General features: G+C 40.4%; 5 protein-coding genes, 1 long non-coding RNA gene and 1 pseudogene across 6 annotated transcripts; 3 read left to right on the top strand and 4 right to left on the bottom strand.

Annotated features, from left to right (window-relative positions):
* Positions 1 to 413: 413 nt before the first annotated feature.
* Positions 414 to 1,406, bottom strand: LOC110934912 (annotated as a pseudogene).
* A 21,020-nt stretch (positions 1,407 to 22,426) lies between these two features.
* Positions 22,427 to 26,266, bottom strand: LOC110936912 (hevamine-A). The gene is made up of 2 exons (XM_035988557.1): positions 25,711 to 26,266; positions 22,427 to 22,867 (listed from the first exon to the last, which is right to left on the bottom strand). Exons 1-2 carry the CDS (start codon positions 26,264 to 26,266, stop codon positions 22,542 to 22,544), a joined length of 882 nt encoding a protein of 293 aa, XP_035844450.1. The 3' UTR covers positions 22,427 to 22,541.
* Positions 26,267 to 44,649: 18,383 nt separating this feature from the next.
* LOC110933724 lies at positions 44,650 to 45,279 on the bottom strand. Its single transcript, XM_022176930.1, has one exon. It carries the CDS (start codon positions 45,277 to 45,279, stop codon positions 44,650 to 44,652), a length of 630 nt encoding a protein of 209 aa, XP_022032622.1.
* Positions 45,280 to 45,777: 498 nt separating this feature from the next.
* LOC110934911 (hevamine-A) lies at positions 45,778 to 46,793 on the top strand. Its single transcript, XM_022177622.2, has one exon. The coding sequence runs from the start codon at positions 45,824 to 45,826 to the stop codon at positions 46,703 to 46,705; it is 882 nt and encodes a 293-aa protein (XP_022033314.1). The 5' UTR covers positions 45,778 to 45,823; the 3' UTR covers positions 46,706 to 46,793.
* Positions 46,794 to 48,198: 1,405 nt separating this feature from the next.
* LOC110936911 lies at positions 48,199 to 49,347 on the bottom strand. The gene is made up of 3 exons (XR_002590400.1): positions 49,256 to 49,347; positions 48,956 to 49,139; positions 48,199 to 48,384 (listed from the first exon to the last, which is right to left on the bottom strand). It is a non-coding gene; the product is annotated as an uncharacterized LOC110936911 (long non-coding RNA).
* LOC110936909 (hevamine-A) lies at positions 49,121 to 54,521 on the top strand. The gene is made up of 2 exons (XM_035988556.1): positions 49,121 to 49,967; positions 54,301 to 54,521. The coding sequence occupies exons 1-2, from the start codon at positions 49,149 to 49,151 to the stop codon at positions 54,319 to 54,321; spliced, it is 840 nt and encodes a 279-aa protein (XP_035844449.1). The 5' UTR covers positions 49,121 to 49,148; the 3' UTR covers positions 54,322 to 54,521.
* Positions 54,522 to 68,122: 13,601 nt separating this feature from the next.
* Positions 68,123 to 69,296, top strand: LOC110934910 (hevamine-A). The gene has a single exon (XM_022177621.2). It carries the CDS (start codon positions 68,268 to 68,270, stop codon positions 69,147 to 69,149), a length of 882 nt encoding a protein of 293 aa, XP_022033313.1. The 5' UTR covers positions 68,123 to 68,267; the 3' UTR covers positions 69,150 to 69,296.
* Positions 69,297 to 72,089: the final 2,793 nt, after the last annotated feature.

The following is a 72,089-nucleotide window of genomic DNA, read 5'->3' as shown; positions in this document are numbered from 1 at the left end:
ATATATTTTTGTTTATTAATAAACCAAATTATTAATATATGAGCTGGTTATCAATATCATGGATGAATGATGATAACTTGCAAAAATTTGAAGCTTTAACATTTCTATGGTCACATGGAAAGTATACATACGTGCATAGCCTCAATTTAAAATCTGAACTAATTTGTAAGAACACACCTATGACTATTGCATATGTATAGTTAAAAGGCCTGGCCATATTATGTACCTTTTAAGATTCATGCAGCCTGTTAACTTTTGTGCAGCAATACAATTTTAGAATCAACACCATACTAATTTAGATAGATTATAACATGTTTGGGCTGCAACATGTCACTTCAGAGACAAAACTATGAGTTGACAATGAACACATGCTCAGCAAAATCTACCATGTAATGAGCAAATGCTCTGTCCGACACTCGGGTTCAATAGATATATAAAAACTGAATTCGTACAAGAACAATAGGCATATATATCATACTCACATATAGGATTCATACAAATAAAGTTTTACAGAAAGATTTTTACAATCTAGACATGGCTCTTAATGGAAGAGCTGTATCCAGTCTGATCATCATAATACTTATCCCACAACATAACTCCTCCATATTTTGCTGAACCTTTAATTGCTGGAAGCACTTTGGAAGTAAGGTCACCAACAGGGATGTATCCACTTCCAGCAGCTGTAGGTGATGCTGGTAGCCCCAAGAAAATCTTGGCTGCTGGTATATCACTAGTCCACTGCTTCCAAGCATCTTCAAGATTGGTGATGCCTCCAGAGTACTGACAAGGAGGGTTGTTATAGAACTGAACCCAAACATAGTCAAATAGACCTGTTTTAAGGGCGGTTCCAATATACGCATCTGGGAACGGACACTGGGGAGCTGCTGTCAAGTATACCTTCTTTCCTTGACTGCTGTATCCAGAAAGATACCTTGCCAGGTCATCCCAGTGTTGGGTGGTTCCTCCTTCGATATCTCGATTCCATCTAAAACAGCTTCGCCAAGTGGACGGGTGGATGATTTGCCACCTAAGAAGTTATTCCAGAGGTAAGTGGCTACCTGTTTGGCGTCTTCGGCAGAGGTTAGGTAGTAGCTCCCGTCTGCTCCTCCAAGAGTGAGCATCACCTTTATTCCTTTAGCTTGACATGATTTGATGTCGGTGGTTAAATTGGTGCAGCCATTGCTGTATGGATCACAGTGTCCTGCAAGATTAATCATTGGGGTCTGACCATTTCCAAACGTTGCTAGAAACGCAAGGTTGACGAAATCATAGTTCCCTGTCGAGCATGTCTCAGCCAAGGTGCCCTCACCCCCGTTTTGACCCCAGTAGATAGCAATACCGCCAGCATTGGCACCCACTGCTAGTAACAACATCATTGAAGAGAAAAATGCTAATGGGTATGCCATTTTCAGCCAGTTATGTGTCTTCAGTTGAGAAGTAACGGTGTCTTCAAGTGTTTGAGAAGTTTGGTTTATATAGCTATGAGATTGGTCTATTGGTAGGATTCTAATTTTTTAGTGTTCTAGAAAAGTAATCACCTTGGAGGGTAGTATGTTGAATCCTCTTTTAGCTAATAAAGGATTAATAATTTAATACAAAATCATTGGAAAGTTTGTGTGTTAGTTTGTCATTTCTTGATGTCCTCTGCTTAAAAGTTATGTCCATTTAACAAAAAAAATAAAAACAATTGTTGGTTTCTTAATATAGGGCCCCAGACAGATTTATATATTTGTTATTGTCAGTAACTAGGGACGTTAAACTGGTTGTGTTCTCGGGTCGCACCCCACACAAACGCGAAAACCGTGCCAAACACATGATACTGAACATGACAGATTTTTCATGGGTTGACACTTGACACAAACATCTTTTGTATAACTCGAAAATGTTGTTTTATTCATTTAGTTTTGCATATTATACTCTAAAATTACAAATTTACAGCCAAAGTATGACTTTATAAATGCACTTATGTACATATAACAATTATGTATAAACTATAAAACTTGATGCTTATTTATAATTTACATATCTGCACAAAATACCCAATCGATTTATATATTGTTTAAAAAAACTATAGAAAAACGGGTCATCTGAACCCGCTTACACAACCCGTTGAGCTGAATGTGTTCGCGAGTTTAACTCGAAACAGACCTGTTAGATTAAACCCAAATCCATAAATTTCATGTTGTGTCAGCTATTCGCCGCTTTCACCTATGAGTAAGATAGTAACTTTCTAGGAAGCTGTTTGAAATTCCACTGTTTTGCTGTTTCAAGAATATTAGTTAGTAGTTTTTATTATATTGTTTCACCAAGTTTAGTTAATGTTCTAATTCAAATGTACGTTGCTCCCCTTAGCGAATATTGGTTTCCTTCTTCTCAGCTTTTGTCTTTGATGAACATTTCTCAGGCTGTGACGTTGGCCTTATATAAGGCTGTAAACGAACAAAAAGCTGTTGGGGAGTTCCTTAATGTCCGCTCATTCAATAAATGAACGAGCATGAACAACATTTTTGTTGCTTTTATTCAAAGAAAAACAAGATGTTGCTTGTTATTCCATGTTCAGCATCCCAATCCTAGAGACCAAGCTTTCAAAAGTGGCTGTATCAAGTGCTTTTGCGAGCACATCTGCCAGCTAGTCTTTAGTTGGGACATGATGCAGAGAAATCAAACCTTTTTCATAGCAATCCCTCACAAAGTGATGTCTGATGTCGATGTGTTTGGTGGTAGAGTGGGAAACTGGATTTTTGATGATATTTTCTGCTGCCTGGCTATCCAACATGAGTGGTGTTTTTAAGGCAGTGATACCAAAATCCAGTAACTGATTTTGAAGCCACAAGAGTTGGGCTGTATAGCTTGCAGCAGCAATGTATTCAGCCTCAGCAGTGGATGTTGATACTGTTGCTTGCTTTTTGCTTTGCCAAGAAACTAAGCAATCACCTAGAAACTAGCACCCTCCTGAAGTGGACTTCCTTGTGGTATGACATCCAGCAAAGTCACTGTCTGAAAAACCTGAAAGCTTGATGTTCCCATTAGCAGGATAACAGATATCAAGTGTGGGAGCACCTTTTATGTATCTGAAGATCCTTTTTACAGCAATGAGATTTGATTTTCTGGGAGCTGATTGACTTCTTGCACAGACACATGTTGCAAACATGATGTCTGGTCTAGATGCAGTTAGGTACAATAAAGACCCAATCATGCTTCTATAGAGTGTTTGGTCAATCAGCTCATCCTTTTCATCAGACATGACCAGCTTATTTGTTGCCATGGGTGTGCTGCATGGTTTACACTCATTCATATCAAATTTGGTCAAAAGTTCTTTAGCATATTTGCTTTGATGAATGAAAGTTCCATTTTGCATTTGCTGTACTTGGAGACCAAGAAAGCATTGCAGCTCACCCATTGCACTCATTTCAAACTCAGCTGTCATGAGTTCTCTAAACTCTTCACACATTTTGTTACATGTGCTTCCAAAGATAATGTCATCCACATAAATTTGGACAATCATTAAATCCTTCCCTCTCCATTTAAGAAACAGTGTTTTATCAATGGTACCTCTTTTGAAACCATTTGAGAGTAGGAAGTTGGAAAGAGTTTCATACCAGGCCCTTGGTGCTTGTTTCAGGCCATACAAGGCTTTGTTTAGCCTGTAGACATGATCAGGATAAAATGGATCCTCAAAACCTAGAGGTTGACATACATACACCTCTTCTTGAATTGTACCATAGAGGAAAGCACTTTTGATATCCATTTGAAACACCTTCATGTTGTGGTTGATAGCAAAGGCCAGGAACAGTCTAATGGCTTCCAATCTTGCAACAGGGGCGAATGTTTCATCATAATCAATCCCCTCTTCCTGTCTGTAACCTTGAACCACAAGCCTGGCTTTATTCTTGACAACAATGCCCCTTTCATCAGTTTTGTTCTTGAAGACCCACTTTGTGCCAATGGGACTAACCTCTTCTGGCAGTGGTACAAGCTCCCATACTTGTTGTCTTTTAAACTGTTGGAGCTCCTCTTGCATGGCTTCTACCCAGCTGTTGTCTTTCAGTGCCTCTTGGTACTTGACTGGCTGATGGAGTGATAGAAAACCAGCAAAAAGACAAATGTTTTGGGTTTGGCTTATTGTGAGCACCCCTTCATTGATGTTGCCAATGATTTGATCAGGTGGATGAGATCTCAAGAAGATTAAATCTCCTTGGTATGGTATGATGGCATTTGTTGGTGAAGGCTGCAAATGTGTATCATCTGAGCTAACCACTGCTGGTGACTTTGATGACCCAGCAGTGGCTTCAAAAGGTGGTGGAATAGGAGGTAATGAAGTGGACAACTGCTGACTTTTATCCACTGTTTGAGGACTTTTGTCAGCAGTGTTTGAGGATGTGGAAGCAGTGGTGGATGGGCTACTTTGGTCAACAACTGCTGAGGCAGCAGTGGTTGAGCTTTGACAACTGTTTTGAACAGCTGGTGCTTTTCCCTTTGTGGCAGACCTTTGAGGGATGATGATTTCATACCCATAGTCTGGTGTTGTATCCTCTGATGGACCTGCACTGTTAGTCTTGACAGTAGTATTTTCAAAAGTAAATTTTTCAAGATCAAACAGATCTGCAGGATTTGCTGGGATTTTCATTGATGAAAGTTCATTGAACTTTACATTCAAAGTCTCCTCCACTGCCTTGGTCCGTGTATTGAACACTTTGTATGCATTGGCAGTGGTTGAGTATCCCAGATGATAACCACAATCAATTTTGGCTGCAAATTTTGAAATGGAATTTTTTAAGTTCAAAATAAAGCATGGGCAGCCAAACACCTTGAAATATGAGATCAGTGGTTTGATTTTATACAGAATTTCATAAGCAGTCTTTTTGTGCCTGGGGTTTATTAAAACTCTGTTCTGGACATAGCAAGCAGTGTTTACTGCCTCCGCCCAGAAAGTTAATGGCAAACCTGAATCTGCAAGCATAGTTCTGGCAGCCTCAATCAAAGTTCTGTTCTTTCTTTCGACAACCCCATTTTGCTCTGGTGTTCTAGGGATGCTGTACTGCCTTACAATCCCTTTCTTCACACAGAAGGCATCCAACTCCTTATTTTTAAATTCTGTGCCATTGTCACTCCTGAATCTTTTCACTGGAAGGTCAAATTGCTTTTCAACCTGTGTCACAAAGTCTTGCAAAATGCCTGCAGTCTCATCTTTTGAGTGTAAAAAGAAAGTCCACGTAAACCTAGAAAAGTCATCAACAATAACCAAACAATATCTTTTCTTCTTGAGGCTCATGACTTGAACTGGGCCAAACAAATCCATGTGTAGCATTTGCAGACACTGGGTTGTTTTGGACTCTTCAATGCCCTTGTAAGAACTTTTGTGCTATTTTCCTTTTAAACAGGAAATGCAATGTTCAGGACATGAAAACAATTTTTGTGGTAGGCCTCTCACCAAACCATTTTTTTGAAATTTCAGTGATTGTCTTAAGATTTGTGTGCCCCAGCCTTCTGTGCCAAAGTTCTGTCTCTTTGTTAGAGGCAGCTGAGAACAGACAGGCATCAGCTCTGGGACACTCTTTTGACATATCAACAACATAAACATTGCCACTTCTTTGAGCAACAAGTTTAGTTTGACCAGTTTTGATTATTGCTTCAATCTTTTTGACCATTTCTGGTCCAACAATCCTACAACAATCTTTTGTGAAGAATGACCCAAACCCTTTGTCACTCATTTGTGATACACTCAGAAGGTTGAATTTTAGATTGTCTATCAGATTGACATTTTCAAATTTTACATTTCCAGATTGCACTATACCAGACCCCAGAACTTTCCCTTTACTATTATTCCCAAAGGATATATCACCCCCTCCATGGATTTTAAAGTCTTTGAGGAGGGCTTTACATCCTGTCATGTGCCTGGAGCCTCCACTATCTACATACCAAAGACTATCAAAGCATGCAGAAGCTCCCTGCACATGAAGTAAAAGGATTAGTTCATTAAGGGCTCCAAAGCCAACAGGGCTTTGGATGGGGTTTCAACAGTGTCTGGTATGGATGCAGAGTGATGGACAGTGGTTAGGTCAGGGGTTTGGACAGTTTTAGTACTGTTTCTTGCTAACCACTGTTGGGGGTCTTGACCAATCACCTGCTGATAACCAAAAGGATGCCTATTCACTCTAGGTTTAGAGGGCCTTTTGTAGGCCTCATAAACGTGTGGAATCCTATAGGACTGTTTTTCCTTGCCTTTTCTGAACTGATTGGTAGGGGGTGCATCAGTAACCTGAACATCTCTTTTGACAGATGTTTGGTTCAGCTGTTTTGTGACAGCTGTTTGAACTGGTACAAACAGTGGTTGTTTCTTGGTGAATTTGACAGATGATGATGATGATGATGATGATGGACTCAAGGATGTTTTAGCAATGTACTCATTCTTTTTCACATCAAAGTTTTTGAGTTACACACATGCTTGAGTTTTGTGGTTTGTTTTACCACAAACAATGCAACTTTCAGCTGAAACAATGACACTTGTTCTGTTTAAATCATAAGCTTTTAAGTGGACACAGTCTTTTGTTAGATGATTCATTTTCTCACAGAATTCACAAAACAAGTTATCAATTTTTTCTTTCTGCTTTCTCTTTTCAGACTCCTTTGCAGCAGAGGTTTTAACCACTGCTGGGATGTCCTTGAGAGGTATAACTTTAGCTTTTGGAGCTTTAACACCATCAGTTGATGTAAAGTCCATTGGCTTGAAATTTTCAAGAATATCACACTCATCAGACCATTTTGGTTTAAACTGATGATTTTCAAGCTCCTCAAAAGTAGAGGATCCCATTGGTCTGTCAAGTGCGATTTTGTTACCAAGTTTGTCAGTGATTTTCACTTCTTGGCCATTCTTGTTCGTGGGGATGAACTCAGTGATTACATCAGTGGTTGGAACAGATTTTCCAAAGGCAGTGTTTTCATCATCATGTTTTCTATAACCAACCCCAAATTTCACATTGCTTTTTATCTGTTTTTCAAGCATAACCTCATACCCTTTGCATGATTCCACCCATCTCTCACATGTGATCTGGGTGGATTCTAACTCCTTTTTGCAAACTTGGTATTTTTCTACCATAGTTTGGAGTTGGGTTTTGGTTATGCTCTGCTCTTCTTTCATGCTGCTAATCTCTTTCTCTTTTTCAGCCAATTTGTTTTTAAGTTCTTTTACAGATCTTTCAAATTTGACTTCATCAGTTAAGATTTTATCCCGAAGGTTTTCGTTCACCTCTTTGATGTTAGTGTTGGTGCACTTGTGTCTGTACTTTGTCTGTATTCGGTCTGTATGTAAACGATGTCCTAAATCAGTCTGTAAGTTGACCAAGTCAACTATCCTCCTAGTTTGACTTGGACAACATGATGTTGTCTGGATCGAAGGATAGCCTCGAAGGATACTGCTAATCCTTCGAGGTGCTCGAAAGATATGGTTCGACCATGGTTCGACCATTAGGCATCGAAGGATGATCCTTCGATGTCCATGCTGATCTTTCGGACACATTGTCATCGACAGATGATCCTTCGGACCATCTATCGATCCTTCGACCAAGACCTGTTATGTATGGGTATAAATACCCATGCAGTGTGTTAGTGTTAGATAGATGCACATTTGGAGAGTTAGAGAAACTCTGCTGGAAAACACACACACACACACACTTTAGAGAGTTTGCAAACAGATTGTAAACCTTGTGCTTGTAACCGTAAACCTTCATACGTATTAATACAGTGGTGTTAATCGGTGAACTTTGTGTGTTCTTGTGTTTGTTCTTGCATCATCCCGGTTTGCCCGCTAGCTTGGATTCCGCACTCGCTAGTGGGTTAGTATAACAAGGTTTAGGTTTGTTCTCGATCCTCCGAGAAAAGGGACCTACAAGTGGTATCAGAGCCTCGCTCTTTACCTTGTTTAAAACCGGGTTGTTCGAGTTCTTGGTGTGTTTGAACACTTGGTTTAGCACCCGTTTTTGGAGATTTCCTTGCGTTTTGAAACTGAAAAACGTGTTCTAAACCTATCGGGAGTGTTCGGGGTCGGTTTGGGTAACATAAAAATCGTGTTTGTAAAACTTTGATTTTTCCGGCCATATTCCGATTTGTTTCCGGTGACCAGATCTTGAAGATAAGGTTGCTTATTTTGGCAAAAATTTTTGAAAGTCAAAAGTTGGTGAAAAGTTGTTGCAGAACCATCCTTTCTGCCGAAAGTTGGTACATCAACACATCACCTTTTTCACCAACCCGTCGTACTTTGTGTCAGTGTGTCAGAGCTGTCGAAAGATATCCTTCGACATCGAAAGATATCCTTCGACATCTTTCGATCAAAGGCAGCTCGAAAGATAAGCATCCTTCGAGTAGTCTTTCGAAGTCTAAGGGTTATCCTTCGTAGTTGGAATCTTTTCGAAAGTTGGTTGTCCGAAAGATAAGGATACATCTCGAAAGATAAGGATCTTTCATTGTGAATCTTTCGAGATCAGTATTCGAAAGATATAGATCTTTCGAACTGTGAATCTTTCGTGATAATCAGTCGAAAGATAAGGATCTTTCATTGAGAATCTTTCGAAGGCTTTGCTCGAAACTCAACAGTAATCTTTCGATCACTGTTGATCCTTCGAACGAGTCTTGATCTTTCGATCAGATTGTATCCTTCTTTGTTGTCTGTTTGCTGTTAACAGTTTGTGGTGTGTAGGTTATTTATTAATTTTCGATCACAATGAGTTGCACAAGTCCTTGGGATTGGAGTACGGATCCACAACCAGATCTGAAACAGATGTCGATGGCTGAATATATGACGAGTGCCATTCCAAAACAACAACAATCAATAAGTTCATGTCAATGGGCTTTGGTTTCCAATCAAAGTCAAAGTCTTCAGAATCTTCTGATTAATGAAAGTGAAACGGGCAGTAACAATCGTCCACCAAAGCTGAACCACATGAACGATTTTCCGTCATGGAAAGGCCGCTTTCACACATATGTTCAAGGACAAAGCACCGATCTTTGGATGTGTTTTGTCAATGCATTCAACGAAAGTCTTGAAAGTAGAGCATCCACTTCAGAAGGTTACGCCAACATGCTTGAAAATGACAAGAAGGCTTATGAATTGGAGAAAAAGGCCTATGCCATACTTACTCAAGCACTCAACAAAGACATCTACCATCAGTTTTCATATTGCAAGACCACGAAAGCATTGTGGGATGCCTTAGTTGCTAGAGGAGAAGGCAATGCAGCTGCTCGAAAATCTAGGCATGATTTGTTGAAGAAAGAATTTGAATCATTTCAGTTCTTGGAAAACGAGACTCTGAATGATATGACCACACGTTTCTATCATTTGATCAGTGAAATGTGTGCTTATGGGGTGGCAGCTACTCAACAAGACATGGTGAATAGGTTTGCTGACGCCCTACCCCCAAAATGGAGTTCGTTTATTGAGTTGTTGAAGCATACTAAAGCTCTAGATGAGATTAACATCTATGAGTTCATTCAGAAGCTGGAACATAAAAATGATGAAGAAATTAGGAAAGCAAGGCGTGCTCCAGCCCCTCAGAATACAGAAATGTATTTGCCTGGTTTTGGTCCTTCAGCTAGTTCTGTTCAGCAACCGAAGCTTCAAACTGCTTTTGTGTCCAATACGAGTTCCTTTCCATTTTCTCAATCAACAGCTGCTCCACCACAACCTCAATTCGATCCGAGGTCCTATATTCCTGTTCCAACACAGCCACAACCACAACCTCAACAACAACAACAGCAAGCTCACTATACAAGCAATCCTCAACCTCAACCTCAAAGTCATCACACAATCCGAGTCGACAACTCAAATCTTTCACACCTTAGCATTGAAGTTGCTAAGGAACATATGGAAATTATCAACACCATGGTCAGTGCTTACTGTGGTTTGGTAGCTGGTCAGCTTGGAAACATCAACATGACCAATGAAGATTATGATCAGATCGACAAGGAAGAAATGGAGTTGATGGATATTAAATGGGCTTTTGCTAGTGCGGTTAGAAGGGCAAAAGATTTCATGGCGAGAACTGGAAGAACTTCGTTGGAAGGAAAGAAAAACACGAAGTATGGGTTTGATATTAATGCCGTCACGTGCTTTAATTGTGGCGAGAAAGGGCACTTTAAACGTGAGTGCACTCGACCAACAAAACACGGCAATCACAACCCGTTCAGAAACCAGACTAATGCGAATGCCCAACAAGAAAACCGTGAACGGAGGATGGTGGCAGTGAATAACAATCAGGGACAGCCTGGAGCTACCAATCACAATCGGGCTTTGGCTGTTCAAGCTGATGAAGGATGTGACTGGTCAGTGCAGTTTGGTGAAGGTGATCAAGGAAGTGGAACTGCATTGTATGCTAAAGTCATCGAGCAGGTTCAAAAAGAAGAATCTTCTGGGAGCGATGACAGTTCTGGTTATTCGGGCAGTTCGGATGAAGAAGGCTCTATTTCTGGAGATAATCACTCAGAGCCTGATGTGAATGAAGAAGGAGATGATGATATACAGGAGCTACTGAATGAAGCTGATGAGCTTAAATGTCAGAAATCAATTCTGATTAGGAAGGCTGCTGATACATCAATGGAAATGGAAAAGCTATTCTCTGAAGATGGAGCTTTTTCTTTTCAAACTGCCTTTATGGCAAATGGTTCAGCCTCTACTAGTCAGGTAACTTCTGAACCTCCTGCTCCTAGTATTTGTAAATCATGTGCAGAGATGAAGCTTGAATCAGAAAAGCTTCATAGTCATAATCAGAATTTGGTTATTGAACTGTCAAAATGCCAAGAGGCAAACATGGCTTTAACCCGGAATGAAAAAGAATTTAAATCTGTAATAGAAACATTAAAGAAAAATGTGTCCGAGGTTAACAAAGTAGTTTACCACAAACAAGTAAGTATAAATGAATACATTAATCTTGTGGAAGAAACTAAGAAGCAATTAGCCATTGCCCAATGCAAGCATGATGCGATCAAACAGAAATTGGATAGTTATTCTAACTCCCGATTTGTGCTTGATCACATCATAGACGTTCAACAACTGAAAGGTAACGTGAAAGGTGTAGGGTATAAGGCGTGTCCACCCCCTTTGATGGACAACTATACCAAGATGCCTGATGAAGAGGAAATGCCCCGGTATGAACCCAGTGTGCCTTTGAACTTTGAGGAATTTTCTACTGGCCTAGGGTTCAAACCGGAGAATTCTGAGAATACATCCACAAAGCAACAGGAAGCTTCAACATCCGTGAAACAAAGTCCTCCAATCATCGAGGACTGCGAGTCATCGGATGATGAATCGGAATTGGATGTAGGTGATCAGGATAAATCACTTAGCAAGATGAAAGGAGTAGTCATTCCACCAGAGAATCACATCCTTTGTGATCCTGATACTCCTGATGTTCCATCTGTTAAGGAGCAAGTGATTGATCCTGTCAAAGTTGATAAAACAGGTGTGTCTACTGTTAAAAGCAGTAATGTGTTGTACACTTTGGTCGGAGATAATAAAATCTACTCAGATCATGTTTTTCCAATTCAAAATGTAAATAAATCTTTGATTGACAAAGTCTTTGAAGACAATACAAATAAATTTTTGGGAAAAACACCTCCAGGAATTGTGGTAACACAATGTGATCCAATTCCTAAGGCTGAGATTAGGAAACAATTTGGCAATCAAAAATCTCCAACCACTCGACAACCTACTGCTTCTAAGGGTAAACAACCACAACGAGCTCCAAAGCCAAAAGGTAAAGTTGAATCAAAAGGAGCTCGTGACATGAAGAAAGGAAAAGATGTTAAGTTTGTAGCATCAAGAGGTACAGATAAAATTGAGACTTTTGAAAACAAATCAAATACTGATTTTGTACAACAAGTCAAAATTTTGAAACGAAACAGTGATAACAATTACACCCAACACACAAACGGGTGTGATGAAAAAGCAAGTACCTCAGGTTCTACAAGATCGACATCTGGTAGTCGATCAAGTTCTCCTAAGTCTGTTGAAAGGAGAACTTGTTTCAAATGTGGAGAAATTGGGCACATTATCAGAAATTGCCCAAATGCTCCAAAGAAGAAGTTGGTTGAAAAGGCTCCACCTGAAGCAGTTCACCCTCAACGTCGGTCAGTTTCACCTAAACAAGATAAACGAACTGTAAAAGAACAAGAAACTAAACAACGACGTAAGAACATAAAAACTGTTGAAAAAGCTTTAAAATCTGAAGTTAAAACAGTTCAAAAGGAACCAAGAGTGTCACAACCTGTAAAACCAGAATCTTCAAAAACTGGTAGGCAAAGACAAACTTGGTTACCTAAGTCGGGTGACAATTCAGGGGGAGCGGTTGTTCTTGAAAACCATCAAGAGATAGAGCTTACGTATCGTGATGCCAAGGGACGACCCAAGACCACTAAGGCTTGGGTCCCCATTCTCAACTGATGTGTTTATTTGACATGTGCAGGATGTTCTAGGAGGAACTATTAATAGTCATTGGATTGTTGATAGTGGAGCATCCAGGCACATGACTGGCGACTTACGGCTCCTGTATGACGTGAGAAATATCAGAGGAGGGTATGTTGCCTTTGCGGGTGATAAAGGAGGGTACATCACTGGAGAAGGAAGTATCTCCAATGGCATCGTGTGCTTTGATAAGATCAATTATGTGAAGCAAATTGATCACAATCTTCTCAGTGTGTCGCAAATCTGCGATAAAAAGTTCTCAGTGATTTTTGATGATGCTGGCTGTTATGTGCTGAAGCCTGGTTTCAAAATTCCACAAGAATGGGTTCTCTTATCGGCTCCGAGAGTTAATGATCTTTATATTCTCGACATGAGCCAAGCGATTACAACATCTGCACAAGTTACTTGTTTTGTCTCAAAAGCCACAGAAAAGGAGTCTATATCTTGGCACAGAAGAATGGGACACATTCACTTGAGAAAAATGAACCATTTGGTGAAAAATAATCTTGTGAATGGTGTGCCTGTAAGAAGTTTTCATCTACAAGATATCTGTGTCTCTTGCCAAAAGGGGAAGCAAACGAAGAAGTCTCACCCTTTGAAGAAAATCAACACTGTCAGCATGCCTCTCGAACGTCTTCATATGGACCTTTTTGGACCTATGAAGCACAAGACAACGTTTGGTGATGCTTATTGTTTAGTAGTTACTGATGACTACTCTAGATTTTCTTGGGTATCTTTTATGGCACACAAAAGTGAAACTCCTGGCATCCTCAAGGATCTTCTTACAATGTTGGAAAATCTCTATACGTTGAAAGTGAAAAGGATCCGAAGCGACAATGGAACAGAATTCAAGAATCAAGTTATGGATGAGTTTTGTACTTCTAAAGGCATTCTTCATGAGTACAGTTCTCGTTATACTCCACAACAAAATGGTGTCGCTGAGAGGAAGAATCGAACTATTATTGAAACTGCAAGAACAATGTTAGTAGAGTCGGAACTCCCTATTCAATTCTGGGGAGAGGCTGTATCGGCTGCTTGCTACACGTTGAACAGAGTTCTTACAGTAAAGAGACATGGCAAGACTTGCTTCGAACTTCTTCAGAGAAGGAAACCGGATCTTTCTTACCTTGAACCATTTGGTGCTCCTTGTACAATGATTGAGCCGGATGGAAAGTTTGGTGCAAAAGCTATCGAGGGTTTCTTCCTTGGATATGCTACTCCTAATTTTCGTGTTTGGAATCTAGCTACCAAGAAGATTGAGCTATGGAGCGAAGTTAGGGTTCAAAGGTACACGAGTCCTGTTAGGGCTCCGGGTGATCCGTGGATGTTCGATTATGATGGATTATTTAACTCCTTCAATCTGCCAACCTTTGACGAAGAATCAGCAGCGGCTCGAATGTTGTTGGAAAGTGACAACGCTGCTGTCTCGCCATTGGTTAGACCTATTGTTGTTGATCCTCAAGCTTCTACGTCAGTCAACAATATGGTTCAAAATGAGGTTTATGAAGATGCTGCTGATTATAATGACTCTTCTGAAGATGATGAATATCATGATGCAGCCGAAGGATCTTCAGCTCCAGCTGCTCCTGTTCAAGGTGCCTCTGGGGATACACCTCATACGCAGAATATAGATACTGCTGAAGGGAATGCATCCACTTCTAACCACATTCCTGGTGTGGAGTTGGTTGTTGATCTTAATCTGAATAATTTGGGTATCAATGCTCGTGTGCCAGATAATCCTGAAATGCGGATTCACGATACCCATCCCCAGCAGAATATCATAGGAGATGTCCATCGCGGTGTGCAGACGCGTAATCAGCTGAGAAACAACCGGAATGCTGGTTTGTATTCAGCTATAAGAGAGTCTGGTCAACAAAATGACTGGTCCTTCGCGTGTTATGTGTCACAAGAAGAACCAAAGTCGTGGAAGGAAGCATTGAAAGACAGTGCTTGGGTTGAAGCCATGCAGGAAGAATTACAGCAATTTCACAAGCTTGGTGTTTGGAAGCTTGTTGAAAAACCCGAGAACTACAAGAAGATTGGCACTCGATGGGTCTTCAAATGCAAGAAAGACGACCGTGGAGTGGTTATTAGAAACAAAGCTCGTTTAGTCGTTCAAGGTTTTCGTCAGATAGAAGGGATCGACTACAACGAAGTCTATGCACCAGTTGCACGTCTGGAAGCTATTCGGATCTTTCTGGCTTATGCCTCATTCAAAGGATTCAAGGTTTACCAGATGGACGTCAAAAGTGCATTTTTACATGGTGTGGTTGAAGAAGAGGTATATGTCGAACAGCCTCCAGGTTTTGAAGATCCTGTTCATCCTGATCGGGTTTGGTTGCTCAACAAAGCTCTATATGGTCTTCATCAAGCGCCACGAGCTTGGTATGCAACCTTATCTACATATCTGTTGGAGAACGGTTTTCGAAGAGGTCTTATCGATTGTACTCTCTTCATCAAAGAACAAGATGGAGATCTTCTTCTGGTACAGGTATATGTTGATGATATTATTTTTGGTTCTACTAATGATGTTTTGTGCAGGAATTTCGAACGCATCATGCAGGATAAGTTCGAGATGAGTGCTATGGGGGAAATGAATTTCTTTTTGGGCCTACAAGTGCAACAAACGAAGTCTGGGATATTCATCCATCAGACCAAATATGTTGGAGACATCTTGAGCCGGTTCCAGATGTCCGATGCAACGCCCATTGGTACCCCATTGCCAACTAATCATGGAATTACTCCTGACTTGAAGGGTGAACCTGTTAGCCCTTCATACTATCGTGCGATGATCGGATCCCTTATGTACCTCACAGCATCAAGGCCAGATATAATGTACCCAACATGCCTGCTTGCCAGATATCAAGTCAACCCGAAGGCCTCACATCTTGCAGCTGTCAAAAGGATTTTTCGTTATTTGAAGGCTTATCCAGACACCGGTCTGTGGTATCCTAGGGATAATAACTTTGACTTGGTCGCATTCAGTGATTCTGATTTTGGCGGATGTAAAATCGACGGCAAATCCACAACGGCTGGATGTCAGTTTTTAGGAAATCGCCTAGTCACATGGCAGTGCAAGAAGCAGACGTGTGTAGCTACATCAACATGCGAAGCTGAATACATTGCTGCCTCAAGTTGTTGCTCCCAAGTTCTTTGGATCCAACAACAAATGCGGGACTACGGTTTTGAATTCCTAACTACTCCTATTTACGTTGATAATTCTGCTGCTTTAGATATCACTAGAAATCCTGTGCAGCATTCAAAGACCAAACACATCGAAATCAAATATCACTTCATACGTGATTGCTTTGAGAAAAGGCTAATCGATGTTGTTAAGGTCCACACCGATGACCAACGTGCCGACTTATTTACCAAAGCATTTGACAAATCAAGATTTGACTTTTTATTATTGGTAAATGGCATTAAGGTCAAGCAAGAGTAAAACCAACATCGGAAAATCATTTTTGTAAATATCTTTGTGTTTTAAACTTATCTTAGTTTATTGATTTTAGGGGGAGTAAATCCAAATATCTGAAAATCCAAAAACATCGAAAAAATTTCAAAAACACAAAAACAATAGAAAAACAAAAATGAGTTTCCTGGCGAGAAAAAGAGAAAATGATAGTACATCAGTGGTCTATCCAAACCTCTTTAAACCTTAAATGCAAAACGATAAGCAGCTCTATATAAGATGTATCGGTAGGCTCACAATCATTTTAAAGTGTGCAGGGTGATATAAATCTTAATCGACTGATGATCAGGTGGGAACCATTCATTGGCATATGGTCTTAGTACCGAAATTTCGTTTGATAGATTGCCGAGGTTCTGAGATATTCGGTCTTTATGCTGCTTATCATCTGGGTATCATGGTTGTATCTTTTACCGAAAAATAACGGGGACGCAAGTCTAGATCTTCCATGATACTATACATACGTGTACATATTGCATACTGCATTCGACCTCAATAAGTGATAAACAATCACATGTCCAAATCAAATAAGTGATAAAATATCACATTTATCCGGGTGTCAAGTTCGTCTCTCTGCTGTACGGAAGTACTGACCTGTTCACGGACTTGCACCTGTGCCCTCATGCATATGAAATTCAAGTTCCTCATCAATAAGTGATTATATCACAAAGGACTTGTTTTCAAATCAGAATAAGTGAGTATCTCACAATTTATACGGTCAAACAGATGATAATCGGTATACTCACCGGTAAGATGAACTCTCGTGCATACCTTGATACGGGAATGTGTCGTGATGTGGATGAACACCGGTCGGTAAGTATAAATCATACCTTAACGTATCCTCTAAACATGATTACATCTGATAAGTTGAGCTTAAGTGGACAACAATACCGATAATTGTTATAGGATGCTTATCTTAATGTTAACTAACTGAACAACAAGAGTGTTTTGGCATGACCGTACACTGATATGATTCTCTTACCCTCGAAACTCGCAAAAAGAATGTCTGTATATATTTATTTACTGCTTAACTTTTATTGTTTTTCTTTTAAACAGTTTCGTCGTTTGGTGCATATCAGCACGACATTAGCGGTGATGTCGTTTGATAACACTCAAAGGATATTAAAATTGTTGTCTTTTAATTTCAAAAACACACCTAAAATCTGTGTTTTAATATAAACTTTATAAAAGCCAAAAAGATTTTATTTCTACTTTATTTTCGATCGTACGATGTTGGAGCTCGAGTCTTCGTTACCTGAAACCTGAACGAAAACCAAACTGACTAAATCTTCATAAACGGTCGAAATTTGCATGTTTTGAAAGTTAGAATTTAAAATTTGAAAAATTTATTAAACTTTCAAACTGTCGGACGGTGCTTGATTGTGACATGGTCATTCGTGTGTCATTTGCTTATACTATGTTCCAAGCAGTTGTTCTCATTACGCGTTTAGATTTCTTGCATGTGCAGATTCTAAAGGCTAGGAGAACATGGTCGATGACAAGCTTTGGAATGAAGACACGACGAGAAGGCACTCAAAAGATGAAGATGATTGAGTTGCCGCTGGCTATCATCAACACCACAAGGATCTCACTTCATAAAGTTAAAGTATTTCACGAGCATAACTCAAGGGGGAGCTTATGTTAAGGGGGAGTTTGTTAACACACTGCCTACATGATACGGGTAGTTTGTTGATACACTCTCTGCTTTCAAGACGTGAAGACTTTGAAGATCCTCCGACCATGAAAACTTGAAAGGACATCAGAGTTTTGGAAACTCGAAGACCAAAGACTGTCGAAGTTCGAGACAAGTCTACATCTATAGAAGATAAAGACAAGATAAAGACAAAGCTACAGCCAAGGGGGAGTTTGTTGGTGCACTTGTGTCTGTACTTTGTCTGTATTCGGTCTGTATGTAAACGATGTCCTAAATCAGTCTGTAAGTTGACCAAGTCAACTATCCTCCTAGTTTGACTTGGACAACATGATGTTGTCTGGATCGAAGGATAGCCTCGAAGGATACTGCTAATCCTTCGAGGTGCTCGAAAGATATGGTTCGACCATGGTTCGACCATTAGGCATCGAAGGATGATCCTTCGATGTCCATGCTGATCTTTCGGACACATTGTCATCGACAGATGATCCTTCGGACCATCTATCGATCCTTCGACCAAGACCTGTTATGTATGGGTATAAATACCCATGCAGTGTGTTAGTGTTAGATAGATGCACATTTGGAGAGTTAGAGAAACTCTGCTGGAAAACACACACACACACACACTTTAGAGAGTTTGCAAACAGATTGTAAACCTTGTGCTTGTAACCGTAAACCTTCATACGTATTAATACAGTGGTGTTAATCGGTGAACTTTGTGTGTTCTTGTGTTTGTTCTTGCATCATCCCGGTTTGCCCGCTAGCTTGGATTCCGCACTCGCTAGTGGGTTAGTATAACAAGGTTTAGGTTTGTTCTCGATCCTCCGAGAAAAGGGACCTACAGTTAGCAAAAGCAATAATGCAATTGTCAGAACACAGTTTTTCAAGAACTTGAGGTGATACCTTGGCAGCAGCCATCATTGCACAATCACATTGAGGATTTTCTTCATCTTTAGCTCTTTCTTCTTTCTCACCTGCTTTTTCTTCTTTCTTTTCTTCCTTGTTCTCTTCGGACCATGGGTCTGTCAGTGGTTCAATCAGGGTACCTGAACTTTCTCCCAACAATAGTTCACCAGCCACAGCAGTAACCACTGCTTCAGTCACCTCATCCACTGTTTCAATACTCAGCTGTTCCTCTTCAGTTTCAACCCCCTCCTGTATTGACTCTAATGCCATCAAACAAAATCCATTATGAGAAGAATCATTGGAAGTATAGAGTGCAAAATTTTCATCACTAAGGTCTTCAGGCATACTGCTCCAGTCAACAAAACCCTTGAGTGAAAAAACTTTGTTGATCTGGTTGTACTGCTGCTAGAGCAGTGGTTTGAGGTGCAGGCTGCACTTGTGCCTGGGGGACAGGGGTTTGAACATATTGGATCTGTGGAACAGTAGTTTGGACATAGTGCACTGGCACAGGGGCAGCAGCATAGTGAGCAGTGTTCACTTGAGCTGCTGGGGCATATTGGGCATAGTGCACAGTGCCTTGATTTTGAGGTCTAGGATTTGAGCTAGGATGAGCGATTATGGGACCAGTAGTTTGACTCCTACACTCCCTAGCGAAGTGTCCCATCCTATTACGCTTGTAGCACTTGATTTTCGATTTATCCAACCCAACCCTTAGATTCCCATGCAAACCTGGGAATTTTCGCCCTGTTCTTTTGTAAAATTTGCTAGTTCTAACACTTAGCAAGGCCAGTTGGTGCAGAATGTCCATTTCCTCTAAGTCAGTGGGATCAAAATGCTGTAAATCATTGAGTTCAAAGTTTAGATTGTCTGACATCTGGTTTTCGTTTGCGGTGAATGCAAAACTTGCAGAGTGAGGATCAGGGTTGTTAAAATTTGCACCAACAGTTATGTCAATGAAGTGATCATAACCCTGATCCTTAGCACTACTCCCAGATTCTTCTTGACCCAGAAGAGCAGTGTTACCGAATGTGTAATCATCAATGGCTTTTCCTGACTCTTGTAACTTCCTTTTCTGGTTCAACTCCCTTTCGTAGGTCAGGAGTCGACCGTGGAGTTGGGTCAAGGTCAGATCCTTGAACTCAGGTGAATTTCGGGTGACAAAAGCTATGGTGTCCCATTTTTCTGGCAGTGACCTGAGGAACCTGCTATTTTAAGTTGAGTTTGTAAAAGTGGTATTAACAAGCCTCAGTTCACTGATGAGACAACTGAAACGCTCAAATTGTTGCGTCAGTGATTCACCTCTAACATGACAAAATGTTTCATACTGTTGGTTCAGGATTTCCCTATTGTTTTCTATGACTTCTTCGGTTCCCCCAAACTCTTCCTTAAGCGTGTCCCATAACTCTTTGGCACTGTTATAGTGTAACAGTCCAGCATATATTTCATTGGGCAGCGCTGATGCTATGATGCTAAACACTTTAGCATCTAGTTCGAACTTTTTGATAGTCGGTTTCGGTATAATTTTCAACTGGTTTTGGAACGAACTTTTTAGCATCTTCAGCGCTTGGCACTGTGGGAACATGGGGACCAAAGACGACAGACCTCCAACAACCTGTGCTTTGTTGAGCGTGGATGTGACCCATCCTCCTCTGCCAGATGTTGTACTCATTTCTTTTTAGCATAGGTGGTTTAAAAAGCGAGCCGATGTTGTTTTTATCATCCTGAGATTGTGACGTCATTCTTGTTGTTTTACAGACACTGAGAAATCAACTTAATGGTGATTAATCCTTGCTCTGTTTTTTCAACAAACGAACAAACGATCAGTATCAACTGTTATGAGCTGAACTATTTACGTCAAAATGATTGTTAAATCAAATTTGACTGTCCAGGCTCTGATACCAATTGTTGGATCTGAGTTTGATTTTGATTGTATTTTGTGTTTGTAATTAAAATGAAAATGGATGAGTGTGCAGCGGAATTATGATGAAAACAAACTTTGCATACAATCAAACGAGAGTAATACTTTGATCAAACATCTTTTCACAATGAATCGGAAGATTGAATTTATTTCAATAACGATTACAATGATTGATGAATGAATGCAAACTCCCCCTCAGCCAGAGCTCAGTTGTTTGTTCGTGCAAAGAAGACGATGATGCAAAAGAGCTAATAGAACAGTACAAAGTACTGAAATATTTATAGGCACTTGCAAACCACTGAGCATCTTAGCTGACGTCACCATGAAAGTGACATCTAACCTCCTAACAAACTCTAACCTCTGATCTATACAAACACTGCTATGTTAACTACTGCTATTACATTACATTACAAAACAGACTATTGATCAGCTGCTGCAACCTTCCACTGTTGTGCACCCAGCAGTACTTGTCCGGATCAGCAGTGCTTGACTCAAAGCAGTAGATTGAATCAGCAGGGCTTTAGTCTTTCATCAGGTCTTTACTTGAGCAGCAGTTGTAGGTCAGCATTTTGCAAGATCAGCAGATAGGAGGTCAGCAGATGTTGAAATCACTTTCAAGGGGAGAGATTTGTATGTAATCATCTGCTTATTCTGGATCCACTGCTCTGATCCAGTTTTGGCTTTAATTATCTGTTCCTCTGATAGGGTTCAATCCCAACATTAGACCATCACACATCTTTCTTAGATGCAGCACCATATCATACTGTGGAATTCGTAACTTTCAATAAGGCCAACAACGTTAAGAGTTCGCTCCACAGAATCCTGTTTTAAGTAGTCAAGGGTGAATATTTATAATAAAAGAAAACCAGTAATTTGTAACTGTTCTTGAGTTTGTCATTGGTTTTGTTCATTTTGTAAGGAAAAATCTTGTTTGTGGGGTCTTAAACTAAAAAGTAGACATGTTTTGTTATTTGCTTTTGTATTTGAGGTAACATTTCTCAGGTTGCTATGTTGGCCTATATAGGGATGTAAAGAACCAAATGTTAAGTGAACACAAATGTTATTGGGAAGTTCGTGTATGCCTATTTTTCAATAAATGAGCTGACATGAATGAGATATTCTGTTCATTTAAAGCAAACGAACACAGGGGAGGCTCTAAGGAGGGGCAATGTGGGCGCCTGGCCAGGGCATGTTTTTCCCGGGGGTACAAAAATTTTCAAATTCCTAGTTATATAAAGATGCAAATGATCATCTAGTAAAACCTAGACGATTTTCTTTTGTATCTAACCCTTTCAAAGTGGAAAAGAAATATAAAAATATGATAGGATGATTCTTGATTTGCTATGACATATATGATAGGTTGATTCTTGGTTAGCTATTGATTCATGATTCTAATACCTTGATTTTGCTAATTTCTATGTTTATTGCAACTTTAATGGTTGTTTAAAAAATAGTTTACATTATTTAATTTGTTAAGGGCTAAGGATAAGGGGCATATTGTTTCTGGCTCGGCATGGGAACCTGAACCCTGAGGACCGCCTCTCTGACAAATCTAGTTGGTTTATTTACGCCCCTGAACGTTCATTTATATACACAATCACACAACATATAGATATTTATATATTCTTATTTATTAATAAACCAAATTACTAATATATGAGCTGGTTATCAATATCATGGATGAATGATGATAACTTGCAAAAATTTGAAGCTTTAACATTTCTATGGTCACATGGAAAGTATGCATACGTGCATAGCCTCAATTTAAAATCTGAACTAATTTGTAAGAACACACCTATGACTATTGCATATGTATAGTTAAAAGGCCTGGCCATATTATGTACCTTTTAAGATTCATGCAGCCTGTTAACTTTTGTGCAGCAATACAATTTTAGAGTCAACACCATACTAATTTAGATAGATTATAACATGTTTGGGCTGCAACATGTCACTTCAGAGACAAAACTATGAGTTGACAATGAACACATGCTCAGCAAAATCTACCATGTAATGAGCAAATGCTCTGTCCGACACTCGGGTTCAATAGATATATAAAAACTGAATTCGTACAAGAACAATAGGCATATATATCATACTCACATATAGGATTCATACAAATAAAGTTTTACAGAAAGATTTTTACAGTCTAGACATGGCTCTTAATGGAAGAGCTGTATCCAGTCTGATCATCATAATACTTATCCCACAACATAACTCCTCCATATTTTGCTGAACCTTTAATTGCTGGAAGCACTTTGGAAGTAAGGTCACCAACAGGGATGTATCCACTTCCAGCAGCTGTAGGTGATGCTGGTAGCCCCAAGAAAATCTTGGCTGCTGGTATATCACTAGTCCACTGCTTCCAAGCATCTTCAAGATTGGTGATGCCTCCAGAGTACTGACAAGGAGGGTTGTTATAGAACTGAACCCAAACATAGTCAAATAGACCTGTTTTAAGGGCGGTTCCAATATATGTTGCCCAGAATCTTGATAACGAACAATGAATATCACAATGAACGAATAAACGTAAACTAACCTTTATTTCTGAATAAATACAAATCTTGAATGTATGTACAAGTGAATTGAATAAGAGAGTGTGTAAAATTACAAATGAATCTAACTATCCCTATTTATAGTTTCCTACGGGTACGAGTGAATAGACGCGTCTCTTCGTGAAAAGTCATGTCTCTTGGATGTGTGGTTGTGATTGGAACTTGAAAAGGTATGTCGAATCTTGTCCACTCGATCAACAGTCGCGTCTTTCCCTTTCCTTGCCTTGAAACCGATTCGAATATGTGTGTGTAGAGAGACATACCCATTCGGTTATTGAGGGAAGTTTCAAACTTCCATCTTGTCAACTTTGGTCCTTCAACTTTGTAACCGCCACTTACTAATAAATCTAAACTATCTATCTAACTATTAACTAATTACATAATAAACCCTAATACTTATAGGATGTGAAGAGATTATGATTTCATTCACCCCCCTAATCTCGAACATCCTTAAGTTGCACCTTGATCTTTCTCCATGTCTTGCTTGCCATCCTGCACTTCTCCATTTTTATCATGTGCATGTTGTAGTAGATCGCTGCAGTCTTCTTTGATTGCCATTAGGAGAGTTGGTTCATCGTCTTCCTGCACCAGATTTGTTTCTTCTTCTCTTTGATTTGATTCAGGACAATCTGAGGCATAATGACCAAACTTTTGGCAATTGTAGCATTTAATCTTGCTTAAATCCTTCCCGAACTTCCTTTGGTTGCTTCTACTCTTGTAAGCATCATGTGATGAGTCTTCATCATCATCTTCTTGTTTGAACTTTCCATCACGCCATTTGTCTTGCGATGAGTTGAACCTTCCTTGTCCATTCTTCCCAAAACGCCTTCCACGACCATAGTTCTTGTCGCGTCGCGTATACATAAGTCTCTCTTGATTATATACCGGGTTTTCATCCACCAAACCGGTCCTTTCTTCATAGGCTTTCAACCTTCCAATTGTCTCGTCTAGCGTCGTTGTTTCTAAATCAGCGAATTGTTCAATGGTTGCAACAATTTGAACGAACCTTTTTGGTACAGAACTCAGAAGTTTCCGTACTAAAGTCGGTTGATCAAAAGTTGATCCAAGACCACTTGCCCTCGTGACAATGCTATTTAGTCTTGCAGTGAACGAATCAATAGTGTCTTCCTCCTTCATTTTTAACATCTCAAACTCTGTTTTGAGCGTTTGAAGACGTGCCTTTTGCACTCGATCTGCACCGACGTGCCTAGTCTTTAATGCATCCCAAATTTCTTTTGCACTCTTGCAACTTGCAACTTGTATTATCATATCTTCCGGTAGTGCTTGATATAAATAAGCGGTCGCCATCATATCCTTCTTTTCATCCGCTTGCGTATTTTCTTTTGGTTCTATCATTTCCCATAAACCGTTTGCCCTCAAAATGGTTTTTATACGGATTGCCCATACCGTATAGTTTGTAGACTTTAAAATAGGACACTGAAACTGGGAGAACGAACTACCATCTTTAATCACTACTGCGTTTGACGGAGAGGCTCCTCCTGAATCCGCCATAATTTCTTTTCCAACAATTTTCACTTTCTATACTTTGGTTTTTTTCTTAAAACCGAAGTCTATGATTCCCAAAAATTCACACTAACTTTCTAACGGAATCAAAACAATTTCTAAACCTTATATAAATTCCAGAAAAATAGAACGTAGAACCTGGAATTTGCGAACCGACCGACTTCTCTTATCGTGATTCTCCGCACGGTTTTCTGACTTTTCTTGACAACCCTCTTGGCTGCGTTTTTTTTTTCTTCCTTCTTGATTCGCGACTCTCTAAATACAAACCAAAAAATCAGCCCCCAAACCCGCTTGATTTGCGACTAAACTTCTCAACCGAACACCCTCTTGATGCTTTGATATCACAAAACTTCTCAGATTTTGTGTCTTTTGCAAATTTCAAACAACCCAAACTTCTCAGATTTGCGATTGCTTCTTCAAACCGGAATACAAATTTCTCAGATTTGCTTCCGTCTTCTTAACCCGAATCGTAGCCTCTTGCCGTGATTTGAATTAATAAAAAACTCAGAATCCAAACACCCTCAGTGATGATCGGATCAAAAATCGAACACCCTCCTGATGACCGATTATGAACGAACAACAATCGTACCTGCTTGATGCGATTGATGTTAAAACTTAACAAAAAAACAACCTAATCGACGCCTCCTGCGTGATCAGAATTGTTAGGGGAATTCAACCACCCGCCTGATGATTGTTTTCCGAAACGAATTTGAGCCCTAGGCTCTGATACCACTGTTGCCCAGAATCTTGATAACGAACAATGAATATCACAATGAACGAATAAACGTAAACTAACCTTTATTTCTGAATAAATACAAATCTTGAATGTATGTACAAGTGAATTGAATAAGAGAGTGTGTAAAATTACAAATGAATCTAACTATCCCTATTTATAGTTTCCTACGGGTACGAGTGAATAGACGCGTCTCTTCGTGAAAAGTCATGTCTCTTGGATGTGTGGTTGTGATTGGAACTTGAAAAGGTATGTCGAATCTTGTCCACTCGATCAACAGTCGCATCTTTCCCTTGTTGCCTTGAAACCGATTCGAATATGTGTGTGTAGAGAGACATACCCATTCGGTTATTGAGGGAAGTTTCAAACTTCCATCTTGTCAACTTTGGTCCTTCAACTTTGTAACCGCCACTTACTAATAAATCTAAACTATCTATCTAACTATTAACTAATTACATAATAAACCCTAATACTTATAGGATGTGAAGAGATTATGATTTCAATATACGCATCTGGGAACGGACACTGGGGAGCTGCTGTCAAGTATACCTTCTTTCCTTGACTGCTGTATCCAGAAAGATACCTTGCCAGGTCATCCCAGTGTTGGGTGGTTCCTCCTTCGATATCAAAATCGATTCCATCTAAAACAGCTTCGCCAAGTGGACGGGTGGATGATTTGCCACCTAAGAAGTTATTCCAGAGGTAAGTGGCTACCTGTTTGGCGTCTTCGGCAGAGGTTAGGTAGTAGCTCCCGTCTGCTCCTCCAAGAGTGAGCATCACCTTTATTCCTTTAGCTTGACATGATTTGATGTCGGTGGTTAAATTGGTGCAGCCATTGCTGTATGGATCACAGTGTCCTGCAAGATTAATCATTGGGGTCTGACCATTTCCAAACGTTGCTAGAAACGCAAGGTTGACGAAATCATAGTTCCCTGTCGAGCATGTCTCAGCCAAGGTGCCCTCACCCCCGTTTTGACCCCAGTAGATAGCAATACCGCCAGCATTGGCACCCACTGCTAGTAACAACATCATTGAAGAGAAAAATGCTAATGGGTATGCCATTTTCAGCCAGTTATGTGTCTTCAGTTGAGAAGTAACGGTGTCTTCAAGTGTTTGAGAAGTTTGGTTTATATAGCTATGAGATTGGTCTATTGGTAGGATTCTAATTTTTTAGTGTTCTAGAAAAGTAATCACCTTGGAGGGTAGTATGTTGAATCCTCTTTTAGCTAATAAAGGATTAATAATTTAATACAAAATCATTGGAAAGTTTGTGTGTTAGTTTGTCATTTCTTGATGTCCTCTGCTTAAAAGTTATGTCCATTTAACAAAAAAAATAAAAACAATTGTTGGTTTCTTAATATAGGGCCCCAGACAGATTTATATATTTGTTATTGTCAGTAACTAGGGACGTTAAACTGGTCGTGTTCTCGGGTCGCACCCCACACAAACGCGAAAACCGTGCCAAACACATGATACTGAACATGACAGATTTTTCATGGGTTGACACTTGACACAAACATCTTTTGTATAACTCGAAAATGTTGTTTTATTCATTTAATTTTGCATATTATACTCTAAAATTACAAATTTACAGCCAAACTATGACTTTATAAATGCACTTATGCACATATAACAATTATGTATAAACTATAAAACTTGATGCTTATTTATAATTTACATATCTGCACAAAATACCCAATCGATTTATATATTGTTTAAAAAAACTATAGAAAAACGGGTCAATCTGAACCCGCTTACACAACCCGTTGAGCTGAATGTGTTCGCGAGTTTAACTCGAAACAGACCTGTTAGATTAAACCCAAATCCATAAATTTCATGTTGTGTCAGCTATTCGCCGCTTTCACCTATGAGTAAGATAGTAACTTTCTAGGAAGCTGTTTGAAATTCCACTGTTTTGCTGTTTCAAGAATATTAGTTAGTAGTTTTTATTATATTGTTTCACCAAGTTTAGTTAATGTTCTAATTCAAATGTACGTTGCTCCCCTTAGCGAATATTGGTTTCCTTCTTCTCAGCTTTTGTCTTTGATGAACATTTCTCAGGCTGTGACGTTGGCCTTATATAAGGCTGTAAACGAACAAAAAACTGTTGGGGAGTTCCTTAATGTCCGCTCATTCAATAAATGAACGAGCATGAACAACATTTTTTTGTTTATTTAATTAAACTAACAAACAAAAAACACTACTTGTTAGTTTATATATTTACACTCATGAACATATGTTTATGTATGTTTTTATTCACTAATAATACGCGGAATTAATATATGAGCCGGTGATCAATATCATGTAAGAATGATGATGCATTGCATAGTTTTTTTTTGAAGAATTTAAAGCTTGTATTCTTCTAAAAATAATTTCTTTTTGATATATTGTCTGATGGTGTTACATTCTGATATTGATATGGATGGTAGGTTTAAAAAACTCGGATATTTGGTGTAAAATCATTCATAGTAGTTTGTGTTTGTTTAGCATGTTAATGAACATAATGAACTCGAACAAATTCATTCTCTTAACAAACGGACACAAACAAGAGAATATGTTTCTTTGATGTCCATTTATTTGCTCGGTTAAAGTTAAACGAACGAACACAAACATACCTTGGTCAAGTTCCTTCGGTTCGTTTACATCCCTAGGCCTATATGATGTTTGCGCAACTCATTTCCAATTTGTAGTAAAATCATAAGAATTTACATGCCATCTTGATATCGTATTGGAAGTTCACAAAGTTATATTCTTAATTTTACCAAGTACTTGAGGGCAAAAGATCAAATACAAATAATCTTAACATACTAAATATACAAATTGAAGGAAAACTCAAAAAGACAAGGTGACATTTTTGTAATTACCACCAACTATCAAAGTTACTATACAAATGTGAACTCAACCAAAAATACCTAAAAAACACAATTTTTTTTAACATTTTTTATTAAAAAATCGCTACATTTCGTTAGGAATTTTTTTTTTTTTTGCTGCTACTAAAAGTAGCGGTTTTTTTAATAAAAATGTTAAAAAATAAAATAAATTGTGTGTTTTTTTTTTATTTTTTTAGATTTTTTAAGGTTTTTTGGGGGTGGGGGGTTTAGGTTTTTTAAGGGGGGGGGGGGTTAGGTTTTTTTTTAGGCTTTTTGGGGGTGGGGGGTTTAGGTTTTTTTTTTTTTTTTTGGGGGGGGGGGGGAGGAGGGGTTAGGTTTTTTTAGGTATATTTGTAGAGTAACTTTGATAGTTATTGATAATTACAAAAATGACACCTTGTCTTTTTGAGTTTTCCTTGAATTTGTATGTTTAGTATGTTAAGATTATTTGTACAAGAACTCGGAAGGGGTCTTTGTTAGTGGTGTCCACTGTTTCTCCCTGTTTTCTCTTTTTACCTCTTTTCGGTGGGCTATCTGATTGATTGTGTGGCGCGCATCCTCCCTTGCTGGGCTTCTTTCTCTATAACCGGACGCTTTCCATGGTTGGATTCTGCCCTTTTTGTTGTGCCGGTCATTGTGGTTATATCCGCGCTGACGGTGATCATCACCGGTCAACTGTTTGTCTGTTTGCGCAATGGTCTTGGCTGCTTCAATGAAGGTTTCCCAATCTTTGGGTCCTCCGTCTCTTCCCTTTACTCGCTTGATTAGATCGTCGCATTTGACTGCCCTCATGAAGTGCGCGCGCATCATCTTTTCGCCTACAGCCCCAATTTCCAGACATTCTTTGTTGTATCTGGTGATGAAATCTTCCACGCTTTAGTGGTCCTTGCGTCATATGTTCAAACAATCAGCTGGATCTCTGGTATGTCTGCGCTGTGACAACTCGAGTTTCCGTGATTCCACTTTAGCATTTATTGCGCGTTCACTGTTTGTTTAGTTGCTTACTTACACAATTTGTTTGCGTTGTAACTGTATATGTTGTGATTTGATAAAGTGTATTGTGATTGTTGCATGGTTATGTGTTATGTTACGAATGATTTGACAAATACATGAACTTGGTGATGAAACTGTAAATTATATGTTGTGTGTGTTTTGTTTAAAGGATGATACTTAGGGGTGTTTAGTGGTAATAATGAAAATAAAACAAAACCCCTTAACCCTAATCATTCTCACCAATTTCAATCATACGACATTTCAAATCATTCTCTCTACAACCATTTCTCTCATCATTCTCCGTAACACAAGTTCTCTTGCATCAATCTTGATCTTCCAATCCATCTAGAATCAATCTAAGGTAAACGTTTAATGGTTATTTGTTGTTAATCATTGATATTTGATTCATGCAAACCCTAGTTCTCCAAGCAATGGTTCTGTGTTTATTGATCATTCTGATTGTTGTGAAATAGTTTATGAACAGTTGTATAATCACTTGCCTGATGTTAAGATGCCTGGTATGTTAGAATTGTTTGATTGTTGATTAGATTACAGCATTACCAATGTATAAAAATTAGGGTTTTTGATCGTAAACGTAACTGTTCCATTGAAATTCTGTAAATGGTTTTTGGAATTCACGCATGTGATAACTCGGAGTTAAGTGTCAGGACTTTGTGAAGTCACAAAGTCCGAGTTTTGATTGAATGCTTGGTCCGAACTTTATACATGATGAAGGGTCTGAATTTTATACATGATTGAAGGGTCCGAATTTTTTGATAATGAAACACATGGTCCGACTTTGTAAAAGAGATACATGGTCCGATTTTTATAAATAATACTTGGTCCGAATTTGTCAGGGACTTGAGGTCCGAGTTTTTTTTTTTTTTTTGCTTATATATATATGGTCCGAGTTTTTCTTTTATATATATGGTCCGAGTTTTTCTTATATGTATGGTCCGAGTTTTGTGGGGGGATTTGGTCCGAATTTTGTGAAAGGAGAAACATGGTCAGACTTTTATAAGGGGGTGGTTGGTCCGACTTTTATAAGGGACATATGGTCCGAATTTTTGATGCTTGTATAGTCTGAGTTTGTTGTTGCTTCAGTTAGTGTCAACTCTGTTAAATATACGAACTTTGCTAAGCATGTACACTCCTGTTAAGTTGTTAAGTGGTTAACTTTATTTGTTGGTTAACTCTGTTAGTTAACTACACTGTCAGTTTATTATTCCTGTATGTTATAAACCCTGTTGAGTTATTAACTTCGTTGTGACTAATAACTCACAATTGTGTTATTAAATAAGCACATTAGCACAAACTGTGAAAGACAATTATGTGAAGCATGAATGATATGAAGGTGACTATCTGTTTAAGTGTTACTTGATGTTAACTATCCCGTACACTTAGAGATTTCGGTTTCATGTGGAACTTTATAAACTTGAACTGATTTAGTATACGTGCATACTATAGGACTTGATTGATTATTTGTGAGCACTTAACTTAGCATACCGAGCAAACCAAGGTGAGTTCACACTCTTACCAAGGCATGGGATTCCCGGGGTAGGGAATGGGATTGGATTATTATCTGTATTTGCGTTGTTGTCGGGAATATGAAATACTGACCTCGGTTGGGAAAGGTCACTTATAGATACTGCTAGACTAGTGATACATGGGGAAGCCCCAACTACTCTTCGCACACATGCCTGGAATGGCCGCGATACTGATACTGATCTTCGCACACATGCCTGGAATGGCCGCGATACTGATACTAAACTTCGCACACATGCCTGGAGGGCCGCCATGTAATTATATACGATACATGGATTTCTAAACAAACAAACGTTTTTACGAAATGAACACTGTTACTAAACGATCCACTGTGAACTCGCTCAACTAGTTGTTGACTCTATGTTACATGCCTTGCAGGTCGTTAGGTATACATGGAGCTTGCACTGGGAGGCGCGGTCGTTGTGGACAAGTATCGTGAATGCTTTGATTAAACATTTGACATTTCATACTTTAACTATGTTGGGCTTTTACTCATATGCTTCCGCTAAACGTTGAATTTATACTTATGTTTTGAACACCTTTCATATGGATTGGATTGGTTAAATTACATTTACTTTTACTATTTACGTTGTTCTATATGATTGGTGGCTTGATCCTGGTCAGTCATGCCTCCAAGCGGTAGTACTCCGCGGGTGGATTTTGGGGGTGTGACAGATTGGTATCAGAGCCATTGGTTATAGAGAACTTGGTTTTAATTTGGGGAAAACGTTTTATTAAAACCAGACTATAACCAGTACAGTGCTCAACGATCCACAACGACGCTTCGCTCCACGTGAAAGGCTCAACATCATAGGTACTACTATTCATGTTTACTTTACCTACTTGCTAGAATTACATAGAAATTTTGCTCGTGGTATGCTTAGATTACATTGCCTACTATTCGTTATTGCTTGAGAACATTTGTGTGCTTACTCTCTTCTGTCATCGCACTATTCGCGAACGCCCTCTCACTTATGTTACCTTTGCTATGAAGATCATGGCTGGACGCATTAATTTGACACAAGCCCAGTTGACGGCTCTCATCAACGAACAAGTTGCTGCGGCACTTGCAGCCGCACAAGCAGGAGGTATACCCTGCAGTCGTAACTCACACTAGGATCTTTAGATCCTACATTCCTAAACCAACTCTTGTGTTTAACCTTGTCCTGTCCTTATATACACAACAGGTCAACACGCTCAGCAACCTGTTTGCACTTTCAAGAATTTCATGGATTGTCGTCCTAGCACATTCAGTGGCACAGAGGGAGCAGTGGGACTCCTCCATTGGTTTGAAAAGCTCGAGTCGGTGTTCGAGATGTGTGAATGCCCTGAGGCTCGCAGGGTGAAGTACGCCACTGGCACACTGGAAGGAATCGCGCTGACTTGGTGGAATGCGCAAGTTCAACTTTTAGGATTGGCAGCTGCTAACGCCACTCCTTAGAATGATTTCAAGGAGCTGATTAAACGGGAATACTGCACACGTGACGACATCCACAAGCTAGAGGTGGAGTTCTTTCATTTGAAGATGTCTGGGTCGGAAATTGAGGCATATACTAAAAGGTCAAACGAGCTGGCCGTTCTGTGTCCAACTATGGTGGACCCTCCTATCAGACGTATTGAGTTGTATCTCAAGGGGTTGGCACCAGAAATTCAAAGCCACGTGACATCTGCCAACCTTGCTAACATCCAGGATATTCAGCGTCTTGCTCATCGCCTCACAGATCAGGCAGTGGAACAGAACAGGCTGCCTAAACATATCAGTGCTACCGGTGCTACTACTTCCGCTACTCCCAGTGACAACAAGCGAAAATGGGATGGGGATTCCAGCAAAGGTTCAGCTTCAGGTCAGTCTCAGGTTCAGCAGCGCAAGACTGATAACTACCAGAGCCCTGGTCAGCAATCTTCGGGCAATCAAAGACAGGGTGGATATAGGGGAAATCTCCCAAGGTGCAATACTTGCAACAAGCACCACAACGGCCAGTGCAACAAGGGTCGTTGTCAGCGGTGCCTCAAGATGGGTCATGAGGCGAAAGATTGTAGGAGCTCACGACCAGCAAACCAGAATCAGCAGCAACAACCACCTGCTCCACGAAACCAGCAACAGCAGCGGGGCAACATAGGATGCTATCAATGTGGTGCTGAAGGCCACTTCAAACGTGATTGCCCCCAGTTAAACTTGAACCAGAACAACAACAATAACAATAATCAGGGCAATGGGAACAACAATGGGGGAAACAATAATGGCAACGATGCTAGGGGTCGTGTGTTCGTGCTGGGGCAGGGTGATGCAAGGAATGATCCTAACGTGGTTATGGGTAAGTTTCTTCTCGACGAGTTTTATGTTTCGGTATTGTTTGATTCGGGTGCGGATACCAGTTATGTGTCTCTAAAAGTTAGTCAAATGTTAAAACGTACACCAACACCCTTAAACACCAAACATGTCGTAGAGATAGCCAATGGTAAAAGTTTAGAGGCCACACACATAGTCAAGGGTTGTAACATTGTCTTAGCGGGTCAGACTTTCTCCATCGACCTCATTCCTATAGTTCTGGGTAGTTTCGACATCGTTATTGGGATGGATTGGTTGTCCCAGCAGCAAGCAGAGATCTTATGCAAGGAGAAGATCGTTCGTATTCCCCGTTCGGGTAAAGAACCCCTCGAAGTTCAAGGCGACAAGAGTGGTGTCGTGGTTGGCATCATCTCCTTTTTGAAGGCTCAGAAATGTTTGCGAAAGGGCCACACTGCTATTCTAGCACTTGTTACAGATGCGTCAACGAAAGAGAAGAGATTAGAGGATATCCCTGTTGTACACGACTTTCCTCAAGTGTTTCCTGGAGACTTACCTGGTCTACCGCCTCATCGCCAGGTCGAATTTCAAATCGAATTAGCTCCTGGAGCTGCACCTATAGCTCGCGCACCGTATCGATTAGCTCCAACCGAACTGCAAGAACTGTCTAAGCAATTGCAAGAGCTCTTGGATAAGGGTTTTATTCGTCCTAGCTCTTCGCCCTGGGGAGCTCCAGTACTATTTGTGAAGAAGAAAGATGGAACTTTCAGGATGTGCATAGATTACCGCGAACTAAACAAGGTAACAGTGAAGAACCGCTGTCCTCTGCCATGTATTGACGACTTGTTCGACCAGCTGCAAGGGTCGAGCTACTACTCCAAGATTGACCTGAGGTCAGGTTACCATCAGCTGAGAGTCCGGGATGAGGACGTTTCTAAGACAGCATTCAGAACTCGCTACGGCCACTACGAGTTTCTAGTCATGCCATTCGGGCTAACAAACGCGCCTGCAGTTTTCATGGATCTTATGAACAGGGTGTGCAAGCCTTATTTAGACAAGTTTGTGATTGTTTTCATCGACGACATCCTGATCTACTCCAAGAGTCAGGAGGAACACGAGCAGCATTTACAACTTATCTTGGAACTTCTTCGAAAGGAACAACTGTACGCCAAGTTTTCAAAATGCGACTTCTGGCTCCGTGAAGTTCACTTTTTGGGCCATGTGGTTAACAAGGATGGGATTCATGTCGATCCATCCAAGGTAGATTCGATCAGGAACTGGCCTGCACCGCGTACACCAACGGAATTATGCCAATTCTTGGGTTTGGCGGGTTATTACAGACGGTTCATCAAAGACTTCTCAAAGATTGCACAGCCGCTTACACTGCTGACACCGAAAGGTGTTACTTATCGTTGGGGTAATACGCAGGAAACAGCTTTCCAACACTTAAAGGATAGATTATGCAGCGCACCTATTCTTTCATTACAAGATGGCACAGACGATTTTGTGGTCTACTGCGACGCGTCGATTCAGGGTCTTGGTTGTGTATTGATGCAAAGGGATAAAGTCATTGCCTACGCTTCGCGCCAACTTAAAGTTCACGAATGGAACTATACTACACACGATTTAGAACTTGGAGCTGTTGTTTTCGCACTTAAGATATGGCGACACTACCTGTACGGTACCAAGTGCACTATCTACACCGATCACAGGAGTCTCGAGCATATCTTCAAGCAGAAGGAATTGAACATGCGGAAACGTCGATGGGTTGAACTACTGAACGATTACGAATGCGCCATCAAGTACCATCCAGGCAAAGCCAATGTTGTGGCTGACGCCCTCAGTCGGAAAGACACTACGCCTAGACGCGTGCAAGCATTACAACTTACTATTCAGTCTAGACTTCCTGCACAGATACGGGATGCTCAGTTAGAAGCATTGAAACCAGAAAACGTCAGGGCTGAAGCCCTGCGTGGCTCAAGGCAACGATTAGAACAAAGGGAAGACGACACCTACTACGTAACAGGACGCATTTGGGTTCCACATTATGGCAACTTACGCGAGCTTGTAATGGATGAAGCTCATAAGTCCTGCTACTCGGTACATCCAGGTTCAGATAAAATGTACCACGATCTCAGAACTACGTACTAGTGGCCTAGCATGAAGGCCCACATAGCAACTTACGTCGGCAAGTGTTTGACCTGTGCGAGCGTCAAGACGGAATACCAGAAACCATCAGGCCTACTTCAGCAACCCAAGATACCGCAGTGGAAATGGGAGAAAATTTCCATGGATTTTGTTACTGGCCTGCCTAGATCCCAGCGTGGGAACGATATTACTTGGGTGATCGTGGATCGACTCACAAAGTCTGCTCACTTCTTGGCTATCAAGGAAACTGACAAGTTCTCTACATTAGCATACGTATACTTGAAAGAAGTTGTTTCGAGGCATGGAGTGCCAATCTCTATTATCTCAGATCGTGATAATATGTTAAGATTATTTGTACAAGAACTCGGAAGGGGTCTTTGTTAGTGGTGTCCACTGTTTCTCCCTGTTTTCTCTTTTTACCTTTTTCCGGTGGGCTATCTGATTGATTGTGTGGTGCGCATCCTCCCTTGTTGGGCTTCTTTCTCTATGATCGGACGCTTTCCATGGTTGGATTCTGCCCTTTTTGTTGTGCCGGCCATTGTGGTTATATCCGCGCTGACGGTGATCATCACCGGTCAACTGATTGTCTGTTTGCGCAATGGTCTTGGCTGCTTCAATGAAGGTTTCCCAATCTTTGGGTCCTCCGTCTCTTCCCTTTACTCGCTTGATTAGATCGTCGCATTTGACTGCCCTCATGAAGTGCGCGCGCATCATCTTTTCGCCTACATCCCCAATTTCCAGACATTCTTTGTTGTATCTGGTGATGAAATCTTCCACGCTTTCGTGGTCCTTGCGTCATATGTTCAAACAATCAGCTGGATCTCTGGTGTGTCTGCGCTGTGACAACTCGAGTTTCCGAGATTCCACTTTCGCATTTATTGCACGTTCACTGTTTGTTTAGTTGCTTACTTACACAATTTGTTTGCGTTGTAACTGTATACGTTGTGATTTGATAAAGTGTATTGTGATTGTTGCATGGTTATGTGTTATTTTACGAATGATTTGACAAATACATGAACTTTGTGATGAAACTGTAAATTATATGTGGTGTGTGTGTTTTGTGTAAAGGATGATACTTAGGGGTGTTTAGTGGTAATAATGAAAATAAAACAAAACCCCTTAACCCTAATCATTCTCACCAATTTCAATCATACGGCATTTTAAATCATTCTCTCTACAACCATTTCTCTCATCATTCTTGGCTACACAAGTTCTCTTACATCAATCTTGATCTTCCAATCCATCTAGAATCAATCTAAGGTAAACGTTTAATGGTTATTTGTTGTTAATCATTGATTATTTGATTCATGCAAACCCTAGTTCTCCAAGCAATGGTTCTGTGTTTATTGATCATTCTGATTGTTGTGAAATAGTTTATGAACAGTTGTATAATCACTTGCCTGATGTTAAGATGCCTGATATGTTTGAATTGTTTGATTGTTGATTAGATTACAGCATTGCCAATGTATGAAAATTAGGGTTTTTGATCGTAAACGTAACTGTTCCATTGAAATTCTGTAAATGGTTTTTGGAATTCACGCATGTGATAACTCGGAGTTAAGTGTCAGGACTTTGTGAAGTCACAAAGTCCGAGTTTTGATTGAATGCTTGGTCCGAACTTTATACATGATGAAGGGTCCGAATTTTATACATGATTGAAGGGTCCGAATTTTTTGATAATGAAACACATGATCCGACTTTGTAAAAGAGATACATGGTCCGATTTTTATAAATAATACTTGGTCCGAATTTGTCAGGGACTTGAGGTCCGAGTTTTTTTTTTTTTTTTGCTTATATATATATGGTCCGGGTTTTTCTTATATATATATGGTCCGAGTTTTTCTTATATGTATGGTCCGAGTTTTGTGGGGGGATTTGGTCCGAATTTTGTGAAAGGAGAAACATGGTCAGACTTTTATAAGGGGGTGGTTGGTCCGACTTTTATAAGGGACATATGGTCCGACTTTTTGATGCTTGTATAGTCTGAGTTTGTTGTTGGTTCAGTTAGTGTCAACTCTGTTAAATATACGAACTTTGCTAAGCATGTACACTCCTGTTAAGTTGTTAAGTGGTTAACTTTATTTGTTGGTTAACTCTGTTAGTTAACTACGCTGTCAGTTTATTATTCCTGTATGTTATAAACCCTGTTGAGTTATTAACTTCGTTGTGACTGATAACTCACAATTGTGTTATTTAATAACCACATTAGCACAAACTGTGAAAGACAATTATGTGAAGCATGAATGATATGAAGGTGACTATTTGTTTAAGTGTTACTTGATGTTAACTATCCCGTACACTTAGAGATTTCGGTTTCATGTGGAACTTTATAAACTTGAACTGATTTAGTATACATGCATACTGTAGGACTTGATTGATTATTTGTGAGCACTTAACTTAGCATACCGAGCAAACCAAGGTGAGTTCACACTCTTACCAAGGCATGGTATTCCCGGGGTAGGGAATGGGATTGGATGATTATCTGTATTTGCGTTGTTGTCGGGAATTATGAAATACTGACCTCGGTTGGGAAAGGTCACTTATAGATACTGCTAGACTAGTGATACATGGGGAAGCCCCCACTACTCTTCGCACACATGCCTGTAATGGCCGCGATACTGAAACTGATCTTCGCACACATGCCTGGAATGGCCGCGATACTGATACTAAACATCGCACACATGCCGGGAGGGCCGCGATACAAATAAAACTAGTCTACAATACATGGGAAACCCCCACTAATCTTCGCAAACATGCCTGGAGGGCCGCGATGTAATTATATACGATACATGGATTTCTAAACAAACAAACGTTTTTACGAAATGAACACTGTTACTAAACGATCCACTGTGAACTCGCTCAACTAGTTGTTGACTCTCTGTTACATGCCTTGCAGGTCGTTAGGTATACATGGAGCTTGCACTGGGAGGCGCGGTCGTTGTGGACAAGGATCGTGAATGCTTTGATTAAACATTTGACATTTCATACTTTAACTATGTTGGGCTTTTACTCATATGCTTCCACTAAACGTTGAATTTATACTTATGTTTTGAACACCTTTCATATGGATTGGTTTGGTTAAATTACATTTACTTTTACTATTTACGTTGTTCTATATGATTGGTGGCTTGATCCTGGTCAGTCACGCCTCCAAGCGGTAATACTCCGCGGGTGGATTTTGGGGGTGTGACATGCGCTGCTGAGAGAAGTGCGCGAGGAACTTCTCTCAAAAGTCGATCCATGATTTGATCCTTCCTGCTGGCAGGCTGTCGAACCAAATGCGTGCTGCCCCGACAAATGTTTGAGCGAAGAGATGGCACCAAGTTGGTAAATTCCATCCTCCTGTTGCTCCCGCGCCATTAAAAACTTGGAGATGATCATCCGGGTCTGTCAAGCCGTTGTATTTGCCCACGTTTTGTGGCAATTTCGTTTTGTCAATAGCGGCTGTTGCGATTTCTCTGACGAATTTTGAATTTTCAGCCATGTCATCTGGACGATAGCTCAAGGTGTAATCATGTTCTGCTTTTGGGTTGTACCCTGCGCGCTTGGGCGGTTTGTATGCTTCATGATCTGGGTGCAATCTGCTGAATACTGTGCTTTCCCCTTTGTACGTCGGGTCTTCTTCTTCATCGTCCCATTCAGCGTTCATGTTGCGCGTGCCCAAACGGCTTTGAATTGGCCTTCTTTGAGAGTGTTGTACGTAATTGCTTTCTGTTTCGCCATAAGTGTCGCGTGTGTCGTGCGCACTTGGTTTTTTGAAATTGGGCGCAGGTCCCTTCTCTGGGCGTAAGTTCCATGCATTGATCTGCTGAGTTGTGTGCGTACTCAAAGATCTTTATGGTGGAGTAACGAACGCGAACTGGTTGGCTTGCGCTTGAAGCAAAGCATGTTGTGCGCTAAGTTGTGTGTAAACGAGATTTATCGACGCCATCTGTTCGGCATACCAGGAAGCCAGAGTTTTTCCTTCGGGTAGCCCTAGAAGTGCAGAGAAGTTCAGTTGTGCTTGTTCCGATGGAGCTGAAGGGCCAGGTCCATGGCTTGGGTTTGCACTGGTGGGGGTGTTTGTTGGACTATCCCAGGTGGAGGTTGGATAGTGGCTCCATTTGTAGTTTGGGTGATGATCCTAGTTGGAGGTTGGAAAGTGGGTCCGGTTGTGGTTTGGCTAACAACTCTGGATGCACTTCCAAAGATACTAGGAAAATCGTTGTTTATCTGCCCTTCTTGGATGATTTCGTTCCTTTGGCCCCTTTGGACATGTGTTGTGTCCGAAATGAGCTCAAAGGAAGAAACTTCTCCTTCCACCTGGTGTGAAGGGTTTGTTTCAGCCATTTTGACGAGTGTTTTTCGAAGAGAAAAGAGATGAGGGTGGTTTTTGCAAAAAGCGGATGGCGCCAATGATGAAACACAGAATAACACTGAGGTTAATCTGTGGGGATGTTTCTTCTGTGGGTTTAATCTCCTTTCTTACTCGTGAAAATGACCTGGATCCTGCAAAACAACAACACCGTTAGTCTCGTTAAGAGGGGAATATGGGGGTTTCCCTCTTAACCAGGCTCCGGCATGAGAATAAGTACTGTTCTAAGGGAGAATAAACAGTGTGTGTTGAGTGTGTGAGTATAGAGAGTAAGATGATTCAACCTGAATGATGAAGGGTCCTATTTATAGCCGGAGGGTGAAGGGGGGAGGAGCAGCTGTGGCAGCTGTGGTTGCGCGCCAGCTGTCCGACCAAGGGGAATATCCTATTGGTCTCCTCTGCCATGGCCAGTGTAGTGGTACACGTGGCGCGCTTACATTTGCTCATTTTGGAGACGTCGTACTGGCGTTGTCGGTCTGCTCCTTGATTTGTTGCAGGCCTACATGGCGCTCGATAACTGGTGACACGTGTTGCCCTTCTTGTCGGACGGAGCATCTTTGGTGCCACCTTGATGTCTTCCAGAAGCTTCTAGAAGCTTCTGGATTACCTTGCTGATGTAGGCGCCATGTAGGATGAAAAAGTGGTGTGGTCCTTGCCATGTGGGCAAGGAATTGGGACCATACCTCTTCACAAGTACTTGAGATACTTGAAGTGTTATTGGTACATAACCGACACACATGCGATCATGATAAATAACAAGAAAATTGTTCTGGGCCAATCTTCCTATACAGAACTTGAAAAACTAAATCCAGAACTAACGAGTCAGGAGAGCAGGTAATTCTTTCTTGGTTAAATGGGTTGATTTGAGGTCTACTCAAATTATACAATGTGTCACTTTCATGAAACTTGGTAAAATAAACTATGTCCGAGGGGTCCAGCACCATAAGCTTACTGGTCGCGCTAGACACGGCCACTGTCACCTCCCCCATCACCGCCAGTATCACGCCGCACACGCTACTGCCTCCATAAAACAAATATAGCTAGTGAACCCATTTTGCTATTATAAAAAAAACGGCGGAAGGCGTATTTTGGTCAAAACCCATTTGACCCCAACCCAGTTTGACTTGTCAACTGACCCGGCCCTGTTTTGCGAGGCCCTGAAGATGTAAAACACTAATATTTACATTTTTAATATAACAAAGAATCATATACTGCATCCAAACATTCGTCTTGATCATAGTCTCCAACAATCACAAAAGAGCCATGTGATTGTAATATATGACAGCATAACATTCTCATAAGAAGTTCAAGAAAGTAACATATACCTGAACTACTTTGTATGTTAATGACAATAGCATAGAGACAAATATGTCTAATACTGAAAGAATTGTATATTCCCTTGAATTTCATTGATACAAGACAACCGTATATATAATTACTAAACCATATCTCCTATTCTTTTGGAGAGATATGGCTCCCAATCCTGGAATATCTATTTCTATAATATAATATTTACAATTATATTATGTCGGCTATTACACCCCCGCAGTCGAAGCGAGAGGAGGTCGAATGCTGAGACTGGATCTGAAGTCATCAAAAAGCACTTTTGGGAGCCCCTTTGTGAAGATGTCGGCAACTTGACAGCGAGTTGGAATATGAAGCACACGAACAGCCCCGCGTTTAACAAGCTCCCGCACAAAATGAATATCGAGTTCAATATGCTTGGTTCGCTGATGTTGCACTGGATTCCCGGATAAGTATATGGCACTGATGTTATCACAGTATACTAAACTGGCAGTTGTAACTGGTCGTTGTAATTCTAACAACAAATTTCTAATCCAGCATAGTTCGGCAACCACGTTTGCGACCCCACGGTATTCCGCCTCGGCACTAGAACGCGAGACGACCGCTTGGCGTTTAGAAGACCAAGATAGTAGGTTTGGACCGAAGTAAACACAATAACCTGATGTCGATCGACGAGTGTCTGGACATCCGGCCCAATCTGCGTCAGTGTAGGCCCGAAGCATTTTGTCATTGGATGATGTGAGAGTAAGACCATAAGAACATGTACCTTGAATGTAACGGATAATACGTTTTAAAGCGTTCCAATGATCAACCCGTGGAGCATGCATATGCATGCATACCTGTTGAACAGCATAACTAATGTCTGGTCTGGTGAAGGTGAGGTACTGTAAAGCACCAGCCAGGCTACGATATAGGGTAGGATCTTCAAATTCTGGACTCACGGTGGCACTAAGTTTTGGTTTAGACTCGACCGGAGTAGCTGCGGGCTTACACGAAGACATCCCAGCCCGTTCAATAATGTCTTTGGCATAGGTCTGTTGAGAAAGAAACATAGTGGAACCATTTCGAGCTACATGTAACCCCAAAAAGTGACTTAGCGGCCCCAGATCTTTCATGTCAAATTCTTTTGCCAAACGTGACATGAGATGAACACGAAGTTCGTCTGTAGAGGTGGTAAGAATAATATCATCGACGTAAATTAGTAAGTAAGCTGTCAAATGATCTTTGTGAAATATGAAGAGCGAGTTATCACATTTACTTTGATAGAAACCAAGAGTCATAACAAAATCTGTGAACCTTTGATACCATGCTCGAGGAGCTTGCTTCAACCCATATAATGATTTCTTGAGGCGGCAGACGTGATTTGGAAGGTGACGATGTCGAAAGCCCATTGGCTGATACATGTATACCGTTTCAGATAGATTACCGTGTAGAAAAGCATTGGTAACATCAAGTTGATGAATTGGCCAGGCTTGGGATATTGCAAGAGTGAGGACGGTGCGAATCGTAGTGGGTTTGACCACTGGACTGAAAGTCTCACCACAATCAATGCCAATCTGCTGTGTGCTACCATCACATACTAACCGAGCCTTGTATCGTTCCAAAGTTCCATCCGATTTAAATTTGTGCCGAAAAATCCACATACTACGAATGACATTCATGTTTGACTCCCGTGGAACTAACTCCCAAGTCTTGTTTTTAATAAGGGCATTAAATTCTGTGGTCATGGCGTCACGCCATTCCGTTATGGACAAGGCATCCTTTGGGGTTTTAGGTATGGGAACAATGGTAGAGGAAGAAAGATTAAGAATTCGTTTAGGTTTCGAAATACCATCCATTGCTCGTATATGAATGGTACGAGTAGGAGGGGGCGGTGGAGTGGGAATGGGTGATGAAGTGGGAGATGAAGTAGACTGTGTTGGTGAGGAAATGTTTGGAGAATGAGGTTGGGTGGGCGGGTTAGGTTGTTGGGCTAGAGTAGTGGTGATGTTGGGCCTAGGTCTGCGTGAGTAAGTGTGTAAGATAGGAGAGGAATGGACAACAGGTTGGGTAGATTGTGGAGTAGGAGGTGGAGGGGTTGTCCGATGTGGGCTTGTAGGGGAGTCGGTTGGGCCGCCGGTGGAGGGAGTGGAAGGAGGGGGCATAGCGGCCCAAGGTATGTTGTTTATGGGCTGAGTAAGAAAGTCATAGGAGTGGAGGGATGGTGTTGGATTATTTGCGAATGGAAACACGGTTTCATCAAATATCACATGTCGATTTATGATGATTTTGTGGGTAGCTAGGTCGAGACACTTGTAGCCCCTATGGTTAGGGGGTAACCGAGAAAGACACACGGCATGGAACGATAAGCTAATTTATGTATTGTGGTGGAGGGTAGTAAAGGATAGCAAAGGCATCCAAAAACACGGAGATGTGTGTAAGATGGGGTACGTTGGTATAATCGTTGGGTGGGAGAGTGGTTGTTTAGAAGTTTACTAGGTAAGATGTTGAGAAGATATGTGGCCACTTCGAGGGCATGATGCCAATAATTGTTAGGTAATGACGAATGGGCAAGAAGTGTCCGAATAATATTATTGATAGTTCGGATTTTACGTTCGGCCTTGCCGTTTTGAGAAGAAGTGTGTGGGCAGGAAAATCTAAATTGCATGCCGTTTTGTTTACAAAATTGTTGAAACATAGAATTAGCGTATTCTCTTCCATTGTCACATTGGAATTGTTTAATGTGACGTTCAAATTGAGTTTTAATAAGATTATAGAAAGTAGTGAACGTAGAGAAAACACCAGATTTGTTACTTAACGGATATGTCCACAGAAAATTACTAAAATCATCAAGAAATAAGATATAATAACGATGACCGCCCATGCTTAAAACAGGGGAGGTCCAAAGATCACTATGGATTATATCAAAAGGCAAGGAAGTAAAATTCATAGAATCAACAAAAGGAAGTCTGATATGTTTCCCAAATACACAAGATTGGCAAACTTTATTTTTCAATGTTTCACACTTAATAAATTCAGAATTTTTAAGAGAATGCACTAAATTAAATCCCGGGTGACCGAGACGTTGGTGCCATGTGTCTTGAGTGGTAGCGCTGAGGGCGGTAGGTGAGGTGATCTTGAGAACTTGTGTCGGATCGAATGTGTAAAGATCCCCGGAGCTATTGCATCGTAGGATAGGGGTCTTGGTCTTGAGATCCTTCACCAAAAAACCATAGGGATCAAATTCAATAGATAGTTTATTGTCAGTAGTGAAACGACGAACAGACAATAAATTTTTAATCAAGGAGGGGGCATATAGGACTTGGTTTAGTTTAAAAGGAGGAAGGGGAGGTGGTAGGGTAAGGTTGCCTTGTCCATAAACGGGAATGGTGTTACCGTTGCCCACAATTATATTTTTATTAATGCCAGTATTAAAAGTAGACGAAAGAGTAGAGTTAGGAGTCATGTGACCTGTAGCACCAGTGTCCATAGTCCATGATGGATCAGCTGAGTTGAGCGACATGGCATGGAGAGCTTGGTCAATGTCCGTTGGAGCGTAACTTGGTGCATAACTGGCAGCATACGACTGGGCTGGACGTGGGCCTAAAATACCCTGGCCTGAAGCAGACGAGTTGGGCCTTGGTGCAGTTGGTGCAGTTGGATATGGACAAGGAGGTAGCGGGCCCCAAGGAGCCCACTGTTGGGCCTGGTTGCTATGCGGGTAGGAGTTGGGCCAGGCAGCAAAAGAGTTGGGCTGCCATGGCATGTAATTTTGAGACTGGTGTGCTGAAAAATTTGACCCGCGTCCCCGTCCAGACCCGCGTCCCCTGCCGCGTCCTCGTCCGCGGCCTCTTCCCCTACCCCGCTCCGCAGCATCCGTCATCCGATCAGTTCGTTGAGAAGATTCAACGGTGTTAAGAGCAGTACCTGCTGCCTGTGCAGCGTGTTTTGCCTGACTTATTTTTTAGGTTTCGGCCATGCACAAACGGGACCTGGTTTCATAGAAATCTGGTAGGGGTTTGGTTTGTTGAATGAGGAGGCCGATTCCTTCATATTGTTCTGTCAACCCGGTGAGAATCTGTAAAACAAGCTGCTCGTCGGATATCGGAGATCCAACGTTCGTTAATTGGTCGAAGATGACCTTCATGGCCTGGCAATATGCTGACATTGAAGAGAACTGGTCAAGGCGGGTATTAGCAAACTTGTTGTTTAGATCAATAATACGGGTAGCTTTATTATCTTGAAAAAGATTGGCGAGTGCCGTCCAAGCATCATAAGCCGTAGTGTTAGGTTTGAGAATGGTGTGAAGCAAATTAGTAGAAATAGTACCATATATCCACTGCAGAACTATAGAATCAAGCCGCTCCCAAGACTCGGTTTGGGCCGCGTCTTTGTCTTTGTCAGATCCGTTGTCTGTTCCGGAAGAAGATGTTGCGGGTTTCGGCTGAAGGTGATCGAAGACTTGATAAGCCTTGCACTGTATTTTGTAAAGCTCCGACCATGTTGTGTAGTGGCTGGTTTCGAAATCAAGGGTGACAGGAAACAGTTGTTTGAAGTTCGAAACTGTGACTGCAGGGTGTAGGTTAGAAGCCATTGAAGAAGAGTGAAAGAGATGGTGAGTTGGAAAACGGAAGAGAGGTGGGAGGCTGCTTAGGATCGGTGGCAGTAGGGTGGTCTCGATACCATGAAAGAATTGTATATTCCCTTGAATTTCATTGATACAAGACAACCGTATATATAATTACTAAACCATATCTCCTATTCTTTTGGAGAGATATGGCTCCCAATCCTGGAATATCTATTTCTATAATATAATATTTACAATTATATTATGTCGGCTATTAAATACCATAAATGAGAAACCAAAACATTAATGTAGAAGACAACAAGAAACAAACAAAACAGATGGCAAAGGAAGAAGCTTCCAATAATTTCAAAAAATCCAAGGTCTGCTAAAAGAGGATTCAACAGAGTGCCCTCTAAGGTCCTTGGTTTTTTAAAAATACTCCACAATTGGAAGCATCCCAATTGGGCAATCTGCCTTTACTATAAAAACCAAACTTCTCAAGCATTTGGAACACATTATTTAATTCATTAATTACTACAGTACTTCAGGTAAGATACATACTTGAGTGAAAATGGTATCCCGATTAGCATTATTATCCTCAATGATGTTGTTACTAGCAGTGGGTACCAATGCTGGTGGCCTTGCAATCTACTGGGGTCAAAACGGGGGTGAGGGTACCTTGGCTGAGACGTGCTCGACAGGGAACTACGATTTTGTCAACCTTGCGTTTCTTGCAACCTTTGGAAACAGCCAGACACCAATGATTAATCTGGCAGGTCACTGTGATCCATACAGCAATGGCTGCACCAAGTTAACAACCGACATTAAATCATGTCAAGCGAAAGGAGTCAAGGTGATGCTCACTCTTGGAGGAGCAGCCGGGAGCTACTATCTAACCTCTGCCGAAGATGCCAAACAAGTAGCCACTTACCTCTGGAATAACTTCTTAGGTGGCCAATCATCCACCCGTCCACTTGGTGAAGCTGTTTTGGATGGAATTGATTTTGATATCGAAGGAGGAACCACCCAACACTGGGATGACCTGGCAAGGTATCTTTCTGGTTACAGCAGTCAAGGAAAGAAGGTATACTTGACAGCAGCTCCACAGTGTCCTTTCCCGGATGCGTATATTGGAACCGCTCTTAAAACAGGTCTGTTTGACTATGTTTGGGTTCAGTTCTATAACAACCCTCCTTGTCAGTACTCTGGAGGTATCACTAACCTTGAAGATGCATGGAAGCAGTGGACTAGTGATATACCAGCAGCCAAGATTTTCTTGGGGCTACCAGCTTCACCTACGGCTGCCGGAAGCGGATACATCCCTGTTGGTGACCTTACTTCTAAAGTGCTTCCAGCAATCAAAAGTTCTTCAAAATATGGAGGAGTTATGTTATGGGATAAGTATCATGATGATCAAACTGGTTACAGTTCTTCTATCAAGAGCCATGTCTAGAGTGTAAAATCTGGTTGTAAAAATGTTACTTGTGTCAATCGGTCAATCCTGTATGTGAGTATTATATACACTTATATGTTTGTCCTTCCGTCTTCTTTTCTTGCTTTGACATTTTCATGCGCAAGGACAAAAAAATTGGCAGCCGTACACATCTATGGATACGGACCACAATCTAAATTATGCAAAGCCCACACATGGTGAGCATAAAGTCTGAGTAGAATTTGAAAAACCAAATCCCGAGTTTTGAAAGATATTAAAGCAGAGAAATTCTTTTTGTTGGGTGCACATTACCTATCACATAGTAGCAAAAAGAAAGAAACATTTCATCAGTATACTTGAAGAACAACATTTGGTTAGGATTTTTATTTCACATAATATATTAAGATCATATTTCCCACCTTTAAGAAACAATCAAAATGCATGCATAGCTAATTGATTTTGAACAGAGGAGTAGCACTGATCATAAAGTAGTGACATCTTAGCAGAAATAACAAGTTCTCTATTATTTCTGAATGGGATGAACGCATGAATCGAAGTAGTGGATTGAAATTTCCGACTGGGATATACACTTCCAGAATAAAAATTCTTTATTGTATTCAAGAAAAAGATTATGGGTAAGCAAGGTTTTACGACCAGAATCAGTGAATCCCATATGGGACTGCATAGCATTCCCAATAAAATTTCACCAAACTAAGGACTAATTGCATACAAAGGTAAAAAACAGGCAAAATTCAAACTCATAGAGAACCTTACACGTTACTCAAAGGCTTCCCCTACCGTTTACATTTTGAAAGTTTCATTGTAGTTGCAGAAACAGTAACAATGACATAACTATATCTGATTAAACCAAATGGGTCATTTACATACAGCAGCGGAATTTTCATAAATCTAAGTTGTTTGAAACTTATGTAAGAATCCGACATTGGCCTATCATTGTTGAAGAAAATCATTAAGGTAGAAGAGATCATACACCATGTTAGGTTAATCTTGATTAAGTCATAGCCGGGTCATCGAAACGGGTCGAAACCGGGTTTAGCATGAATGGGTCAGAATGTTGTCGAAGAAGCGGTCTTCGTTGACCGTAAAATAAGGGGATGGACGTGGGAATATGAATGTTAGTGGTGGCTGATTTTATGGGATTTAGTTAGCATATTGTAGGTTTTTATTATTTTAAATAGGGGATAGTATTATTTTATTTAATGTACTCTCAATTTGTCAGCAGCAAGTTTAGAAAACATTTTCATTCTCTTCGTGAATTGTATTGTGTTGTTTTGAGTGTGTGTTGCTGAGTGGGGCCTGAAACCAACACACCATACCTATAAATATAATACTCTAGAATTGAGCCACATTAAGAGTGTAAACTTATGTTTGTTTACTGTTTAAAACTAAAAATGGTCTGCTTGTTTAAGTTCTTCATCTTTATATGTTCAATTCCATTTCTAATTATGCTGATTTTGTAGGCATAAACAAAATTCATAAAAGCAACACATGAATCTTGGACAGATAGCACACTATGTATCTGAGCCTTTATACGCTAAAAATTGTACAATCTTAATGCAACAGTACAGCTTATAATCGTTAATTATTCTTCAAAAATTCAAACATTCTCCATGAGATTGACAAGAATCAGGCTATGCTTCTGTGTCCTCCTTCCCAGAAATGTATATATGCCATCCATCCTAAGAAAAAGAATATGTGATGATTCTATCGTTGAGCAACCAATAAAAATTATCAAGTACACTACTCACTAGTTAGAGACCACATGATTCGATATTGTCTTCACTAAAGACATTGTAACTATTTGAGTGATGGTCAAACTCTTTTACTAAACAAAATGTCTATTCAAACATTACATTGATTCGGAAGGAGTGTGAGAGCCAGAGAACATATTTTTTAGCCGTTATAAAAATCATATTAACTCAAGCTAATTACCTATCGTTTTCTAATTTTTGTTTTACCTAGGTGTACTTGTGTGGTGGTCCAAATCTTCTCAACAATGAATTAAAGATTAAAATACTATCCTTTTCTATTCACATTGAAAAAATTGCAACATCCAAGTAGCAAGGAAACTGTTTGATTATCTGCCAAAGTCTAAATTATCCTTCTAAAGTATTATACTCAACGAAATAGTTCGAACGAATATAGCTCATTGACAATAACAAAGGGACAAATCTGTCTGACAACCAAGATTAAAATGGATCTAAGTTTCGTGTAGCCGATAACAATTAAAAGACAAGAGAGATGACAAACCTGAATGATAAGCAGAAGTGTCCACCCAATCCCGAATCTTTAACGATTCAGCAGAGTGACCTCCAAGGTGCTTGTTTCTAAGAACACTCCAAAACAAAAGCATGCCATTAGGCCCATCTCTTCACTATATAAACTAAGCATCTCAAACACTTTTCACCACACCATCACTTTCTTCATACATACTCTGTTAAAAATGGCAAACCAATTAGCATTAACCTCTTTATGGATCATGTTACTATCAGTGGGCATCAACGCTGGTGGCATTGCTATCTACTGGGGTCAAAACGGGGGTGAGGGCACCTTGGCTGAGATGTGCTCGACAGGAAACTATGATTTTGTCAACCTTGCATTTCTTGCAACGTTTGGAAACGGCCAGACACCAATGATTAATCTGGCAGGTCACTGTGATCCATACATCAACGGCTGCACCAAGTTAACAACCGACATTAAATCATGTCAAGCAAAAGGAGTCAAGGTGATGCTCACTCTTGGAGGAGCAATCGGGAGCTACTACCTAACCTCTGCTGCAGATGCCAAACAAGTAGCCACTTACCTCTGGAATAACTTCTTAGGTGGCAAATCATCCACCCGTCCACTTGGCAAAGCTGTTTTAGATGGAATCGATTTTGACATCGAAGGAGGAACCACCCAACACTGGGATGACCTGGCAAGGTATCTTTCTGGATACAGCAGTCGAGGAAAGAAGGTATACCTGACAGCAGCTCCCCAGTGTCCTTTCCCGGATGCGTATATTGGAACCGCTCTTAAAACAGGTCTGTTTGACTATGTTTGGGTTCAGTTCTATAACAACCCTCCTTGTCAGTACTCTGGAGGTATCACTAACCTTGAAGATGCTTGGAAGCAGTGGACTAGTGATATACCAGCAGCCAAGATTTTCTTGGGGCTACCAGCTTCGCCTACGGCTGCCGGAAGCGGATACATCCCTGTTGGTGACCTTACTTCTAAAGTGCTTCCAGCAATCAAAGGTTCTTCAAAATATGGTGTATTGGAGGTAATTCAATCTCTGTTGTGACCGTTGCCTAGTTGCCGTTGGAGGTTGTTATCGGATGAGAATAAACTGCACAAGTCAAGCGTCATTCCTGATAATATGGCTTGATGCATCTTTTACGTATTAGTTGTTATTTTCTCTTGTTTACGTTTACTAGCCGTTGCATGTATTTTCCTTTATAAAGGATTGTTGAATGATCAATAAAATCATCCGAGTTTGTGCAATTATCGATTAGTTTTCTGATTTGCTCTATCATTTGGTATCAGAGCAAACCAGGTTCTGATCAATACTCTCAATTATCTTTCTCTTTTTCTATTCGCTTTTCATCCAATGGCCTGGAACAACACAAACCCTAATTCCATGAATGCAACGCTTCCGATCTTCAAAGGTGAAGGTTATGAATTTTGGAAGATCCGAATGAAGACTATTCTGATGTCACAAGATCTCTGGGATTTCGTAGAAACTGGTTTCAATGCAGCAGACACCGATCGAATGAGACTCCGAGATAATAAGAGAAAGGATGCACGTACACTTTCTCTTATTCAATCTGGTGTCCATGATGAATTGTTCTCTCGAATTGCTGGTGCAACGACAGCCAAACAAGCATGGACTCTGCTGCAGAATGAGTATGAAGGAGACACAAAGGTCCAGATGGTGAAGCTGCAAGGGCTGCGTAGAGATTTTGAAACCGTTCATATGAAAGAAGGGGAACCAGTGGGAGATTTTCTGTCAAAAGTAATGAAGATTGTCAATCAGCAAAGGGCCTATGGTGAAACTGTATCCGATCAGAAAGTGGTAGAGAAAGTTTTGAGGAGTTTGCCGGTCAAGTGGGATCATATTGTGGCTGCCATTGAAGAATCAAAGGATCTAAGTGTATTAACCTTTGATCAGCTGATGGGGTCGTTGCAGTCACATGAAGCAAGAGTTAATAGAGGAACTGAGAATGTTGCTGAAGAACAGGTGTTACAGGCCAAAGAGGATGATGCTGGCCTGTTTATGAGAGGAAGAGGACGAGGACCTCCAAGAGGTAGAGGCCGTGGTCGAGGAAGAACAAATGGTCGAGGAAAAGCAGGCATTCAATGTTATAACTGCAACAAATTTGGGCATCTCAGTAGAGACTGCTGGAATGAACCACAAGCATCACCTGCTATAGGAGATTATACTGATGAAGAAGAAGGGCAACTGTTTATGGCTGTGGAAGATGATAAAGAAGTTGCATTAGTAACGGCAAAAGACGATGTCAATCCCTCTCACATCTGGTTTCTTGATAGTGGTTGCTCAAACCACATGACAGGTCAGTTATCACTATTTAAGAAACTAGATAGAACTAAAACCGTAGCTGTGAGAATGGGAAATGGTAAGAGAATTATGGTTGAGGGAAAAGGCACTATAAGACTTGAAGTAGCAGGTGGTAAGTTTAAGACATTAGATGATGTTTATTATGCCCCTGATCTTGGCTATAACTTGCTGAGTGTTGGGCAACTGATGAAAACAAAGCATAAGTTAGTATTTGATGAAGGTGCATGCACAATTACTAAGAAACAAACTGGTGAAACCGTGTGCATGATCCCAGTTGCTAGCAACAATACATTTCCACTTGATGTTTCAAATGCCAATAACGTAGCCTTTGCTACCATTGTTGATGAGTCATACATGTGGCATTTAAGATTTGGGCACCTAAATGAACGAAGCTTGCAGAGCCTGAGCATACATCAACTAGTTTATGGGCTGCCCAAAATCAGAAGCTGGAATGTGTGTGAAAGCTGTGTTAGTGGAAAAATAACAAGAGCCCCCTTCTTGTCGCAAGGAACTAGAACTTCTGAACTGCTGGATTTAATTCATGCAGATGTATGTGGGCCTATGTCAATAAAATCCTTGGGTGGAAGCCGGTATTTTCTGTTGTTCATTGATGATGTAAGCAGGATGACTTGGGTCTATTTTTTGCACAAAAAGGATGAGGTATTTGATAAGTTTAAACTCTTTAAAGCCAAAGTTGAAAATGAAACCAATCGGAAGATCAAAGCATTCAGAAGTGACCGAGGAGGAGAATTTTGTTCAAATGAGTTTATGGCATTCTGTGAGCAAGAGGGAATAAGGAGGGATTTGACACCTCCTTACACACCTGAGCATAATGGAGTTTCTGAGAGAAAGAACAGAACTATAGGAGAGATGGCTCTAAGCATGCTACATGAGAAGAATTTGAGCAATGTTTTTTGGAGTGAAGCTGTGGCTACAGCCGTTTATCTCAGAAACTTGTCACCTACGAAGGCCCTTGATCAAGCCACACCCTTTCAGGTATGGTATAACCGAATTCCTTCAGTTCATCACTTAAAGGTGTTTGGGTGTGTTGCATACAGCCAAGTTCCCAAGCAACAAAGAAGAAAGATGGAAGAAAAGGCGTGCAAATGCATCTTCATTGGTTACTCCCCAAACTCTAAAGCCTACCGGCTGTATGATCCGGTTAAAAGGAGAGTTGTAACGAGCAGAAATGTAGTATTTGATGAACATGCAAAGTGGACTGATAATCAAGAAGATAAGCATGGGTTGCCAGCGGAATTAGTTACCATTTGGGAGCATGAAAACAATGAAGACAATAATGAAGACAGCAGTAACAGTTCAGCTCCTCCTGAAGATAGTGAAGTCAACAATGATCAAAGTGAGGGCAACTCCAACAACAGCAACACAAACCAAAGGATCAAGTCATTGAACCAGGTTTATCAAGAAACAGTTCCACTTAACAGTGATCAAGTACAGCAGCTGTATGAATGTCAATTAGTGTTATCATCAATAGAGCCAAAGTCATATGAAGAAGCCGTTAAAAGTCAGCAGTGGAAGATGGCTATGGTGCAAGAGTTAAAGTCTTTGGAAGAACACAAGACCTGGTCTTTAGTTGAATTGCCTCATGATCAACAAGCCATCGGTCTCAAGTGGGTGTTTAGAGTAAAGATGGACGCAAGTGGTGAGATCAAGAAGTATAAGGCTAGAATTGTAGCAAAGGGGTATGCCCAGGAATATGGGATCAACTATGAGGAGACTTTTGCTCCTGTGGCAAGATTTGAAACAATTAGAATGATCCTTTCATTGGCGGCTCAACAAAAGTGGGCTATTTTTCAACTTGATGTCAAGTCTGCATTTTTGAATGGGCCATTACAAGAGGAAGTTTATGTGACACAACCACCAGGGTTTGAAGTTAAAGGAGAAGAGCATAAGGTTTACCGGCTGCACAAGGCTCTCTATGGCCTGAAGCAATCGCCAAGGGCCTGGTATGAATGTATTAACTCGTATCTGAGTGATAATTCATATGTAAGACTCACAAGTGAGCCTACTGTTTACACCAAGAAAACTGATGAAGGTAATATTATTATCATTTGCATTTATGTTGATGATATAATATACACCAGCTCCTCTCAACAGTTGATAGAAGAATTCAGAATGAAGATGATTCAGGAATTTGATATGACTGACTTAGGGAAGTTAGCTTACTTCCTTGGGTTAGAAATCAGTCAAACAGGGAATGGTGTTTTTGTGTCACAAAAGAGGTATGCTATAGATCTTCTCAAGAAATTTGGTATGTGGGGATGCAAGGGTGTTGTAACACCAATGAATAAAGGTGAAAAATTACAGGGAAGTGATTCAGGCAAGGTTAATGGGACTGAATTCAGAAGCTTAGTGGGAGGATTGCTATATTTGACACACACAAGGCCTGAATTGGCATTTGCAGTTGGATTTATTGCAAGATACATGCAATGTCCAACTTCAATACATTATGGAGCTGCACGAAGAATTTTAAGGTATGTGTCGGCAACACTTGAGTATGGCATATGGTATGAAGGAGGTGCAGCTGTCAAGGTAATTGGTTATTCAGATAGTGACTGGGCAAGATCGGATGAGGACAGAAAAAGTATATCGGCCTATGTGTTTTCAATTGGTAGCAGTGTGGTATCATGGAGCTCAAAGAAGCAGCAAGTTGTGGCACTTTCATCAACTGAAGCTGAGTATATCTCAGCAACTGGAGCAGCATGCCAAGCAGTCTGGATGAGGCAACTATTAAGTGAGTTGGGTTACAAACAAGAAGAGGCAACTGAGATCTATTGTGATAATGAATCAGCTATCTTCATGTCTAAGAATGCAGCGTTCCATAGCCGGAGTAAACACATTGATATCAAGTTTCATTACATTAAAAGTATGGTGGACTCAAAACAGATAAAGTTAAGGCCCTGCAAGACTGAGGATCAAATTGCTGACTTGCTGACAAAGCCTCTTGGACCGGACCAGTTCAGTTATTTTAGAGAAGCTCTCGGGGTCAGAAAGATTGAATTAAAGGAGGGTATTGGAGGTAATTCAATCTCTGTTGTGACCGTTGCCTAGTTGCCGTTGGAGGTTGTTATCGGATGAGAATAAACTGCACAAGTCAAGCGTCATTCCTGATAATATGGCTTGATGCATCTTTTACGTATTAGTTGTTATTTTCTCTTGTTTACGTTTACTAGCCGTTGCATGTATTTTCCTTTATAAAGGATTGTTGAATGATCAATAAAATCATCCGAGTTTGTGCAATTATCGATTAGTTTTCTGATTTGCTCTATCATGGTGGAGTTATGTTGTGGGATAAGTATCATGATGATCAAACTGGATACAGTTCTTCCATCAAGTCCCATGTCTAGACTGTAAGATATATGGTTGTGAAACTTTATTTATGTCAATCCTGTATGTGAGGATAATAAAAACCTGTAGGTCCCTTTTTCGCGGAGGATTACGAACCTAAACCTTGTTATACAAACCTACTAGCGAGTGCGGAATCCAAGCTAGCAAGCAAACCGAGTTAGTAGCAAGTAGAGAAACAAACACACAAAGATTCACCGATTAACACTAGTCGTATTAATGCAAATGAAGGTTCGGTTACAAGCTCAATGTTTACAGAAGTGTTCTATAAACTCTCTAAGTGTGTGTGTGAGTTCTGGGCAGAATGCTCTCTAAGCTTCTATCTCTCGGGTGTGTGGGAATGGCAGAACTCGCTAACACTCAACACATGCATGGGTATATATACCCAGCTCAGCAGGTCTGCTCGAAGGATTCGACAGATGGTCCGAAGGATCATCTGTCGACCACATGTTACACGAAAGATCAGCATGGACCTCGAAGGATCATCCTTCGAGGTCTAATGGTCGAACCATGGTCGAACCATATCTTTCGATCACCTCGAAGGATCAGGTGTATCCTTCGAGGCTATCCTTCGATCAGAACATCTTTCAACTGTTGTCCAAGTCAAACCGGAGGATGGTTGACTTGGTCAACTTACAATACAAATCAGGACATCGTTTATATCAGACCGAATACAGACAAAGTACAGACACAGGTGCACCAACAAACTCCCCCTTGGCTGTAGCTTTGTCTTTGATCTCTAAGCTTTGTCTTGTTCTTCTAAAGGTGTAGACTCGTCTTGAACTTCGACGGTCTTTGGTCTTCAGGTCTTCAAGACTCTGATGTCCTATCATGTCTTCAATGTCGGAGGGTCTTCAAAGTCTTCACGTCTTGAAAGTAGAAAGTGTATCAACAAACTACCCGTATCATGTAGGAAGTGTGTTGACAAACTCCCCCTTAACATAAGCTCCCCCTTGAGTTATGCTCGTGAAAAGACTTTAACTTTATGAAGTAAGATCCTTGAGGTGATGATGATGGCCAGCGGCAACTCGATCATCTTCATTCATTGAGTGCCTTCGTGTCTTCATTCCAAAGCTCGTCAACGACCATGTTCTCCTAGCCTTTAGAATCTGCACATGCAAGAAATCTAAACGCGTAATGAGAACAATTGCTTGGAATATAGTATAAACAAATGACACACGAATGACCATGTCATAATCAAACACCGTCCGACAGTTTGAAAGTTTAATAAAATTTGTCAATTTTAGTTTTTAACTTTCAAAACATGCAAATTTCGACCTTTTATGAAGATTTAGTCAGTTCGGTTTTCAGTCAGGTTTCAGGTAACGAAGACTTGAGCTCCAACATCGTACGATCGAAAATAAAGCAGAAATAAAATCTTTTTGGCTTTTATAAAGTTTATATTAAAACAAGCCTAAAATCTTTTTGGTATTTTTGAAATTAAAAGACAACAATTTAAAATCCTTTGAGTGTTATCAAACGACATCACCGCTAATGTCGTGCTGATATGCACCAAACGATGAAACTGTTTAAAAGAACTAATAAAGGTTAAGCAGTAAATAAATATATACAAACATTCTTTTTGCGAGTTTCGAGGGTAAGAGAATCATATCAGTGTACGGTCATGCCAAAACACTCTTGTTGTTCAGTTAGTTAACATTAAGATAAGCATCCTATAACAATTATCGGTATTGTTGTCCACTTAAGCTCAACTTATCAGATGTAATCATGTTTAGAGGATACGTTAATGTATGATTTATACTTACCGACCGGTGTTCATCCACATCACGACACATTCCCGTATCAAGGTATGCACGAGAGTTCATCTTACCAGTGAGTATACCGATTATCATCTGTTTGACCGTATAAATTGTGAGATACTCACTTATTTTGATTTGAAAACAAGTCCTATGTGATATAATCACTTATTGATGAGGAACTTGATTTTCGTATGCATGAGGGCACAGGTGCAAGTCCGTGAACAGGTCAGTACTTCCGTACAGCAGAGAGACGAACTTGACACCCGGATAAATGTGATATTTTATCACTTATTTGATATGGACATGTGATTGTTTATCACTTATTGAGGTCGAATGCAGTATGCAGTATGTAATATGTACACGTATGTATAGTATCATGGAAGATCTAGACTTGCGTCCCCGTTATTTTTCGGTAAAAGATACAACCATGATACCCAGATGATAAGCAGCATAAAGACCGAATATCTCAGAACCTCGGCAATCTATCAAACGAAATTTCGGTACTAAGACCATATGCCAATGAATGGTTCCCACCTGATCTTCAGTCGATTAAGATTTATATCACCCTGCACACTTTAAAATGATTGTGAGCCTACCGATACATCTTATATAGAGCTGCTTATCGTTTTGCATTTAAGGTTTAAAGAGGTTAGGATAGACCACTGATGTACTATCATTTTCTCTTTTGCTCGCCAGGAAACTCATTTTTGATTTTCTATTGTTTTTGTGTTTTTGAAATTTTTCGATGTTTTTGGATTTTCAGATATTTGGATTTACTCCCCCTAAAATCAACAAACTAAGATAAATTTAAAAACACAAAGGTATTTACAAAAATGATTTTCCGATGTTGGTTTTACTCTTGCTTGACCTTAATGCCGTTTACCAATAATAAAAAGTCAAATCTTGATTTGTCAAATGCTTTGGTAAATAAGTCGGCACGTTGGTCATCGGTGTGGACCTTAACAACATCGATTAGCCTTTTCTCAAAGCAATCACGTATGAAGTGATATTTGATTTCGATGTGTTTGGTCTTTGAATGCTGCACAGGATTTCTAGTGATATCTAAAGCAGCAGAATTATCAACGTAAATAGGAGTAGTTAGGAATTCAAAACCGTAGTCCCGCATTTGTTGTTGGATCCAAAGAACTTGGGAGCAACAACTTGAGGCAGCAATGTATTCAGCTTCGCATGTTGATGTAGCTACACACGTCTGCTTCTTGCACTGCCATGTAACTAGGCGATTTCCTAAAAACTGACATCCAGCCGTTGTGGATTTGCCGTCGATTTTGCATCCGCCAAAATCAGAATCACTGAAAGCTACCAATTCAAAGTTATTATCCCTAGGGTACCACAGACCGGTGTCAGGGTACGCCTTCAAATAACGAAAAATCCTTTTAACAGCAGCAAGATGTGAGGCCTTCGGGTTAACTTGATATCTGGCAAGCAGGCACGTCGGGTACATTATGTCTGGCCTTGATGCTGTGAGGTACATGAGAGATCCGATCATAGCGCGATAGTTTGAGGGACTAACAGCTTCTCCCTTCAGATCTGGAGTAATTCCGTGATTAGTTGGCAATGGGGTACCAATGGGCGTTGCATCAGACATCTGGAACCGGCTCAAGATGTCACCAACATATTTAGTCTGATGGATGAATATCCCAGACTCCGTTTGTTGTACTTGTAGGCCCAAGAAGAAGGTCATTTCCCCCATAGCACTCATCTCGAATTTATCCTGCATAATGCGCTCGAATTCCCTACACAAGACATCATTAGTAGAACCAAAAATAATGTCATCAACGTATACCTGTACCAGAAGAAGATCTCCATCTTGTTCTTTGATGAAAAGAGTACAGTCGATAAGACCTCTGCGAAAACCGTTCTCCAGCAGATAGTGTGATAAGGTTGCATACCAAGCTCGAGGTGCTTGATGAAGACCATAAAGAGCTTTGTTTAGCAACCAAACCCGATCGGGATGGATAGGATCTTCAAAACCTGGAGGCTGTTCGACGTATACCTCTTCTTCAACCACACCGTGTAAAAATGCACTTTTCACGTCCATCTGATAAACCTTGAATCCTTTGAAGGACGCATAGGCAAGAAAGATTCGAATTGCTTCGAGACGTGCCACTGGTGCATAGACTTCGTTGTAGTCGATCCCTTCAATCTGACGAAAACCTTGAACGACTAAACGAGCTTTGTTTCGGATAACAACTCCGCGGTCATCCTTTTTGCATTTGAAAACCCAACGGGTACCAATCTTCTTGTATCCAGCAGGTTTCTCTACTAGTTTCCAGACACCCAGCTTCTGGAATTGTTGCAGTTCTTCCTGCATTGCTTCAACCCAAGCATTATCTTTCAAGGCTTCTTTCCACGTTCTTGGTTCTTCTTGTGAGACATAACACGCGAAGGACCAGTCGTTTTGTTGCCCGGATTCTCGAATAGCTGCATACAAGCCTGCATTGTTGTTGTTTCGCAACATGTTTCTTGTTTGTACGCCACTTTGCACATTTCCAATGATGTTTTGTTGAGGATGGGTATTATGAATCCTTGTTTCTGGATTGTCTGGAACTGGAACATTTATACCCAGGTTGTTAAGATTAAGATCAACAACCAATTCAAGACCCGGAATTGACGAAGAGGATGATGCAGTAGCCTCAGCTGTTCTATGAGCATCTACTGGAGGAGTACCCTCTGAAGTACCATGAACTGCTGTTGTAGGAGCTTCTTGATCTGCATCTAGAAATTCATCATCCTCTGAAGATTCGTTCAATTCGTTAGCATCATGAAAATCCTCATTGTTGAGAGTATTGTTGTTCACCGAAGAGGATGGTTCTTGATTCACAAGAATTGGACGAACCACCGGTGAAACTGTTGCATTGTCACTCTCGAAAAACATCCTAGCCGCAGCATTTTCTTCAACGGCTTCAACATTGATCGAATTGAAGAAGTCATCGTACTCAAACATCCAAGGTTGACCCGGATTTTTGACTGGCAAGGTGTGCCTTTGTACTCTGACCTCAGACCATTCCTCGATCCTTTTAGTCTCTAGATTCCAGACTCGTAAGTTGGGAGTGGCATACCCAAGAAAGTATCCATCAATTGCTCTTGCCCCAAACTTTCCATTAGGATCGATGATAGTGCATGGAGCTCCAAACGGTTCTAGATAAGACAAATCTGGTTTCCGTTTTTGAAGAAGCTCAAAGCAGGTCTTGTTGTGCCTTTTGACTGTAAGGACTCTGTTCAATGTGTAACATGCAGAGGCCACAGCTTCAGTCCAGAATGGAATGGGCAACTGTGACTCTACCAACATTGTCCTAGCAGTCTCGATCAATGTGCGGTTCTTACGTTCAGCGACACCATTTTGTTGAGGAGTATAGGCTGCACTAAATTCATGAAGAATACCCTTTGAAGTGCAGAACTCCGCCATGGAATGATTCTTAAATTCAGTACCATTGTCACTACGTATCCGCCTAACCTTCAACTTATACAAATTCTCAATCTGAATGATCAAGTTTTTGATAATGCCAAAGGTTTCACTCTTGTGTGCCATGAACGCAACCCAAGAAAATCTTGAATAATCATCAGTAACCACGAGGCAGTATTGATCACCCCGAATACTCTTGTGCTTGACAGGACCGAACAAATCCATGTGCAAACGTTCAAGAGGAACTGCCACTGTGTTGATCTTCTTTATAGGGTGCTTCTTCTTTGTTTGCTTTCCTTTCTGGCACGAAACGCAGACGTCTTGAAGATGGAAATTTTTGAGAGGTACACCATTCACCAATTCATTTGAAACCAAATGATTCATTTTGCGTAAGTGAATGTGACCCATTCGTCTGTGCCAAGAGATAGTGTCTTTTTCAGTGGCTTTTGAAACGAAACAAGTTGCTTGTGCAGACGTAGTAATAGCCTGGCTCATGTCAAGGACGTACAAATCATTTATCCTTGGAGCCGACAAGAGAATCCATTCTTTTGGAATTTTGAAGCCGGGTTTCAGCACATAACATCCATTAGCATCAAAGTGTACTGAGAACTGCTTGTCACAGATTTGAGAAACACTAAGAAGATTGTGATCAAGTTGTTGCACAAAATTGATCTTGTCAAAGCTGACAATCCCGTTGGATATCATTCCTTCTCCCGTAATGTATCCACCTTTATCTCCAGCAAAAGCAACATAACCTCCTCTAATAGATTTAACGTCGTAGAGAAGCTTCATGTCGCCCGTCATGTGCCTGGATGCCCCACTATCAACAATCCAGTGACTACTGATAGTTCCTCCTGAAGCACCCTGCACATGAACTCAAATGAATTAGTTGGAGATGGGGACCCAAGCCATTGTGGTCTTGGGTCTTCCATTTTCATCAATGACAATAACTTCTTGTCTTTGATGGTTGGTGAATTGTGATGGTCCCCCTGATTCAACAACCGTTTTTGGTTTCCAAGTCTGTTTGGTTTCACCAGTGTTTTTCTTTAAAATTTTAACTTCTTGATGATTTGAAGTTTTAGAATTTTCTGGTTTTACAACAACAGATTGTTTATGAACCACATCGGTTTTAATCGCTTTTTCAATCTTTTTGACCTGTTGGCGTTTCTGTTTCTTTTCCCTTTCTTTTACAAGGCGGGGATCTTGTTTTGTGGAAACAGTTGGCTTACGGTCAGTTTTGCCACGGGGATCATCAACCTTTCCTTTCTGCTTATGAAGATATGGGCAGTTTCTAATAATGTGCCCAATGGTTCCACACTCAAAACATGATCTTCGTTCTACAAACCCCGAAGAATCATGTGATCGTCTAGCCGATGATGTTGAACTTTGTGAACCCGAGGTACTAGGTTTTGAACTGCTTGGTTCATTTCTTTTCTCGACAATAGCTTTCTTGACAAAATCTAAGTTAGATTGATTTTCAAACTTTTCAATTTTGTCTGTTCCCGTCGATTTCACAAAGTTAACAGTTTTCTTCTTCTTTTGATTCGGCTTCTTTTGCACTGGAGCCGGAGCTTTACCTTTGGGTTTGGTGTGATTTTGCTGTGTTGGCACTGTCGGCAATTTCTTGTTGCCAAAATGCTTTCGAACTTCAGCCTTTGGGATTGGAGGACACTGTGTGACTGTAACTTTAGGTCCTGCCTTTCCCAAGAACTTACTCGTCGAATTCTCAAAGACTTTACAGATTAAGGATTGATTAACATTCTTAATGGGAAAATCTTTGTCTGAGTAAATTTTATCATCACCAACAAGAGTGTACAGCAAATTCACACTCTCCAACTCTTCTGCAGATGAGGACTCAGTTGCAACAGTCTTAGCGGGTTGAACAGGGGGATCACATAGAATGTGATTCTCAAGAGGTATGTCCTCATTTTTGGCTACCGCATCAGACTTTGCTGGGACAGTATCATCAGATTCATCATCAGACGAATCAGCATCCTCAATTACAACTGGAGGATCTTGATTCTGTTCAGCACTCACAAATGTATCTGCTGACACATCTGAATCTGAGGATACTTCCTTTTGGTATCCGAGTCCTGCAGCAAACTCCTTAACATCTAGAGGCACAGAAGGTTCAAAGAAAACTCTGTCCTCTTCATCAGGCATGGCGTCATAATTATGTCTCACTGGTGGTGGACACTTCTTGTAGCCAATGCATGTGACATCTCTCTTTTCCTTCTGAACGTCAATGATGTGATCTAACACATAGCTAGAACTCAAATAACTGTCTAGCTTGAGTTGGATCGCATCACTTTCGGTTTTCACACAAGCCATCTCTTTTTGCATACTCTCAAGGCGAGATATATACAAATTAATATCAGTTTGTTTTCTTGAAACCATTTTAGTCAGTTCAGTTTTATCCTTCTTTAATGTTTCAATTACTGACTTAAATTCTTTTTCATGGTTTTCATAAAACATGTTGGCTTCTGTGCATTTAGAGAGATCCACAGTCAACTTCTGATTGTGGAGAAAGGTCACATCATATTTTTCTTGCAAAGCGTCATGCTTACTTTGCAAGTCACTCAAATTCTCATTCACAGTAGTATGTTTGTCTTGCAAGTCAAACAAACTAGCTTGTAAAGCATCATGTTTGCCTTGCAACTCAGACATACTTTTCTCAAGATCAGCACATCTAGCATGCAACCTAGCACATTCATCACAATTAACAGCAGTGGGTTCATCGACACATACCTGACTTGATGAACCGTCGACATTAGCCATAAAGGCTGAATGGAGAGAAGACGAAGAGTAAGCAGCTTGATCCACCAGAATAGATCTTCTTTGAGTTTCTGCTACAGCTTCCCCCAAGAGTTCATCAATGTCAATATCATCCGAAACATTAGATGTCTCACCCACATGATCATCACCAGAGTTGGATGATTCTTCATCAACACTCCTGCTGTATCCAGAGGAGTCTTCATCTTCAGACGATTCATCACCACTGGCAGAAGATTCTCCACCATTGGTGTGAACCAGCTCCTTCACAATCTGAGCAAAACATGCTGTTCCATCAGGAGCATCACCACCCAACTGGATTGACCAGTCACAACCTTCATCCACCTGAACTGCAAGTGCTCGGTTGGTTTGGTTGTTGACAGGCACCAATGTACGATCATTGTTTCTGTTCTGCTGGTTGCTTTGGTTCCTGAAGGGGTTTTGATTCCCATGCTGGGCTGGCTTTGTACATTCCCGTTTAAAGTGGCCCCGTTCACCACAGTTGAAGCACTTAACAGCTTGCTTATCGAACCCATACTTGGTGTCTCGCTTACTTTCCAAGCTGGTTCTTCCAGTACTTTCCATCCAATCCTTTGCTCTTCTCACAGCACTCGCAAAGGCCCACTTGATGTCCATCAAGTCCATCTCTTCCTTATCAATCTGCCTGTAATCTTCTTGTGTCAGATTAATGTTTCCAATCTGACCTTCTATCAACCCACAGTACGCGCTCACTACAGTGTTAAGCAACTCCATATGTTCCTTAGCTACTTCTACACTGATTTTAGAAAAACTTGAAGTGTCAAGCTGTACTGGATTTGACTTTGATTGTTGACCTGCAGCAGATGATGTTCCTCCATAACATGCATATTGAGGTTGTTGAGCAGGAGGAGGATGAGGTGGTTGTATTGGATTTCCATACAGATCTGTGGTTGGAGGCGGCTTTACAGGAACTTGCACTGGATTGCCATACATATCCGTGCTTGTGACAAACGCCGTTTGAAGTGGAGCATGTGAACCGGCTTTTGCAGATGAAGTAGTGGAGGTGCCATAATACATCTCTGGATTCTGTGGCACTGCAACTCTCTTTGCCTTCAACGTTTCTTCCTGATCCTTGTTCTCCAGAAGCTGCACGAAATCGTTGATATTGGTAGTTCTCAACGTTCCGTTGTACTTCAAGATTTCCAGGAAGTTATTCCATTGAGGCGGCAATGCATCGGCAAACTTCTTTACCACCTCTGTTGGAGTCGTTGTGACTTCAAAGTTGGTCAGCTCAGTAAGTAGGTGATAGAAACGGCTTGTCATATCTCCTAAGGACTCCTTATCCATACATGTGAAGCCATCAAATTCTTTCTTCAGTAGATCTCGTCGTAGTTGACGTGTGGCTTCATTACCTACTCCTCTTGTCTTCAAGGCATCCCACAGCTTCTTCGTAGTCTTGAAACTGACGAACTGATGATAAATATCCTTGCTCAGTGCTTGAGTAAGAATAGCGTATGCTTTCTTTTCTAAGTCATACGTCTTCTTTTGATCATCAGGAAGATCGGCAAATGTAGCTGTCGAAGAAGCAGCAACCTCGATAGTTTGATCGAATTCCGTAATGAACCGTAACCACAACTCTGTATTTTGACCAAGAATGTATGTATGGAAACGATCAACCCATCCTGGATATTCATGAAGATGCATCAACTTTGGAGGCCTGTTCAAACTTCCGGTTTCACTTTCGCTTAGAAGAAGACTTTGAATACTCGGAGTTTGATTTGAAACAAACGCCCATTGACCAGCTGGAGTGGCATTTGTTTGTGAGGATGTAGATACCGGAGATTCGGCCCATGATGGAGATTGACTAGTATTCATGTATTTTCCACTGTCTGGAGCCGGACTTCCCCACCAACTCGGATTCATGATAGATAAGCAAAATAAATGCTAAGTAAGAAAGATCCGAAAGATAACACAACCGAAAGATCCTGGTCGAAAGATCTGAAATCACAGAAACTTGTTAACAATAAACAAACCTCAATCGAAAGATATAACCTTGTTCGAAGGATCAACAGTACTCGAAAGATTACTGTTGACTCTCGAACAATGATTTCGAAAGATTCAAGAACTCGAAAGATTCCCTTTGAAAGATCCTTATCTTTCGAGCCAAATCCTTATCTTTCAAACAACAGATCTCGAAAGATTCACCAATACGAAGGATCCTAATCTTTCGGACACTAGTCTTTCGAAAAGATTCCTCTGTCGAAGGATATGTTTCAGACTTCGAAGGATGGGTCGAAGGATATAAATCTTTCGAGCCCTCCTTGATCGAAAGATATCGAAGGATGATCTTTCGATGTCGAAAGATATCTTTCGAGAGCTCTGACACAATCTGATCTGATGTGAAAGGTTGGTGAAAAGGTGACAGGGGTTGGTGAAGTTGCTTTCGGCAGAAGGGATGTTTCTGCACAACTTTCCACCAAACTTTTTGACTTTCAAAAATTATACCCAAAAAGGCAAAACCTTATCCTCAAGTTCAGTCACCGGAAACACACCGGAATACCACCGGAAAACACAAAGTTTTCTAAAAACCAATTTTTATGTTACCCAACCCAAACTTGAACACTCCCGAAGGTTTAGAAACCGTTTTTCAGTTTAAACAAGCAAGAAAAACCACCAAAAACGGGTGCTAAACCAAGTGTTCAAACACACCAAACACTTGAACAAACCCGGTTTTAAACAAGGTAAAGAGCGAGGCTCTGATACCACTTGTAGGTCCCTTTTTCGCGGAGGATTACGAACCTAAACCTTGTTATACAAACCTACTAGCGAGTGCGGAATCCAAGCTAGCAAGCAAACCGAGTTAGTAGCAAGTAGAGAAACAAACACACAAAGATTCACCGATTAACACTAGTCGTATTAATGCAAATGAAGGTTCGGTTACAAGCTCAATGTTTACAGAAGTGTTCTATAAACTCTCTAAGTGTGTGTGTGAGTTCTGGGCAGAATGCTCTCTAAGCTTCTATCTCTCGGGTGTGTGGGAATGGCAGAACTCGCTAACACTCAACACATGCATGGGTATATATACCCAGCTCAGCAGGTCTGCTCGAAGGATTCGACAGATGGTCCGAAGGATCATCTGTCGACCACATGTTACACGAAAGATCAGCATGGACCTCGAAGGATCATCCTTCGAGGTCTAATGGTCGAACCATGGTCGAACCATATCTTTCGATCACCTCGAAGGATCAGGTGTATCCTTCGAGGCTATCCTTCGATCAGAACATCTTTCAACTGTTGTCCAAGTCAAACCGGAGGATGGTTGACTTGGTCAACTTACAATACAAATCAGGACATCGTTTATATCAGACCGAATACAGACAAAGTACAGACACAGGTGCACCAACAAAACCTATATGTTTGTGTGATTTGTCTTCTTCTCCTAGTTTGACTTACCGCTTTATAACTAACACGGTTGCTCGTGGCTTGAATGTTTCAAATATATGAAAATCATATATACTAACGTGAATCAACAAAATATGCAGATATATGCCGTTAGCTTTCTAAGAAGTCTGTCACAAAACATTTTACCAATGTTACACCAGGAGGAATATGGCCCTAAAGAATGTGGATCAGTGGATGGAAGTTGTGCAGCCGTCCCGGTTTTATTCTTTTCTATATCCGGACACCAGTAGAATCAATCATAAATTGTGTGTAACGGTCTTATACCCTTTCTTGTCAGTTTATTAACAGTCTTATACCCTTTCTTGTCAGTTTATTAACATTTTACCAATGTTACACCAAGGGGTGCAGACGAAAATTTCCAAGGAATGCGGTCGGGATTTTTTGCGAAAAATACCACTAAATTTTTTTTTTCAAGAGGTGCGGCCGCCCACCCACCCCATAAGGTGGGTCCGCCCCTGCAGAATACAAACTAATACCTTACTGTTTTCTAGTTCTTGTGGAGTATGTCCAAATCTTCTGGACAATGAGTTAACAGATTAATACATTATCTTTGTCACATGTGAAAAACTGCAACATCTAAGTAGAAACATCCATGTGATCCAAATCCATATCCTCCATTGTTTGGAAGTATTAGAAAACATTCTCTATTAAATAACTGAAACAAAAAGAAAACAATAACTTACATGTAACATATGCTTTAGTTTATGTCTACGTCGATTAAAAATTTAAATAAAGTCGCCAATGGCCGATTGAACATACGCTTTGGTCAATCATGTGAATTAATATCAGTAATAATGAGTAGAAGAGAGCTCACTGTTAAATTCAAACACGATGAAATCTCAATTGCATTCAATTGCGGATGTCGGCGCCAATGTTTGCGTTTTCGTTGAGGTGAAATTGTGAAAACAGCTTCGTACGATCTTTGATTTTGGTCCCTATTTGATTAAAATTTGCACCTAAATAGTTTGCTAAATCAGAACCACCATCCAAGGCTATGCTAGCTAGAACGTATAAGTCATTCTTGAAAGAATAATGTTGATAAGAATAAAAAAGAATTAGAGGTGGTTTAGGTAATTGAATAAAAAATATTCATCTACATTTAAGTTTTTTACATAATAATAATTTTAAAGGAAATTAAAAACGGGAAACATTCAAACATTATTTGCTCTAATATGTTCATCCGGTTCAACTTTAGCTTCAACAAAGTTGGTTTGTTTTGTAGTATGTGCAAACCTTCTGTGGCAATAGGGATATCCTGTCTGCAAGTAGACCTTCGAATAGAGCCTGAAATTCAAAAGATGGCAAATATCATAATGCTAGCCTTCATACCAAAAATCTTTTCGATAAATGTTACAAGAATGCATATATGGTCAATCAACTTTGGAATAGCTTTATCTCATTCACAGAATTATCTTAGTACATAACTTTATCTCATTCAAAGAACTATCTTAGTACATAAAAACATAGTTCATGAAATTCATGAGTTTGGGCTTAGCCTATACAGGTTCGGGTTGAACCCCATGGAAACATTTAGCTAAACGGGTCGTTTCGGATCAACCTGGCACGTTGACTAATCTAACCCGTTTAATTGTATAAATTTTTGATAATATTTAGATGAAGTCATAAGTTAAGTTGATTGTATATTTTATGCCAAATTATCAAGATAAATGAGCCTCATGTTTTATACTTTTAACACAATTATTATATGTGCATTTAGCTTTTGGGTTGTAAATTTGTAATTTTAGAGCATTAATATGCAAAAAGAACTAAATAAAATATTCTTTCGGGTAATAAGGCCGTGTTCTTGTTAACCCACGAAAATTTGTATCTTGTTTGGGTTTGTGTTGGGTTCGACCCACAAAACCAGGATCACGACCCATTTAGCATTCCTAGTTACTGACAATAACAAAGAGACAAATATGTCTGATACCCTATGTTAACAAACAAGAAGTTGGTTTTCTTTATAATGGGCATGAATTTTATGCACAAGACATCAAGAAAGGACAAACAGAACACACCTAAGTGACAAGCAGAAACTTTCCAATGATGTTGTATTAATCCTTCATTAGCTGAAAGAGGATTCAATAGAGTGACCACCAAGGTGCTTACATTTTTAAAACACTACAAAATTAGAATCATACCAATAGGCCAATCCTTGGCTATATAAACCAAACTTCTCAAACACTTAAACACATCCTTACTTTGAACAACACCCCTCAACGGAAGACACATAATTGGCTAAAAATGGCATACCCCTTAGCCTTTTTCTCTTCAATGATGTTTTTACTAGCAGTGGGTGCAAATGCTGGCGGCATTGCTATCTACTGGGGTCAAAACGGGGGTGAGGGCACCTTGGCTGAGACATGCTCGACAGGGAACTATGATTTCGTCAACCTTGCGTTTCTAGCAACGTTTGGAAACGGTCAGACCCCAATGATTAATCTTGCAGGTCACTGTGATCCATACATCAATGGCTGCACCAATTTAACCACCGACATCAAATCATGTCAAGCTAAAGGAATCAAGGTGATGCTCACTCTTGGAGGAGCAGCAGGGAGCTACTCACTAACCTCTACTGCAGATGCCAAACAAGTAGCCACTTACCTCTGGAATAACTTCTTAGGTGGCAAATCCTCCACCCGTCCACTTGGTGAAGCTGTTTTGGATGGAATCGATTTTGACATCGAAGGAGGAACCACCCAACACTGGGATGACTTGGCAAGGTATCTTTCTGGTTACAGCAGTCAAGGAAAGAAGGTATACTTAACAGCGGCTCCCCAGTGTCCTTTCCCGGATGCGTATATTGGAACCGCCCTTAAAACAGGTCTATTCGACTATGTTTGGGTTCAGTTCTATAACAACCCTCCTTGTCAGTACTCTGGAGGCATCACGAATCTTGAAGATGCTTGGAAGCAGTGGACTAGTGATATACCAGCAGCCAAGATTTTCTTGGGGCTACCAGCATCGCCTACGGCTGCCGGAAGTGGATACATCCCTGTTGGTGACCTAACTTCTAAAGTGCTTCCAGCAATCAAAGGTTCTGCAAAATATGGAGGAGTTATGTTATGGGATAAGTATTATGATGATCAAACTGGATATAGCTCTTCCATTAAGAGCCATGTCTAGACTGTAAAAACCTTGCTGTAAAACTTCACTTGTATGAATCCTATATGTGAATATAATATACCCTTATATGTTTGTGTGATTTATTTTCTTGTACAAACTCAGTATGCAAACATGTTGCACATGTTCTAGTTTATTCATTTTCAACTCCATTTTCTCTCTGAACTGACATGTTGCAGTCCGAACATGTTAATATCTGTTAAGGAAAATGACTAACTCAAGATGATCAAAGAGAAAATCAAGTCCATCACGTTAATCAGTCAAAACCGTTTGAGTGATTGTCTCCCACATTATAGCCTTGCATATATTTGTAATTAAATGTATTCCTTAGAATTAGCTTTCTCTTCTTGTATTTATATGTTTTATTGTAATAGACAAAGCATGGTTGATCAATTTCTTATATTGTATCAGAGCACTTATCTCCACCGAGAAGCTCTTGATCCTGCAACCATCATTTCTTTAGCCAACACTCCTAAACATGTCTACCATTAGCAATGACTTCTCCTCTATTCCCACTTCAACATTCCGACCCTTCTCTTCTTCCGTAGATTTCAAAATCTCCTTTCTTCTTTCTGTATTCAAGTAATATCTCTTACAATCACAATATTACTCTTCTCCACCACACACGACCATAACCATCAGAATAAAACACCTAACGCTAACTTCACTCTCGTTGTTGCCATAACTGTCTGTTCTCCTCAAACTCCACCACCCTCTGTCACCTGCAATCCATTTTCCATCCATATGTTTCTCCAAAAAAAAAAAACAAAACAAAAAAAAGGTTAAAAAAACCATCGACCTACGTCACTGTTGGGGAATTTTCAGATTGCCGGATGATCAGAGAGGCGTGTAATCACTCTCAGATCAAATTATTTCGGTGGTTCACCCGAATAATTCAATCGGATACAACTCTGATTTCGAGAAATTGAACTAGCGTATGTTGTTTGTGTGAATTGATGAACCAGAAAATTGTGATAAAAAACTGAATACGAAATTGGGTTTTTGGGGTGTAACTGCCCAATGGCAGTTAACTCTATTTTTAGGACAAAACTGCCATTTAACTGCCATTGTTTCAAACATTTTGAAAATGTGGCAAAATTCAGAAAATAAAATTTTCTCTGACACATTTTTATTAAAGCAATTTAATAAAAATAAAATTTTTCGGTGGTTCACCCGAATAATTCAATCGGATACAGCTCGACCCCAGCTAGGGGCTCTGCCCCTTGGACCCCGCCAGGGGCTGCCGCCCCTTGGACCCTGCTCCCAGGGGCGCTACCCCCGGACCCCCGCCAAGGGGGCGCTGCCCCCTTGGAACCCCCGTAGAGTACGGGCTCCGCCCGTACACTTCGAATAATAATAACTCAAACAAGCGTGCACTCCCGCACCTCCTAATTTGCTTGATGTATATTATTATTTGCTTTGATCACCAAGTCAATCCCCGATTACACTAAAATATCTAACAATCACCATTACACATGGTTACATCTTCAAACACAACTTCTCCATCAATATCAATTAGGTTTTGCAAAACCTATAATCCTATCACTGCCGCAACGACCATTCTATCTTCTATCTTTTATTGCATTCACCCTATAAAAAAACCACAAAATATATCTTCTTTTGCTTCATCTACTTCATCTCCGTTTACATCTTCAACTTCATCAACTTCTTCTCTTTCTTAAATACCACACTCATCCACTGTTAACCAAGATTGGACTTATCCTACGGTCGTCCATCTTGTGGGAGCATGTTAAGGAAAATGACTAACTCAAGATGATCAAAGGGAAAATCAAGTCCATCACATTAATCAGTCAAAACCGTTTGAGTGATTGTCTCCCACATTATAGCCTTGCATATATTTGTAATAAAATGTGTTCCTTAGAATTAGCTTTCTCTTCTTGTATTTATATGTTTTATTGTAATAGACAAAGCATGGTTGATCAATTTCTTATAATATCTACCACTTTTATTTTGGATTGTATGATAGATTTCAAGATCAATCCTTATCTGGTCTACTATTCTCTAAGCATCTTCATGTGGACTGTGGAGCTTAAATTTCTTACTTTCTTTTGGTCAAACAACAATCTCTTTTATTTGACATCATATTTTGGTCAACTTAAGAGTTTACCATAGAATGATACTTCTAAAGTAGTCTCCTATTGAATTAAATTGTATTTCTACCCAAAAAATAACTGGTTTCTATCTGTTTTGCTCTGTTTCTTGATTATCATAGTACTTAAACCATAACATAACACATCCATAATTAGGAAAACTCTTAAACACTTGTGTATAAGCACTTTTATTGTAAGATCGGTAGCAGGAATATATAAAACCACCTCCAGCCGCTGCAGATGCCACCAGTAGCTCTAAGAATATCAAGGCGACTGGGATGTGAGAAGTCCACTGCTTCCTACCATCTATATTCTCTAAGTTACTAATATTCACATAATTATGGCAAGGATGACGAATAGTAGTAAATTTGCCACCTAAGAGTTACATATTCATACTTTCTTGTGGCACAAGTCTTCTAGATTGTCTTCTTCAGAATGCTATGTTGTCTCATATGGCATACATCACTTTGATTAGCCATGCATTCATTTTCAGTTAAGGTGTTTATGTACTAAATGTTCCATTCAGGGTGACTCGACTGTAAAAAATATAAGTTGAAGCTTGGGGCCAGGGCCATCCTTGATATTTCAGAGGCCCTATGTGATAAGTTAAAATGGGTCCCTTAAAATAAACACTTTATACATAAAATCAAAATTTATTAGTATGACGATAATTGTTATAACATTAAAGAAAACAAAATTGCTAAAGCATTATCGAAAACAAAGTTGTTAATTAAATCTTCGTAATATGTACACTCTAAGGATCTGTTTGGTATAGGTTATTGGAATGAACGAGGTAAAGGAATTAACAAAGGAATGAAATCAATCATTATCA

This window comes from Helianthus annuus, chromosome 4 (genome assembly GCF_002127325.2).
Source record: "Helianthus annuus cultivar XRQ/B chromosome 4, HanXRQr2.0-SUNRISE, whole genome shotgun sequence".
NCBI classification, from domain to species: domain Eukaryota; kingdom Viridiplantae; phylum Streptophyta; class Magnoliopsida; order Asterales; family Asteraceae; genus Helianthus; species Helianthus annuus.
The sequence above is the reverse complement of the archived record's forward strand: the minus strand, read 5'-3'. Positions and strand labels throughout refer to the sequence as shown.

Excerpts from the sequence above, each read along its gene's own strand:
- LOC110936912 (XM_035988557.1), bottom strand. The coding sequence starts at position 26,266 with ATGGCATACCCATTAGCATTTTTCTCTTCAATGATGTTGTTACTAGCA. Across the intron at positions 22,868-25,710 it reads GTGTCCGTTCCCAGATGCGT|ATATTGGAACCGCCCTTAAA; the intron begins ATATTGAAATCA and ends TCTGGGCAACAT.
- LOC110934911 (XM_022177622.2), top strand. The coding sequence starts at position 45,824 with ATGGTATCCCGATTAGCATTATTATCCTCAATGATGTTGTTACTAGCA.
- LOC110934910 (XM_022177621.2), top strand. The coding sequence starts at position 68,268 with ATGGCATACCCCTTAGCCTTTTTCTCTTCAATGATGTTTTTACTAGCA.
- LOC110936909 (XM_035988556.1), top strand. The coding sequence starts at position 49,149 with ATGGCAAACCAATTAGCATTAACCTCTTTATGGATCATGTTACTATCA. Across the intron at positions 49,968-54,300 it reads CAAAATATGGTGTATTGGAG|GTAATTCAATCTCTGTTGTG; the intron begins GTAATTCAATCT and ends AGGGTATTGGAG.
- LOC110933724 (XM_022176930.1), bottom strand. The coding sequence starts at position 45,279 with ATGGCTTCTAACCTACACCCTGCAGTCACAGTTTCGAACTTCAAACAA.